This window comes from Ixodes scapularis, unplaced genomic scaffold (genome assembly GCF_016920785.2).
Source record: "Ixodes scapularis isolate PalLabHiFi unplaced genomic scaffold, ASM1692078v2 PGA_scaffold8__174_contigs__length_109621045, whole genome shotgun sequence".
NCBI classification, from domain to species: Eukaryota; Metazoa; Arthropoda; class Arachnida; order Ixodida; family Ixodidae; genus Ixodes; species Ixodes scapularis.
In genome coordinates, this window is record NW_024609883.1 from 21,232,594 (window position 1) to 21,304,682 (window position 72,089).

A 72,089-nucleotide genomic window follows, 5' to 3' on the forward strand; every position below is an offset into this window, starting at 1 on the left:
CATGAAATTTTATCCGTGTTACTCGAAGTTCTCACCGAGTCATATGAAAGAAAACCTCTCCCCCCTCCTTTTCACGCACACACAGTGTTAATCCCAAAATGTGTCGACCCGTTAAGCTCCGCAGTGTTACCTCCTACCGTCCAAAAGCCTTATTAATGTTGACTATAAAATATTAATGAAAGTCCTCGCTCGCCGTTTGCAGCGTGTGATAACGAGTGTTGTTGGACCTCATCAGACATGCGGCATACAAAGTCGGACTCTTTTGACCAGCATTCATGTTGCGCGCATTATTTTGGAGTGTTGTGATGGTGAGCTGCGCAAAGTCGCCAGGTTACAAGTTGACTTCGAAAAGGCCTTCGACCGAGCGTCTCATGACGTTTTAAGCCATATTTTGAAGCATATTGATATAGGACCTATTATTTTTGAAGGTGTGCAAATGGCATATTATAATTGTACAACGAGTCTTATTGTTAATAAGCGAGTCAGTGAACGTATTCCTGTAAAATATTTTGTTAGACAAGGCTGTCCACTCTCGCCATTACTGTTTGCATTCAATATTGAACCATACTGCTTGAGTATCATTGAGAGTGAGCATGTTCGCGGTTTTACCTTGAATGCGTGCGAGGTTCGCATTTTGGCTTGTGCGGACGACACTGCTATTTTTTGCACAGATAGCGAGAGTATTGAAAGAGCCATCGAAATCACAAAAAAAAAAAAAAAAAAAACATTTTGTTTTCGGACCGGATGTTTTGTGAACTGGTCGAAATGTTCGGGTTTTTGGCACGGCCGATGGGCATCGAGGCCAAACTTTCTCGCTTACGTTGCCTGGTCAACCCTTCCCACCCGTTATCTTGGCGTACCATTGGAATACTATCGTGACAGCGCGGGTCTGTGGAGTGAAGAGACAGATAAGCTGCGCGATAAAGCGGCCCCAAGTGCAGGCTGCCCTTTGTCTATTTTCGCGACAGCTATGGTGTGTAATTTATTTTTTGTCGCTAAGCTGAGGTATCTTCTACTGGTCTTTCATTGTTCTCGATTTCACATTCAGAAACTGCATCGTGTGTTCGCTGTATATGTGTGGGCTGAGAGCGCGTCAGCCGAATGAACTTGTTTCGGCGCGTACGACATGGTGGTCTTTCTTTATCACACCTTTTCATACGCCAAGTTGTTAACCGTTTTCTTTTCCTGCGAGATGAAGAAGATTCCTTTCTGCGTACTGTTCTTCAGGTTCAATTGTCAAAGATCTTACCCAATTTCATCGTTTCATCCAGAGACGGTGCTACGGGACCACTGAGTGCTTATTTGAAGGAAGTTGTCGGTGCATACAAGTTTTTAACCGCGCGTTTATTTTTGGAATATCTGAGTACTGTCTCTCGAAAGGGACTTACAAGAAATCTAATATAAACGTCATTTCCAACCCCTTTGTATCGAGCTATTTTCAGCGCGACTTCAGGACAGAATGTACTTCGTCGCGTTAAGAAAATGGTGGTCCCGGCACAATGAAAACCTTTTTCTTTCAATTTCACAGCGGAACACTTTCAGGTCATACATGGCTGGACGAAAAGTGCATATTTTCTCCCTGGACTGTGAACTGTATCTTGTGCAAAAGGCTCGAGTGGATAGAGCATGTGTTTTTCGACTGTTGGGACGTGTTGTTCTACTGGGATGTACTGCAGCGAACTGATAAAAAGGAACTTCCTTTAAGCGCACACGGGATACGTTTCCTGCCTGTTGCCCCAACCGACTCTGTAGTGTATGATTTACTTGTGGTTATTGGGTTACACAGTATCTGGAAGAGCCGCATGCAATGCGGCATGCTGATGTAGATGCTCGACCAGTATGTCACTATTTTACTCAGAGCATTAGTCAGATCAGAAAAGTGTATAAGATTTTAGGAGATGGGCCTGATTGGTCGTCAGTCCTAGACGGATTGGTCACTTTAAGATCATGTTATTCATCAGTGTGCGTCAGTCGTAAGTCAGCTTGACCCTTTCTACAAGTGCTTCTGAAGGTGCATTTGATGAATGAATAATGCCTGGCAATAACGAAAAAAAGTATCGTAGCGCAGTGGTAAGGCCTTTGACTTCCACGCCGTGGTCGCGGGTTCGATCCCTAGTAGGGTATTACTTTTTTTTTTTTTTCTGGAATAGTTTGTTTTGTTGAGGCACTTAGCGATATTTACATTTCTTTTTTATGGTTACACTGAAACAAAAACGATTGTTTTCGACGAAATTCGACGAAATCCGCCAGGTTGTGAACAGATTTTTGTTTTTTCGTGACACCTCTGACCCACTCCTGCGACCCGTGTGTCAGAGGAGGTTGGCGGGTGCACTGCCTCAACTCATAGTGTCCACAGAGTGCATATCCAGGTCATTTCTATTTTTGCAGACGCGTTTTTCCATGAAATATTCAAGAAACGTGACACGCAAAAAGCTATATAAAGATGTAAGAGATAACGTATTTTCTTCCCGAGGTATAGAGCGATATATTGTGAAGGCCCAGGGCAGGATGTTCTGAAAAGAGTGAAGAGGATACCAGTTAAGCCGGGGGTTAAGACTTTCTTTTTTAAACTTCACACAGGCACGTTGACAGTTAGAACATACTTAGAAGGAAAAGATATGTTTGTCCCTTGGAGAACGACCTGTTACACTAGCAAAGCCCCTGAGACAATTGAGCATGTTTTCTTCCATTGTTTTGGTGGGGGGGGGGGGGGGGGGGGGGGAAGGGGGGTCTTCTTTTGGGATGTTCTTCAAAGATCTATACGCAAAGATTTCCCTTTAGATCAGCATGGTATTCGCTTCTTGGCAATACACAATGACGAGAGGGTGCCTTTTGGTTTGATGATGCTCCTGGGCCTTCCCAGTCTATGGCGCTCCCGCACGGCGATGCTCATATTGATGCCGATGCGCGGCCTGCGAGGATATACTTTCGTCAAAGCGTTGTGGCGTACGTCGAGGGCGTTAAAACACAAGTCACCGTACCTGATTGGTTATCAAGAATTGAACCGCTAGAAGTGTTAAAAGAATTTTGATGTGTCAACGTCAGCCAATGAAGGGATGACGGCTTCATATATTTTCATTTGTATATAGCTGCCATGTACAACATGTTTGTGTAATGTAAATATGTTTGTGTCGTGTCGAAATCAGATAATAAAGAAAAAAAGTGTCGTAGCGCAGTGGTAACGCCACCAACTTCCACGTGTGGTCGCGGTTATTATTCCTTGTAGGGCATTGTTTTTTTTTTAATATTTTGTTTTCTTGAGGCATTTGGCGATATTTATATTTCTTCTTTAATGTTAACATTAAAAAAAAACAAAAAAACGAGTGTTTTCAACGAAATTATGTTGTACTGAATGGTATGGGACTCTGTTTCTGGAGGTGCATGGGGTTCAGTAGGGCTTAGGTTGCGGGCTGGTGTATGCAAAGCGTTTGTTTTCTGTCCTGGCATATTTCCCGGTATAGACCCAAGCTGTTAAACCGTTTTTTTTTTTTTTTTTTTTTTTTTTTTTGAAAATCTGGTAATTTTCCTGGTTTATGCGAACCGTTTTTCTGGTTCCAAGTTTGTTTTTTACTGTTTTTCTCTATTGTTTTTAATAAAGAAACTACAATTGCAAACATTTTTATTGCGTGCTGCACTTTTATAGAGATATTTTTATTTTCTTGTTCCTAATTTGCTTCAAATTCGTCAAAACCAGGTGCAATAAAACATTTCTGTTTTTCGCGAGTCACCTGCCTTATCGCTTTAGTTATGCGTCTTCGCCGGTATGACGAGCTAGTAAACCGCCACAGCTTTCCCGCTTAACGGTTGAGTTACCGGGTGACCGCTGTGATGACCTGGTTCACCGGCTTAGCGAACCGGGCGACCGCTTTGCTTTCCTGGAGTTCCGGTAATGCCCGGTACGACCGGAGCCACAGTCCGGTACACCAGATAGGGCCAACGCTATCAAGCTACCGGGGCTCCGGACCGAGTAAACCGGTCCTAGTGAAACAGCCCGGGCCGCCGGTATGGCTTCACCGGACCCCGGACAACGTATTCCGGTCCCGGTATAACTACTCCCGACCGCCGGTATGATGCTACCGGGCCTCCGGTCTAAATATACCGGACTAGGGAGCCTTCATGTGCGCCTTGCTTAGGGTGGTGGCATCTCGCCATTTTGTCACACACGTTTATTTTTATTTTTTGTTCAGAAGCGCGTGAAAGAGTGTGTCCCTGCACGCGCTAGTGGCGCTGACGGTACTATGGCGACATTTTGTTTTCGTCGATTTCTTTGAATTTTTCTCGTGAGCGCGTGCTGTCGGCATCTGGTACTACAAAGGGTGGCATCACCCTAAACAGAAGGACATTGAGGCACCCTATACCGGACCGGTATGGACCGGTACGGTCCGGTATAACTTCATGTGGGTTTTTTCAGTAGGGTGATACCCTTCACTCGAAGCACGCACGTGCGTCCTCCCGGTAAATGATATCAGTTATCTTTACATATATCTTTCAAGCGCAGTGAAACGGTACACTCTACTATGTGAATGGGCCTTTATCTGAAAGGCTTTGAGTTTAAAGGGTGTGCAAAAGACAAGAGGGAAGAAGATAAACGCGTGCTCATGAGGGCAAGAAACACAGACCTTGGGTTCCTTTCTCGCCGGAGAGCTGACCTTGGAAGAGTTTAATCTCAAAGGCGCAACGCACTGCGATGTGTACTCTAGCAAGGCATAAAATGAACGAGAGCTGGACACTTGAAACTCCATACGACAACAGTAAGGGGTGATTTTTAACAGGCATTTCTCTTCTGGTGTTGCGAAAGAGTTTCGATTGCTGTGCACAAGTCAAGAACCGTGAGGATTCCGCCTCCCCAAAATCCTTGCAACCGAAGCCCCAAAAAAAGAGTTGGGTTTTGTGCGCAAGATTGCAGTTTTTGCTAAGCACTATTCTCCGCAAATAAAAACCTTTCCAGCGAGCTTCTAACACTGACCGGATAGTTTCACAGTCAATTGTCTTCGAATACGTCAAAATACCTTGTTCAACCACACTTTTTATTAAATATTCATTAGGGGCTTGCAGAAACATGAAAAAGGGTCATAATTGGGTGGGCTTTGTGGCACACGTGTCTCTGTCTCTCATACTCTTTAATTAGCAGCATACAGCGTCAGAAGGGATAGAACCATGCTTGCAAAAGCACTCGCTGAACGTTATTTTTAAAATAAAGCATTGCAGTGAACCCTTTTATTTTTCCAGTTTCCTTTCCGAAACACTGACGTAAGCTCCACTAAATAACTCAGGACTCTTATGCTGTAACTGCGAAAGCTGATTTCCATCACAGCTTTCTATACTGCAGCCGGTTTCTACGAAGCAACGTTGGAAGCTCCGACTGGTGTTTATCATGACTACCAAAGACAGGAAGTGTTTTTCAGACAATGTTTTTTTTTTTTTTACCTTTCCATAAAACGATCTGAGAATTTTAAACTTTTATACAGTTTAAGTACGCAAACGGACGCCGCATCGCTTTAGCAGTCATTGAGGAAAAATATTTGGATACATTTTCTCTGGCATATACGTCGATGCCAAACCGGTGTCAATCTCTAATCCCACCTAGTGATCAGCTAAGTTGAGCCTCGTCGGAACAGGTTGCACACGCGGGACTAAGTCACAAAGTACTGCGCACTCGTCCCCCCCGCCGTCATTAGACAGACCTACTGCCTCAGATTTATTCTGCCCTCAAAATATACTTTCGATGTATCTTACTCTTCTATATTTGAAGCGGTCTGCTTTAGTAAAAAGACACTTGAGGGATTTATGTGCAGAAGAACCTGGTTCAGAACAGTGTTGGTGTTTGTTCTTGCCACTCACCCCGATCCATTCTCTCCGCAGCCTAAACACTGCCGTGGCGTCTGCGCTGTTCGGTCTCTGTAGCTTTTTGCTCTTCTGTATAACCAGTTCCTTTGCCCTTGACGCATTGTTCAGGTCTTCAAACTTAAGCTGACCGTCCACCACAAAAGTCGGTTTCTGAATCTTGAAGTCTTTCACACCGGCTACGAAGACGTCTCAGAAGGAAGTGTCCTGGAACTCGACGAAGTCAGAAGTTTTTGACAAACTTCTTGAGGGCAATAAAAAAATTGTCAAACTCTCTTTTTCCTCTTTGTACTTCCGGTGAACTTTCAGTCATACAATTTTCCGCTGAAAAGTGGTTCTTGAAAACACTGTTGTATTCTGACAAGCCCTGATAAATCAGAGGAGCAAGAGTCAACAAATCAATGAGTACTGAGTAAATCGTTGCTTCGAGAAATAAAAGATAATCTCACACACACACACACGCACACACTCACACACATACACGCACGCACGCACACACACGCGCGCGCGCGCATACACACACACAAACACACACACACGCACGCATGCGCACGCACGCGCACGCACGCGCACGCACACACACACACACTCACACACACACACACACGCAAACACACTTTACGACTCCACCCTCTGCTGTCACAAATTTACTTTTTACTACGCTCTAACACCGTTCGAAGAGATTACTGTTACTTGTTCACTGTTTTTATATGACACAAGTATTGGTTCTATGAAACCCCCGCATTGATATAATCATGTTTATCATTGGATAGATCTAAGACTAGCCAAATTGGTTATGGGACCAACTGTGTTTGGAGTGTTTTCATAACGATTCAAATGTGAATGGACTTATAATTTAAATTTTTGAAAGTTTATTTGTAAGCGCTTTTTTTTTCGAATAGATCTCGCGTTACTTCGGCATTTTGTTTGTCTGTCTTACTCCTGTCACTAATTTCTCAAACCTACGGCCCGGGTGTGCGCACTCCGGATCGAGACACCACACCAGTTTCAATGGTGCCCTGGATCCCACTGCCGCGGGGCGTTTTATTTCAACGAAAGAAAAGAAATCAAAATCCAATATGGTCCCTTAGCAGAAGATTTTTATTCACAGTCAGAGGTGATCATGAAAAATAACTTGCATTTCCTGCTACATCTATCCGCTGTAAAAATTACGAAAACACACATGCCGAAGGGTTGTCTTCGTGGTTCATAGAGAGTCACTGTTAGGGTGTCACAAAAGAAAATTTACACGGGTTTTTTTACCGCAAGAATAAACTAGGCATCGCCGAACGCTTATTCTGCGCCCAAAGGTAGCGCTAGAGGTAACAACCCGATGCCAAAGTTTCAGCCCGATCCGATAACTTAATCAAAAGTTATGTGATTTTCTGAAAATTCCAATAGGAAAATGGATCCCACTTTTGCCCGTTTTCGGTTTCTGGTGCCAGTGAGCCCCATTTGTTTGGAAACTCCGTCGGCCGCCATTTTCACATTGAAATTTTCAGAAAATCACATAACTTTTGATTAAGTTATCGGAAGGGGCTGAAACTTTGGCATCGGGTTGTGACCTCTAGCGCTACCTTTGGGCGGAGAATGAGCGTTCGGCGATGCCTAGTTTATGTTTTCGGTAAAAAAAACGTGTAAATTTTCCTTTATGACACCCTGTATTTGTCAATTAACGACACTGCTAGATAGATGCTGCAGTGCACGGAGTTCGGAGTTCAACGTCACACTTTAGTTTTGTTGTGAGCGTGAAGAATGAAAATGTCTATAGGGAAGAAGCAGGTGTCGGGTGTCTTAGTGCAGGCGTTGATCAGCCTGGTCTCCATTTCCTTAAGCATGCTTTTCCTCTCCTCCTCCGTAGCAGTGTCCTTCGTGGTGACAGATGGAAGCAGCAGGTCTACAGAGATGAGTGTCGTGTGTTTTAAAAGCATCCCTGGTTGTCACACTTCAATGTTCCATCCGACAAACTTGAGTTTACAGAACAACCAGGTAAATAATGAAGGCATGGGCATGATCGGTTCGAGAATATACCTTCAGGCTGCATTTCAGTCAGCTGCCATTTACTTTACTCATTTGATACCTACATCGCCCTGTGGGCATTACACTACGGGGGGATGATAATAATTATACAACAGCGGTTGTATAGCGGAACAAACAAGAATTAACAAATCATACAGGAGAAACATGCTAATATATACTACAATAATATGAGAACGCACTCAACAGTAAGCAGAGTCCGAACAAAGTAAACCGTCAAAACAGACTACAATAACATGCTTTAATCAGAAAAGGTTTGAACGTTAGGAAGCTCTACCAGTGAATCGGGCAGCACGCTCCAGTCATTAATTGTTTGGAGAAAAAGGAAATATCTCAGAAGGTCAGTGCGTAATATACTAGTACAGTGGTTTTCAAATGGGGGTCCGCGAAGGCATTCTAGGGGTCCGTGAAGCACTGCCTTGTCAGTCAAGCACGGCAATAAAAGTCGTATTCTTTTCAGATATAGAAGATCCATTATAAGTTTCGGGTGAGTTTTCTTGTGTCTGTCAATGATAGTAGTCTACTTCACACTAGCCCTTACTTATATTCATTTATTAAATAATTATCAAAATTAACCTATACCTTTCCATTTCCCCACCACGAATGGGGTCCCCCATCATCTCCGTCGACTCACAAAAGGTCCGCGAAACATCAGTGGTTGAGAACCATGAACTAGTATATCATTATCTTGAGAAAGCAAGGTGAGTTGTGATGGTGATAATCGAGGGCCCCACATTTCCTTGGCGGGACGCTCTCCCTTCGGTAACAGCATGGCGGTAACCGCCAGTAGTAGGGTAATCTGAAATGGCAGCAATTGGCAGTGTTGTCCACCGGTGAGTGTTATATTTTAAATAACTACTAAGAACTAGTCGCTACATATACCTACAAACGTCTACATCAATTCGAAACCAAAGGTAAAGTAGATGTTACAAAAGAGTGGTCGCTATGATAGTGCAATTATTCTAATTAGTGTTTCCTTTTTTTTTGTATTTAACGATAAAAATAAAAATTAGCACCCCAAAAGGCTTTATTGAAACAGGAAAAAAAAATGATAAATCTTGAATCAGGCCTTTCCTTGAAGAAGAAATACCCACGCTTCAAGGGAATAGATATATATATCTACGGCTTCATTTTGGGTTGCCCTGGAACAAAACCTAAACTGTCGGCGAGGCTGCCTTTTTCTACGGCATCCACACCTTTTGTCACGTTTTCTTATCATCACTGGTGTGTTTTCCGAGAAGTTAGGTCGGGTTGCATGTTTAATAGACGTCGGGGGATGTTATTCTCTCCATTATATTTTCCTCAATATATGCCCCAATAAAAGCTGTTTTTTTGTCCAGCTCCAAACATATACGCCCAGAAACCCCGAATCTGTATAAAAATTAACCACGCAAAAATATCGCCAATCTGAAAAAAATTACATCGAAAACATGTAACCCTATTTATTTGTAACACCGAACATCACTCATTGTAACTCAACCATAGTGCAGTCTTCACGCACTACTTGATTTTCTGTGAAAAGTCTGCCATTTTAAACGGCGGTTGCTATTGAAATAATAATGGTGTGATAAATATGTTCAATTTCAGATATTTAGTTAGGGGAAAAACTATTACTTACCGTACTATCCGGTGTGCTCTTTTATGTCAAAAGCGTATTTCGTTTTAACAACCAACGCTCTTGTTCAGCCCCAAAATTCGTAAACCAAATTTGAGAAGAGTTTAATGTTTTACCGTAATGTCCCAAGAGATAGCCCACCATAAAACTGAGAATAAAATGGGGGGAAGTAAGGAGTGGGTTAATTTTCGGTGTGCAATCAGGAGAAAGTTAAGAAATGCTATTTCTAGATCAAGTGTTTCTGCCAACATGTTATCGCAGCCAGGGTGACTGCACTTCCCAGTCAGCGATGTTCCCTTACCTCCCGCCATATGCAACTAGATGCATTTACTCCAAGGTCATCAGTGATCCGAGCACCACGATTACTAGGAGTGGGCTATCGTTCAGTGTTTAAAAGAAAATAGCAAATCAATCCAAAAATAGGGCTGGGGTACCTTTCGGAATGGGGCATTTCTCGGAATTTTACGTTAATTTATAGTTCATTAGAACCGTTTGTTTTTTCATGATCAGCCCATAAGCGTAATACTAAAAATATAATTAAAAAGGCCTATACGGGCTGGTTTATATAGAAAAACGCTTCGTAAAACATTCCTTGTAAAACGTCAAATAATCTATTTGAACTTCAAACCTTACGAAATATGTTTATAATAGCTTCGAACTATGGAATTCCTTTATAACGGTGTACACTTCGATAACAACCCACTCAGCACAGAAAAGAACCGCCAAACTTGGCCCGAGTGGGTCGATTCTAAGTGCCTAACTTAAGGCTAATAACGTTTCTCTTCAAAGTGTTAGTGACAAAGCACGCTTCTGTAGTTTTTCTATTACTTTTTTGTGGTTCGCCATATACTTGCCGAAGTTCCAGATATGAGCGAAAAATCCCACGTATCACTCAAACAACCAGCAGCGAAGCATACTTTTGGCACTTGCTCGGAAATTTATTCCCGAAATCGCCAGGTGGAAATCGAAGAACCGTGAAATGAAGCCTTACGCTAACACTTGTTTGGCGAATTCAGGCCAATACACCCAGCCCCTAGCCAAAGAATATCAAGTCGCTGCTTGCCGCTAGGCGTGCCACAGGCGCACAGCGGGGCCCTATCTGTATCGACCAGAACTGAGCGACGCCGCGCCGCGCGGAAGTGACGTAGGGCCGCCAGCACCGGTTGCCATGGATACTGTCCCACGCTGTCGCGCGGCGCCCGTTTTCGTCGCTCGTGTGTCCCCTGCTTTAGGCTTTCTTGCCCTTTCATGACCCTAAATGGGCAAAAAACGATATATTTGCCAAAACAAACTGCTACTTTGGAATGATTCAAGTGATACCGAATAGGAACATCTCCATCGATATCAAACACCCTTGGCTAAATCGTGGCTCAAGAGACTTCTGATGTTCTATAAGCCATGATAAATGTGTATAGAGAACCCGCTAGCCATGGCTTGAAGCCTTCCAGGTTATTATCACCTACGAAAATGATACAAGCAGAAAAACTAATATGGCTAAACGTTCAAAACATTGTGTGGAAGCTCTAACGAAAAGGTTGAGGCTCCGCGGAGGCCATTTGATTTTTGACGAAACATGCAGCGCTTCGCTTGTACATATTTTATTTGAGATGAAAATTCTTCACAATCCGTTGCTTTGAAACCCTTGTACCTTTCTGGCATGTTAAAAAAATAATATAATCTTATTAAGAAAAGAAAACAACTTGAAATTCAGGCATCTACGCTCCCTCGCGAGGTTTGCAGATATTGTTTTTATATATTACGTGTTTTTGTTTGTTCGTTTTTTTTAAATTGGTGCAATAGCTTATTTTTCTTTGCAGGTGTCCATTATGGGGATAAAAATAAAAAAAAAACTCTTTAGGAGGAGCAGGGAAGAGTTCTTTAGGTGAGAAGGTGCAAAGTCTCCCACTACTAACAGGGGTGTGGATCGACGTGTGCTTAACGCAAGTCGCAGAAAATGCACATCTTTGGTAAGAGCTCGTCGCGTATAAATTGGATGGGAGTTTAGCGGGGCAATTTTTTCCCCTAACTTTAGCGGGGAATTTTTTTCCACTGGAATTAGGGCGGAAATATTTTCCGCTAAATGTGGCGGAAAAAAACATTTGCGTTAAGTTTAGCGGGGAAATTCTTTTTTGATAGATTCAGCGGGGAAATGTTTTGCGCTAAATTTAGCGGGGAATTTGGCGTCATCGTCATTGTCATAGTCACTGATCACATCATCAGTGACGTCACCAGTGACGTCACGTGTAATGTCATCGTCATCACGTGGTTACTCTGATGGCGACGCCGTTGAAGCCGGAAACGGGCGCCGAAGAGCTGCGCTCTAAAACGTGGAAACATAAAAACACCCACGACAGGCACAACTTTGTATAATCCTGTGTGTTTTTATCGCTGTCCCTGTTTTTCCAGCTGTTAGTTCCCATCATTGTAAAACTACTTCACCCCTCACCCAAATCACAATCTTACCACTTTGCAGGTGCGTTTGTATTGTAAGACGAATAAAATAAAATAGCAAAATTAGTCGAAAACAAAAACACACGAAACCACTTGAAAATAAGTCAGATACTAAATATATCAACACACAAAAAATCATTCTTTTCTTTTTCATTCTTCTCGTTTAAGTTCCATACAGAACTGTACACACAAATTGCATGGAGTGACATTTTGACCTGACAAATTACTTTATTTTTTTACCAAATCTTACCTAGTACTCCTTGGGCGTTCTTGAAGACGCATGGAGTCGCGGGGTAAACAGTGCAACTTATGGTGTCCATTCCAGCGTCGGCGACCATTTCTTTCACAGACGTTTCCACATCCTTCAGACTCGGTTTGGGATCACGATTCCAGGATTTCGGAAAGATTTCCAAAGGATCCTGAAGGAGGATTACATTAAAGTGAATACGAGCTCTACATTTACGAATAAAACATATGTGTGCGATCCAGAACGCCAATAAATCATTTACAATAGCACCTTTTGGGGAGCGTTACTAAGAAGACACCTTTGTAATTTCGACGCAAATACATAAGAAAAACCCTCAGATTTCTGTACTCAATTTCCTTACCTCGTTGTGGTAAGAGTAATGCAAGAATATTTTTTTTTTATTTTTAGGAAAAGAGACAAAATTAACCGAGGCAGCATTTTGCAACGCATTTGGCCAAACTAAATATATGTCTAAAAGGTTCAAACGTGCAAACAAGCACTCACCCCAATGATGTCCCTCCACCGCTCCATTGATGCCATCTCTTGCCACAGGTCGTAAAAAACAAACTGAGAAACGAACAAAAAGAGGCACTCCCCGTCGTCTTTCAAAAACTTGCCCACGTTTGCGAGCGCCACCTCCTGATCCTTGATCCAGTGCAAGCAGTAGAAGCAGTAAACACGATCGAACTTGCCCTGTTTTTTCAAAAAATTTGAGATGTCCTTTGAACCTGCATCAAGGACCGCATAGCTTATATTTGGATGCGGATAATTCGCCTTGGCGTATTCAATCATGCCCGGCAATGCGTCCACAGCTACCATCTTGTGGCATGGCTTAATCCATGAAAGCAGCACGTTCCTCGTGAATTCACCCGTTCCACATCCGATGTCTAGCATTTGTTCACACTCGCTCGATGGTTTAAGAAATGTTGTCATTCTCAAAGCTTCCTTGTTCATGGTCTTACTTGTATCATTCAGATGCGCGTAACGTTCGGGGCTAAATTTGGCAGTCATGGTTTTTGTTGTAGGATTTCGGGTAAAATTAAGCGACTGGGGTGGACAGCTGGTGGTTGTGCGCCCGCCTTCGGATGACGTACAAATTGCAGAAGCACACTGACCTTTGCTTGGTAGCGTTCCACATTTATAAGATCGGGGCATTCAGAGACGCTGACGCTCCTGCGCGTTATCTCTCTTTCTTTCTCTCGCGCTCTCGCTTTTCCAAGAATGTACTGCAGAGATAAACTTGTAACGGCACTCTTCAAAGAGGCCTTGCATGGGACGTTGTCTTTGGCCCTATAGATACGCGGGACAAACATGACAGACATTGTGACATTCTACTTACGGAATCGGTTGGCAACATATGAGACTCATTAGAAATTATTCGTCATTATTTAAAAGTGAAGCCTATTAGTGATAGTTAGTATCGGCCATAAGCCTTTACCGCCAACATTGGCTGCCGGTAACCTCTTACTTTTTCGGTCTGTAGTAACCTCGTTACCTTTTCAAAGCATAACAGATAAAACACTTACGTTACTTATTTTGAGTAATGGGTAAGGAATAGTTACATTAATCGTCGCATCTTCTTCCCCAAATATAAATATATATATATATATATATATATATATATATATATATATATATAATTTGTTTTCGTATGTTACGGCGCCAGGTAAAATTATTTTTGTTTTGGCGTTTTTTTTTTTGTTTTTTTCTTGTGAGGAATCAGAAAGAAAAAAAAATATTATAGCGTGTTTATTTTAAGTGTTTGTGTATATGTATACTTATAATGTCAAAACGGCAAAGCATTTCAATTCGTTGATAAAAAGCAAAGCAAAAGTACCGTACGTTTCTTTTTTCCGTTAACGGTAAGGTAACGTTTTCCTTTGAGTGCGAAGTAAAGCATGTCGGCTACGTGTTCCTTTCATTTGCAAGTGAGGAGTAATGTATTTCGCCACTTTTTGTATTTTTCGACAAGTCTGAGTGATGACGGTTTGTTGCAGAATTTGTTTAACTATTTCCTACACAAAATTGCGTAAGAATGAAGTAATCCAGAAATAAAATGATGAAGGACGCATGTCATAGATCCTGCTCGCATTCTTTATAATAATAGCTTTATTCCCAGCAATGATTTACAGTATTGGTGGGGGCTTGGCACAAAAGCTGTTAAAACAGCTTCACCTTTCCCGAGTTCCCAGAAGTGTAACAGCAGCAAAAAACATTCACAAAAATATCATAATTATACATCAACAAGACGTTCAAAACTGAAAAGCCACAGTAGAGACAGTATTGATACAAGGAAAAATGAGCATATAAACATGACACTTGTGTGACACCTGGGGATTCCAAGCGGTTGGCCCAGGCTGCCCCTCCGACAATCATGAGTGGTCATCTTGACCACGGGCGGGTCACGCCACGTTGTTTTCGATGCGGCAAGCCAGGACACATACATCGGGACTGCAGCGAACGGCAGCGGCCACCTCAGACACTGGGGCTACGGCCGGCGGTGGTAAGAAATTTCTACTCTCCACCGGCCGCGCCGAAAACACAATCCACAAGATCGAGCGGCCTCAGCCGCCTCCGGGCCTCCCGGAGGCTCGCACAGTTTACGGAGACTGGCGCTTTTCTATTGACCCTCGGTGGCCCTCCATCACTTTTCCTTTATTGTAACAATCTCCGTTATGAGCTCCCGGCGTGTCTGATTTTGCAGGGACACCCGGGCGCCCAGCTCACACCGTTAGCGGTTTTGAGACTCCCGGCGTGCCTGCTCGTTCACCGACGACCGGGCGGCCAGCTCACAACACTTTCCGTCATGAGACTCCCGACGTACTGGCGTCCGCGTCGACACGCGGGCGCCCAGCTCACACCGTTCGCGGTCTTGAGACTCCCGGCGTGCCTGCTCTCGCATCGACAACCGGGCGGCCAGCTCATAACACTTTCACTCTTCGTTGTTAGACTCCTGGCGTGTAAGAGTTTGCACGGACACCCGGGCGCCCAGCTCACACCGTTCGCGGTCTTGAGGCTCCCGGCGTGTCTGCTCTCGCATCGACAACCGGGCGGCCAGAATGTAACAAGAAAAAGATACATCTCCGGTCAGCAAACGTGAAATTCCAGGTAGCATCGGGGTCCGTACTGCCTGCTGCCGGCGTAGTAAGGTTAAAAACATCCTTTGATGGCAGAAAACGAAGACAAAGGTTCGTATACCTTCCGGAACTTTCAATGCAAATGATTTTTGGTAGAGAATTTATTGCAGTGGAGCGGGTTTTGCTATACTTTGCCCAAGCTGGATATTGGTTGGAAGGCGAAACGAAATTAAGGTCGTTTACCAGACGGCAGTACTGTATTCGCGGCCAAGTGTGCCCCTTAAACTTTGCCGAGCAGATGTCCTTACTTCCAGACAGCGTGCTCAAAGCCGTGCAAAAGTGTTTCGGTGAGGACAACCAGAAGCAGCGCCAGCAACTGCTGGAACCCTTCTCGCCGATGTTCACGGAAAGACTTGGGAAAATCCATCTCCTACGGCACCGCATCGACACCGAGGATTCACCCCCGGGAAGGCGCAATCCGAGACCCATAACTGCTCACAAGCGCGAACTTCTTGATGCGGCGCAATCGGAAATGATCGACACAGGTGCAGTACGTCAGGCAAAAAGCCCATGGGCTTCCCCGGTGGTCCTTGCTCCAAAGAAGGACGGCACAGCAAGGCTTTGTACAGGCGCCTAAATGAAGTGTCAGTCTGAGACAGTTACCCATTTCCTCGGTAATGTATGCCCTTGAAGACGCCACTGTCTTCACAACCCTCGATTGCAGCCGCGGATTTCTTCAAATCGAAGTTCATCCGGCTGATGTAAAGAAGACCGCATTCCTTTGCCACAGGCGGTTGTTCAAATTCACTCGCCTTCCTTTGGTTTGTCCAACTTTCCCGCCAGCTTTCAACGCCTAATGGACGTTGTCCTCGGTGACCCGAAGTACGAATTTGCAATGGCGCACATGGATGACGTAGTGGTATTTCCACGAACATTCGAGGAGCATCTCGTGCACCTGCACATCATACTCGAACGAATGCGTCAGGACGGCCTTACGATTCATCCAGATAAAGTCCAGTTGGCATCGCCTGTAATCAACCTTCTCGGAATTGTAGATAACGGAACGCTGCGGTCAAATGAAGGTAAGCTCCGCGCAATAACGGAGTACCCACCCCCTTATGACGTCAAAGGCCTACAGAGATATCTCGGGATGATTGCATTTTATAAAAACTTTACTCCGCAATGCGCTGAGATAGCTAAACCTCTGAACCGATTGCTCCGCAAAAATAAAAACAAATCGAAATGGTGCTGGGGGCAAGAGCAGCAAACCGCATTCGCGTGTCTTTCCTGGGCTATGACTGAAAACGCGTGTTTAAATCTGCCCGACTTGAATCGTCCGTTCATCTTGCAGACCGTCGCAAGCGATTAAGGACTAGGAGCCGTCTTTCTGCAAGAACATGCCAGATTTCTTTGTCCCGTAGCTTTCGCCAGTCATACGTTAACCGGAGAGGAAGGAAACTACTCAACAACCGAAAAAGAGTGTCTGGCAATTATTTTTGCGCTTAAGAAGTTTAACATGTTAACTTTACGGCGCTTCGTTTAGCTTTCAAACTGACCACGTGGTTCTCTCGTGGCTCAAAGGGCTTCAAAACCCTGCAGGACGACTCGCTCGATGGGCCCTTTCGCTCCTGCGCTACAAATGCACAATCGAGTACAAGTGTGGAGTGGCTAACCACGTTGCAGATGCGTTGTCCCGTGCTCCGCTTCTAGGGCATGAAATGCAGGTGGATCCCGACTTGGTGTCACTGACTAATGTGGCGCCCATCACACCAGATTCTCGGTGGGGAACCCTGGTGAGCAGAGAGGAGCTCCGAGCGGCCCAGCAGCCCGAAGGACTTTGTCAGAAGGTGATGCACCAGCTGACAGAAGAAAACACAGCTGACGCTGGGAATCCCAGAGACTTGGACTCATACCTGCTCAGCAGCGACGGCATCCTGCAGCGATACATCCCCCAGGCGGACGATGGGTCCAGCGGCCCGCCATTCCGGACTGTAATACCACGTAAACTGCGTAAGTCATTTATAAGATATATGCATGATCCCGCATTGGCAGGTCACAGCAGTTTGAGCAAAACTTACGAAAAGTTTCCCCAAATTCCAACGTGGCCAGGTATGAGGCAGGATGTGATGAGGTACACACGTAGCTGCCCGGTTTGTCAGAAGGCGAAACCCTGAGGTAACCAACCAACAGGTTTAATGCAGCCTGTCGAAAGCAAGTACCCCTGGGAGTGTGTTGCCTGCGACGTTGTCGGTCCCTTTCCCCGTAGTCCACGCGGCAATCAGTATTTGCTAGTATGACCGACCATTTCACGAAGTGGGTCGAAATGTTTTCTTTGCGCAAGCTAGACTCTAGGAAAATCTGGGACTGCCTTCTCGAGACGTTCGTGCGCTTTGGCTTTGCCGCAACGCTTATTACAGGCAATGCTTCCTATTTTGTTAGCAAGGCTTTCGTGGATGCGTGTAAGGCGCTAGGCATACGGCACAAACGGACTTCGCCATACCATCCACAGGCGTAGATGACGGAAAGAGTGACCGTAACCTGAAGCAGATGCTTGTATCGCATAAAGAGCGACACAAAGACTGGGACGCGAAATTGGCAGAAATGGCATTCGCTATCCGCACAACAGTCAACCGATTCACGGGCTTTACTCCGGCTCAACTTAAGTTTGGGAAAGAGCTCGTGTTTCCCCTGGGAAACGGCCTCCTTTGCACAGAGCCTGCAAGCTTGCAGCGCACTACCACGCAGTTCGCAGAAGATCTCCGGAAGCGTTTCACGGAGAACCTGCGTGAAGCTCGAGAGAGCCTCGACATCTCGAGACTACAGCAGGCAAACCAGTACAACAAGGGGAGGCGAAATCTGCAGTTTAAGGTAGAAGGTCTGGTACTGGGGCGAACTCATCCGCTGAGTTATGCTGCTGGAGGCTTCACGGCCTCTTTAGCAAAGAGGTGGGATGGCCCCTACCGTGTTAGTAGGAAGCTCTCCAACCTGTCTTATGAGCTGGTGCATTGCGAATCGGGTGAAGTGTGGGGGCCTATTCATAGTCTGTAGAAGAGTAGTAAGTTGGGCGAGTTGAGTGAAAAAGAAGTTGCCTTCTTGCGATCATTTGACTGCGGATGATCTGCTTCCCCCTGGTGACGTTGTCCGCTGTAAAAAATAGTGCTTCATCTTTCTCTTCTTTGCTTAATATACTAGAGTTGTGAGTGCGCGCCTGTCTGTGTTCTGTGTTCCTTCCTCGTTTGTCCTCGTCTCTTTGTGCGCGATTTTAATCATATTCATGGTCGCCGACCTAAAAGCTGTCTATGTACCCGAGGAGGTAGATGTGTCGCAGGTTCCAGATGGCGACTATTCGGACCATCTCTCGGAAGATTCCACACCGTCTCTGCAGCGGTACAACTTGAGACGGCGGTGAAGACCACCGGGAGTAGCACGAGCTCTAAGTGCATTATGTTCATGCCCGCTTCGATGTTTTGGGAGGGGGGGGGGGGGGGGGGGAGGAGAAAGTAGTCGCGCTCCCGTATGCACAGTGGGGCAGGCATCTTTCGTGTGCGCGGCCACCTATTCCTACCGCACCAGGGCCTCATGTTTTTTTGTTTTTTTTAATTTCTAGTACCTCGTGCCAGATAGCGGCGACGCTGCTCCCATCATCAGACACCTACCCCACAGCCGCATCGGTACTGTCCGGAAGTACTGACGTCGAGCCCGTGCTCACCTTTCTGAGAAGACCCTTGCTGACCCAGAAGGAAAGCCCCCTTAAGACCGTCTAAGACGTCCTCTGTTTTCGTTTTTGGAAGGGGGGGAGATGGTGTGGGGAAACCTGGGGATTCCAAGCCGTTGGCCCTGGCTGCCCCTCCGACAATCATGAGTGGTCATCTTGACCACGAGGGGGCCAAGGGCAACTGGCCGCGCGAGCGGCGCTCCGCCGCTGATAAAAGGCCGTCGCAGCGGATGCGCGGGGGTTATTGGGATCGCGGCGCAGGCGATAGCGGTCACTAAATGTTTACGTGTTGTTGAACCGGTGTGCTGTGTCATTCCCCGAGACGGGTAGCAGCAAGGGAAATCCCACACACTCAAATTTGATCAATTTGGCTATGAATTAGTATGTTCCTTAAGTTACCTGCAGAGAATTTCAAGCTCTTTGTGTTGCGCACAAAAAAAGTTGAGAGTGGTTGGGAGCGTGAACGCCGGCCGCGGTTTGAAGACCGCAGTTAGTTCTAAAAATGGAATTTCCTGATTTCTCTTACTCTCGTTGGATACGCATATACTTTTCCTTTTAAGTCTCAGCTCACAAGATCTCGTACATTCAGTCTCATTTGAGCTTCATATTTAAGATACAGGCGATATCGATGTAAGCTAAAAAATTCACTACATCTAGCTGGCTATATAATATTTCCGTTGTAAATTCCGGTGAAACATTGCAAAAGCTTCGTAGTATCTTCATTGCATTAAAATTATAGTGTAGATTTGTATGATTGCTTGTTTTAAAATTCAGTGGCAGTAATTAAATTGTGAGTAAAATGGCGATTTATACAGCGCGTTTTTTTTCTTTTTTTTAGCTGCACCAAATTTTCAAAAAAGGGCACGTGAGATAGAGTAATTTGAGCCTTGTGGAAGTGTTAGTGGCCATGGCGGCCTGTAGAAAAAAGGGGAAATTTGGTAATTAGTTAGCTAATTAACTCAAATGTTTTAACTAACTTTTTATTTTTTCACTTGAGGGCACATAGGATTGAAGATCGAACACAGTATGGTCTAGCCGTGTCGTCAAATTTAGATGAAAAAATTCCTAGTAGGAGCTACGTGGTCGAGAAATATCACTTTGGTAAATGGCGTCCAACCGAAACTAAACAGCAAAGGCGAGCCGGCCGCGATAATGACGAATCGCATGCCCCGAAGGGCGGAGCGAAAACTTTACCGGCGCTCTTTCCTGTTTAGTTTCGGTTTCACGCCATTTACCAAACCGATATTTCTCGACCACGTAGCTCCTACTAGGAATTTTTTCATCTAAATTTGACGACACGGCTAGACCATACTGTGGTCGATCTTCAATCCTTTAAATACATTTTGTGCCCTCGAGTGAAAAATTGAAAAGTTAGGTAAAACATTTTGTTAATTAGCTAACTAATTACCTAATTTCACTTTTTTTTAGATGCCGCCGTGGCCAGTAACACTACTCCAGGGCTCAAATTACTGTTTTACGTTCCCTTTTTTTGAAAACATTGTGCAGCTAAAGAAACCACCCGGTGTATTACCAATCGTATTCTAAAAGGCAAAACATGTTTGTGACCATACGCCAGCCCAACAATGCATGGCAGTTTTGATATAACTTAATTTAAATGAGAGTCCCATGAAAGTTCTGTGAAAGAAGGCACCTAAGATTTTAAATGCCAGTACCACTTCAATTTTAGAAGAATTGAACAAAGTATCCTCTTCCATGTCATCAATTTTACCCTTTGGATGAAACAAAACAGCCTTCGTCTTATTCACATTCATTTTTAACCCATTATACCTGCTTCATGTATTTAGCTTTCCTAGCGTGAAGTTCGCGTTTTGATTACGTTTTCTGGGGCTATCTCCATTTAACAGCATGCTCGTGTGGTCTGCGTAGATAATAAATTTCGTGGAATTGCTCCTATTTACGATATTATTTATATAAAGATTAAATAAAAAAGGACCCAAAATGCTTCCATAAGGAACGCCTGATTTAATTGGCTTTACATCGGACAATTGACCAGCAATGCCGGCATACTATTGACGAAATGAAAAGTATGAATGAATAAGATGCCAAACCTTACCCAGATAGCCATTTTTGCGATTTTCCTAATTAGAAGGTTGTGATCAAGAAAATCAAAGATCCTCGCGAATTAAATGAATAAGCCAGAAATTAGTTTCTTATTTTCAAGACTTTTAAGAATGTGTTCTTTTTGAACGAGAAGAGCGAGTTCAGTAGATCGTTTCTGCGGGTACCGAACTGAGATGGGGTGATTAAGTTATGACTATCCGCAAATATTGCCATTTTAGAAGCAGAATGTTTTTTCGACCTTTATAGAAGAGTGCCGAAATTGAAATCGGTACATATTTACCAAGACCATTGTCGGGTATATATTCCAAGTGCTTTGGACCGTCCATACATTTCAACACGGAACTAAGCTTTTTCCATATAATATCGGTTCCATTTCCAGATGCTAGAAAGAAGTCACAAAAATATTTTGATCTAGGATTACGGAGTTTTTTGTTTATTTTGTTTCTATAACCTTTAGAGGCACTAAGCTTATGGTTATCTTTTGTTTTTATACTTTTTTTAATAAAGCGCGTGTTTTGTGCGTATTTCCGCTAGTAATTCTTTTTAAATCCATGGATTACATGCTTTTCTCAATAAAGTTATTGTTTTATATAGAAAACAACTTACATAGAGCTTCGGAAATATGCTCAAGACCATATTATACGCTTTTTTTGCGTCTGTCTCGAGAAGAACGTCGATCCAATCAAAATCAGATGGTTTTGGTCCAAACTCCCTAAGACTGTTCGGCGTAATATTATGATACTTTGACAACGGTGACTGTTTCGTTAGTTTTTTTAATATTTGTTTTTTATACACTAAAACGCATAAATCATGACTGATGTCAGTTATTATCACGCCGCATCTAGGTTGCCACACTTTAAAATTGGTAATAAGCAAGTCAAGTCAAGTCGATGAGTCGGCAGTGATCCTTGAAGCCGAAGAGATTACGTTCGTGCATCCGCATGCTTTAATCAACTGATTCCTCTCTCTTTCACTTGAAGATTCAAGTAGCATGTATTTATGTTGAAGTCACCTCCAAAGATTAAGCTGCATTTAATATCATTGGCACAATTGGGAAAACTCGTAATCTTTTTAAACGCAGTTATAATCAGTGAGAATTTCGCCCGAAATGGTCTCTTTAAGCAATAAAGCCAGGCCCCCTCCCCGAGCAGCAGTGCGGTTTAGGACGTAAGTATTGTAAGGCGATTGGTGTAGAATATCACTAGGCTCGGAAAGCCAAGTTTCAGATAATATAGATACATCAAAACTAAATCTTAACTGATCAAACTGCAAGTGGATTTCACCCGATGTATTTTGTGCTGATCGAAAGTTAACGTTAAAACATTTTTGAGAGAGCTGCTGTACTCGTTTCTTAACAAGGACTTTGCATTTGACGGCAGAAAATATTGGTCGTCTGCGACACAATGTTTGTTGCTAGATAATGTGCAAGAATCCTCAATCATTAAAAAAGATCACGTTTGAAGATTCTTTGGATGGATGCTTGGGCGAGTTGGATATTCATATTGTAGGAGAAGCACAAAAGTAAACTCACTCTCACTGAAAATGCACGCACACCAGAAAAACGGTCACTCACGTCGCGCTGACTTACAACTCAAATAGTATTTTGTCTTCTTTCTTTTTCTTTTATCCGTATTAAACTTGTCATGTCTCACTTCGTTCTCTTCTGTACAAACAAATAGCAATGTCTATCGTACATTAGCTTCAAGAGTCAAGATATGACTATTATTTTTCAGTAAGCGTTATGGCTGGACTACAAACACAAGTATCACTCCTTTTTATGATGCTAGCTGCCTCTATTATTTCACGTGTTAATTGGTGATGGTTCTTTCCAATTACGGTGCTATTTTTTTAAGTCCGCAGTGCACCCGCAGTCACGGCAGTGAAAGCCCAAGCCAAGCCCTGAGTTCGCTAATCGGGTGTTGTTGTTATGTTCCCTTAATCTGTTATTTATACATCTTCCAGTTTGTCCTATGTACTGTTTGCCGCATGAAAACGGAAAGGAATAAATCACTCGTTCTGAGCAAGGAATGAATGGGGTTCTATGCTTTTTAGTGCAGCCGGTATTAGTTTTTGGTATGGTGTTAACTTTTTTACATAGGCCTGACAGTTTGATGGGGGCGGAAAAGACTACATCGATATTTGCGCGATTCATCAACACCCGATTGGCAAACTCAGGACTTTTGGGCATTCACTGCCGTGACTCTGGGTGCACTGCGGACTTCAAAAATAGCACCGTTATTGGAAATAACCGTCACCAATTAACACGTGAAATAATAGAACCAGCTAACGTCGTAAAAAGGAGTGATACTTGTGTTAGTAGTCCATCCATAATGCTTACTGAAAAAGAATTGTTATATCTTGACTCTCGAAGGTAATGTGCAATAGACATGCTGTTTGTTTGTACAGAAGAGAACGAAGTGAGGCATGACAAGTTTCATACGGGTAAAAGAAAAATAAAGAAGACGAAAATACAATTTGAGTTGTAAGGTAGCGCGACGTGAGTGCCTTGTTTTTCTGGTGTGCGTGTATTTTCAGTGAGAGTGAGTTTGCTTTTGCGCTTCTCCTAGAACACGTTTGAAGAGTTAACACAAGGCGAAAAAATTACACACCAATGTTTCGACTTAATCCAAAGACTTAATTACAAGGACTGGTTTCCGTTCTTCCTGCGTACGAGGACAGTTACGTTTCTGAACCAAATATATTTCTAGTTTGTTTCTTTATCCCACTTTTTTGTTTCCCAGAGAAGCTCTCCGTCCTGTTTTGTTAGATTTTCCTGGATGTAGATATTACTTTTCGCTTTGTTCAGCAGTGCACGCTTTTCCAGTTCTTTATGTCTGGTCTGCTGGCGAACAAAGCGGACAATGATGCCTGGGTTTTATCAGGTTTAGATGCTAGCCTGTGAATATTGGCAGCCTTATTTGTTATGAACATCCGGCACTTCAAGTGTTTTTGAAACCACATTCACCTTCGCCAGCAGATCTTCGTTGGCACTCATAGGGATACTGTGAATCTCAAAATTTTGCTTTCCGTTCTTGCGTTCGAGGTCGTTTACTTCTTGCTTTAACCTTTTCATTTCAGCATCAGCGTCAGGTTTTTTTGCAAACCTTATAGTCTTTACTTTTATTTGTTTTATCTCTTTTCCTTGTTCCCCGACCTGCTTCAGTACCACGTCGCAGTTAACCGACATCGCTTGCACGGATTTCTCGGTTCCATGCACAGTTGTTTTTTGGGGGGGCCCAGTAGATTCTTTAGTTTAGCCTTGATGTATGCCAATATAGCCGCCTCGGTGGCTCCGAGGCGAGGGCGTCGGCGTACGGATCCCCATGTGGCGGGTTCGAATCCCGGCCGAGGTGCCCGCAATGTGACGGAGGCTTAATGCGGAGAAGACGCCATGTGACCGAGCTTTCGGTTGCACGTCAAAAGATCCCCAGGTGGTCCGAATTAATCCTCAGTCCTCCGCTGGGGCGTGCCAGATGCCCCTCGTTGGTTTGGCACGTAAAACCCCGAAATTCGATTTTGATTTGATGTATGCCAATATGGCGGATACACTAGGTTCCTTATCTTCTTCGGCACCTTGAGTGCCTCAAGTCACTGTTTCACACGTTTTACATGTCATGCTTTGGGCAAAGCGTTGCCCTTAGACTTATAAGTTATATCCGAAACCCCAGAGGCAACTTAGATGGCAGGAAATATCGCACTCTGTACATGTCCGTTTGGCCCCTGTCTTTGATACCTCTTCTGCATATTTGGAACTAGTATGCTCCCTGCGATAGCGAATGAAATAGTTTTGAATAAATATTTATTTATTTATTTGTGCCCTCTCGGCTAGACTCATAACAGAATGGGTGGGATTATAACCTACAAAACGTTAACGAAACTAGAATATTATTAATACCTTTAATATTATTATTATGGAAATCTTGAAACAGGTCATATTCTGGGTTTCACCTTAAGTTCATACGCAGCTGATGCTACATGCTGATGGGACCAATCAGACGACGTGAAGAGCGCACCATCATGGTGTTAGTCACGTGTTCTATCACCTTGGAACCAATCACAAACAAAAAAAACAGTGACCTCCGCTTTTGACGCTGGTTGATTGATCCCCGTAACTTGTAGCGTCGGCTGTGTCTGACTATAGTATAGACTGGATAGAAGTCTGGTTACAACAGTTTTAAAATCAGCAGGATTACGAATTGTGGGAAGGGATTTGGTAAGGGAATTACACTAATAGAAGTGTAAGGTACGAACGATTTAGAGTGTGCACTAATGTGACACTGTGGAATCCTTACTTTAGGTAGGTGGTCACTGAATGATCATGTATCATAGTTCAATTATATGTTGAGATTTCAGGATTGGGTTCTCAAATCTCAATCGTCTGAAATCTCAATTGTCACTGAGTTATGCTTACACACAACTCCCTGACGTTGTGCGGAAAATTATTTATAAAGTTTTAAATCGTAGTAAGATTTCCTACTCTATTGGCGAATTAACTATATGTGGTTGTAAGATGTCAGGTCACGCTTGGCAGAACATTTTAATGCTAACTATTCAGTGCACAGGACAATATCAATAATATCAATGACCTCTCTTTTGTAAAACATATTGATGATACGTTTTTTTTTAATCCAACCTCCGAAGGAGAGGTGCTTGACATCTTTCTAGGACTGAAAAACAGCAAAATTATGGACATTGATTAATTACAAATAAAGCCAGTTAACACTGTAATGGATATAGCTTCCCCACGCTTGGCACACATATACAACTCATCATTATCATCTGGTAAGTTTCCCGCAAACATGAAGTTGGCTAATGTTACTGTTATACATAAAGGAGGCGAGAAGCATGCTATAAATAACTATAGGCCAATATCTACGTTACCTGTCTTCTCTAAGGTACTCAAAAAGATTCTTCTACGCACCTCAATCACTTTTTTTGTAACCATTCTATATTACCAGATTATCAGTTCGGCTTTCGCAAAGGGAAATCCATGAAAGCCGCCGTGTTATTTAAAAAAAAAATATTACAAAATATAAAAAGGTTGATTATTTTAGGTGTGTCTACTGATTTCAGCAAAGCGTTTGATGTCCTCCATCACGCAGTTATACTTCTGAAACTTAGTCGATTGGCGTCCGAGGCACATCCCTTGTTTTACTTCACTCGTATCTAACAAATAGGATACAGTGTGTAGCTATTGACGGTTTTTTCTCTTTTTTCCAAGATGTTCTTTGTGGTGTTCCGCAGGGAAGCATACTTGGATCTTTTCTACCTAATGCCTTCATCAATGGCCTTGGAAACATTGATAACCAAGTGCAGTTCGGTATATGTGCGGACGATATGAGTATGTTTTTTTCTGCGGCCGATACAGATACACTGTTGTGCCAAGCAATTTCTACTCTTTTCAAATTTGCATTGCGGTCTGATACTAGCAGCCTTAAAGTAAATACAATAAAGTCTGAAGCAATTATAATCAGATATTAAATTAAGCCCATTTCGATAAACTACGCTCTCACACTAGGTACCTCATCAATTGAACTAGTCAATCAGCATAAACCTTTAGGCGTATTTTGTTCAGAGCATGACGTGGGATTGTCATGTAAATGTTTTGATAGCTGAACTCTCTCGGGTCCTAGGTATTGTTCCTCGTTGCCGCAATGTTTTACCGCTCAACATTAAGCTTAAAATATATTGTGCATTATTTCAATCTCATTTAAGTTGGTGTCACCTTGTATGGGCTACTACAAGAAAACAAACCCTAAAAGCATACTATTACTACAAAAGAAAATTATAAAAATAGTGCTGACGTTTTCTACACAGATTACACAGAACATTTATCTTTAAATATTAAGGAATTCGGTTTGAACGCATGTATAAGTATCGTTTACTTTGTTTTATTCGTTCCTCACCCATGCTACACATTGATTTTTTATTCACTGTATCTTAGCTTGCAAGGAATAGCAATCTCTAATTCCACCTAGTGACCATATAAGTTGAGCCTCGTCGTAACAGCGAGACTACGCATGTGCCATGCGTAGTCCCGCATGGCACATGCGGGACTACGGCACAAAGTACAGCGCACTCTAAATATACTTTTGCCATGTCTTACTCTTCCGAAATGGAATCGTTCTGTTTTAGTAAAAATACACTTGAACGATTCATGCACAGAAGAACCAGATTGAGAACAGTGTTGTTGCCTGTTCTTGCCGCTCACCCTGATCCATCTTGACCCCTGCCTAAACACGCCCCTGGCCTCTGCGCCGCTCGGCCGATGTAGCTTTACGCTCTCCTGTATAACCAGTTACCTTGCCCTTGACACAATGTTCATGTCTTCAAACTTAAGATGACCATCCATCACAAGAGTCGGTCACTGAATCTGATCACGAAGCCTCCAACATCAGCTACGAGCAGGTCTCAGAGGGAAGTGTCCGGGAACTCGCTGTAGTCACAAGTTTTTGACAAACTTCTAGAGAGCAGTAGCACAATTTGTCAAACTCTCGTCTTCCTCTTTGTACTTTCGGTAAACTTTCAGCCATACAATTTTCAGGTCAAAGTTATTTTTGAAAACGCTCTTAAATTATGAAGAGCTCTGACAAATTAGAGGTGCAAGCGTCAACAAATTAACGAGTATTGAGTAAGCAATAACTCTAATAAAGCCCAAAAAGGATTGCACACACACGCACTTTGCGGCTTCGTCCTCTGCTTTCACAACCTTAACTTTCACGACGCTTTGAAACCGTTTGGAGAGATTACTGTTATTTGTTCACTGTTGTTTATACAACACAAGTATAGGTTCTATGAAACCCCGCATTAATATAATCATATTCATTTGTTAATGAATTTAAATCTAGCCAAATTGGTTGGGGGACCAGATGCGTTTGCAGTGTTTTCATCAAGATTCAAATGTAAATAGACCTTAAATTTTAATTCTTGGAAGTTCATTGGTGAAACGCTTTTATTTCATATAGAACTCGCGGAACTTCGACACTTTGTCTGTCTCACTCTTGTGACTAATTTTCCAAACCTACGCCCCGGGTTTGCGCACTCCGGATCGAGACAGTTTCAAGGGTTTCCTGGATCCCACCACCGCGGGGCGTTTTATTTCAACGACAAAAAACAAAACAAATACAATGTTAGCCCCTTAGCGGAAGATTTTCATTCACAGCTAGAGGTAACCATAAAAACTAATTTTCATTTTCTGCTACATAAATGGTCTGTACAAATGACGAAAACGCTTATGCTGAAGGGTTGTCTTTGGGGTTCATGGAGAATCGGTGTATATATGTCATTTAACGACGCTGCTATACTCGGCGACAACTTTTCTTGGCAATGCAGTGGAAGGTAGAGGCCCGCGTCCCCTCTCCCATTTTGAGTGTAAGCAGGCTTTCCTCCTCCCCCATTTCCGGGGAGAGGAGGAGAGCCTGCGTACACTCAAAATGGGAGAGGGGACGCGGGCCTCTACCTTCCACTGCATTGCCAAGAAAATTTGTCGCCGAGTATAGATAGATGCTGACACACTCGGAGTTTCAACTTGAACGTCATACTTTGGATTGTTGTGAGCGTGAAGAATGACAATGTCCATAGGGAAAAAGCAGCTGTCGGGTGTCTTTGTGCAGGCGTTGATACGCCTGGTCGCCATTTCCTTACCCATGTTTTGCTTTTCCTCCGAAGAAGAAGGGTCCTTCGCGGTGACGATTGGAAGCAGCAGGTCTACACAGAAGAGTGCTGTGTGTTTTGAAAACATCCCTAGCTATCACACTTCAAAATTCGATCCCACAGACGTGAATTTACAAAACAACCATGCAAACAATGAAGGAATGAGGCATGAGCTTAGGGCTACATTTCAGTAAGCAACAAAGTTACTACTACATCACAATCTTGAAAGAGCAAGGGGAGTTGTGATGGTGATAATCCAGGGCCCCATATATCCTTTGCTGTAAGTTCCCCTTTCGGCAATACCGTGGCGGTAACCGTAAGCAGTATTAGGGTAATCTAAAATGCCAGCAATCGGCACAGTATTGGCCCCGGATGGTTACCTTATTTTAAGAATAGCTATTAAGAAGTAGTCGCTACATATATATATATACCTCCAAAAGCCTACATCAGTTAGATAACTAAGGTAAAGTAGATATTAAAAATGGATGGTCGCTATGATACTACAAGTTATTTATAAATGGGTTGAAAGTAAACATATTCGGCAAACATCTGCCTGGTTGGGTGAGAGTTTAAGTCCGAAAATGTAGCTCTAACCAATATTTGAAAGGAAACCCGACGTTTCCTTTCAAATATCGGTTGGAGCTACATTTTCGAACATTATTTTATAAGTGGCTTTCATAAGTGGCTTTCAAGTAACCACGCCAAAATATCGCCAATCTGAAAAAATGACCTCAAAACATGTAACCCTACTTATTAGTATCACTGTAGATATCAGACTGTGACTGAAACATAGCGCAGTCTTCACGCGTTACTTGCTTTTCTGTAAAAAGCCTGGCATTGTAAACGGGGTATGCCATTTAAATAATAATCGTTTGATAGACATCTTTAATTTAATATATCAAATTAGGGAAAAAAACATTTACCGTACTATGCGGTCTGGGGCGCTATGTTCGACAAATGTTTCGTTTCTCCTAAAAAGAAACAGAAGCGACGTAAGGGATGATATCGCGTCTGATTGGCTAGAGGCTCCAATGACGAAAGTTCCCTTTTTCGTCATTTGAGCCTCTAGCCAATCAGACGCGATATGGTCCCTTGCGTCACTTCCGTTTCTTTTTAGAAGAAACGAAACATTTGTCGAACATAGCCCCCCAGCTCTTTTACGTCGAAAGCGTACATTGTTTCAATAACCCACCTTTTGTTTAGCTAAAAAACTCGTAAACAAAATATGAGAACTGTTTAATGTTTTTCTGTAATATCCCCAGAGATAGCCCACCTCGACTAAGTTTCGGCGTGCAATCAGGAGAAGTTGAAGAAATACTATATCTAGATCATATGTTTCTGTCAGCATATTATCGCAGCGACGATGACTGTACTTCCCAGTCAGCGATGTTCGCTTACATCCCGGTATATCTAACTAGATGCATTTACTCTAATGTCATCATTGATCCGAACACTACGATTACTAGGAGTGGACAATCCTTCGGTGTTCAAAAGAAAATAGCATATCAATCCAAAAATAGTAGTGGGTTACCTTTCGGAATGGAGCATCCCTCTGGATTTTACGTTAATTTATAGTTTATTAGAGCCGTTGTTTTTTCCATGACCATCCCATAAGCGTAATATTAGTAATAATAATAAAAAGGTGGTTTATATGAAAAACAGTTCATAAAACATTCCTTGTAAAACGTGAAATAATCTATTTGAAATATGTTTATATTAGCCTCGAACGATGGCATTCCTTTATAACGGCGTACACCTCAATAACAACCCAGTCAGCACGTGAAAGAACCGCCAAACTTGGCCCGAGTGGGTCAATTCTAGGAGCCTAACTTGGCCTTATTAATGTTTATCTCCAAAGTGTTAGTTAGTGACAAAGTACGCTTCATTAGTTTTTCCATTGCGTTTCTCTGGTTCGCCACATACTTGCCGAAGATCCAGACGTGAGCCAAAAATGCCACGTATCAATCAAACCAACAGCAGTCAAGCATAATTCTGGCACTTGTTTGGGAATTCATTACCGAAATTTCCAGGTGAAAATCGAACAACAAGGAAGTGAAGCCTAACCCTGGCCCTTGTTTGCCAATTTAGGGCCAATATTCCTAGCCCTTAGACGAAGAATACCAAGTTCGGTTATTCTTAAGCGTGGAACACAAGAGCGGGGAAAGGGGGAGCCGCGGGGCACTCGCCGCATGCCGCCTGGCGCGCCACAGGCGCACCTCGCGGCTTTATCTGTAGAGACCAGATCCGAGCGACGCAGCGCCGCGCGGAAGTGACGTAAGGACGCCAGAAACGGTTGCTATGGATAATGGCACGCAATGCCGCGTGGCGCCCTTTTTCGGCGCTCTTGTGTTCTACTTCCGGGTCTCTTGGCCTCTCATCGCCCTAAATAGCCCAAAAAACGATATATTTGCCTAAACAAACTGCTACTTTCGAATGTTTCAACTGATACCGAATAGGAACATCTCCACCGATATTAAATACGCTTGGCTAAATCGTGGCTCCTGAGGCGTGTGATGTTCCCTAAGCCATGGTAAATATGTATAAGGGTTCCTTTTTGTTCGTTGTCACCTACGCAAATGATACAAACAGGAAAAATATTATGGAAAATGTTTCAAACTTTGCGTGGAAGCTCCAAGGAGGCCATTTGTTTTTCGCCGAAACATGCAGCGATTTGTTTGTACATATTTTATTAGAGATGAAAATTTTTTACAATCTGTCTCTTCATTGGAAGCCCTATTTTCTTCTGGCATGTTGAAAAAAAAGTAATTTTATTGCGAATAGAAAACAACGAGAAATTCTGGCATTTAAGCTCGCTCGCGAAGTTTGTAGGTATTATTTATACATTACTTTTTTTAAATAATCGGTGTAACGGCTTATGTTCCTTTGTAGGTGTACATTTTGGGGATAAAAATATAAAAAATGTGGACAGCGATAAAAACACACACGACAGGAAAAACTTTGAATTGTCGTGTGTGTTTTTATAGCTGTCCCCGTTTTTCGAGCTGTTTATCCCCATAGTGCACGACTACTACCCCTGGCCCACATCACCACCTTAGTACTTTGTAGGTGTGTGTTATATTGTAAAATAAATAAAATACAATAACAAAGTTAGTCGTAAACACTTAGTCAAAAACAGAAAAACACATAAAAACGTAAAACATTTGGGACGAAGACTAAATACATACCACAAACAAAATATTTCGTTTTTGTTTAATTGTCCTCATATAAAAAATAAACAGAACTCTATACACAGATAACCTGTAATGACATTTTCACCTGACGAACTAGTTATCCTTTACAAAATCTTACCTAGAACTCCTTTGGCGTTCATGAAAACGCATGGGGTCGCGGGGTAAACAGTGCAACTTATGGTGTCCATTCCAGCGTCTGCGACCATTTCTTTCACGGAAGATTCCACATACTTCAGACTCGGTTTTAGCTCAAGATTCCAGGATTTCGGAATGATTTCCAAAGGATGCTGAAAGAGTATTAGATCAAAGTAAATACAAGCTCTACATTTACGAAAAACATATGTATGAAATGCAGAACGCCATTGAATCATTTAATTTTACACCTTCTGGCGAGCTTTACGAAGAAGACACGTCTTTAAGTCGAACACTAATACACAAATACATAACAAAATACAGATTTCTCTACTCAACTTCGTAACCTCGGTCTGATCATAGTAATGCACTAATCTTTCATTCTTAAAAAAGAAGATAAAATTAACCAAGGCATAATATTTTATCGCATTTGGCAAAATTAAATATATGTTTAAAAGGATGAAGTGTGTAGATAAACACTCACCCCGATCACGTTCATCCAACGCTCCATTGATGCCATCTCTTGCCACAGGTCGTAAAAAACAAACTGAGAAACGAACAAAAAGAGGCACTCTCCGTCGTCTTTCAACAACTTGCCGACGTTTGCCAAAACCACCTCCTGATCCTTGATCCAGTGCAAGCAGTAGAAGAAGTAAACACGATCGAACTTGCCGTGTTTTTTCAGAAAATTTGAGATGTCTCTTGAACCTGCATCAAGGACCTCATAGCTTATATCTGGGTGCAGATGATTCGCCTTGGCGTATTCAATCATGCCTGGCAATGCGTCGACAGCTGCCATTTTTCGGCACGGCTTGCTCCATGGAAGCAGCATGTTCCTCGTGAAGCCTCCCGTCCCGCATCCGATGTCTAGCATTTGTTCGCACTCGCTCGAGGGTTTTCGAAATCTTGTCATTTTCAAAGCTTCTTTGTTCATGGACTTACTTTTATCATTCACACGCGCGTAACTTTCAGGGCTAAATTTGGCAGTCATTGTTTTTTGTAATGTTTTTTTTTTTTTTTTTTTTTTTTTTGGGGGGGGGGGGGGGTAAGATTAAGCGACTGACGTGGACTGCTAGTGGTTTTGCGCCCTCCTTCGGATGACGTATAACTTGAAGAAGCAGACTGATATCAGCTTGGTAGTTTTCCGCATTTATAAGATCTGGGCATTCAGAGGCGCTGACGCTCATGCAAATTATCTGTTATTCTTTCTCTTCTGCTCCCGCTTATTCACGAACGTAGTACTGAGATAAACTTGGAACGGCGTTCTTAATGGGGCCTTGCATGGGTCGTTGTTCTTTGGCCTTATAGATACGCGAGAAAAACATGGCAAACGTTGGGACATTCTACCTACGGAATCGATCGGCAATCTATAAGACTCAAAGATATTATTCGTCACTATTAAAAAAAAAACATTATAGTGATAGCCAGTGTTGGCCGTAACCATTCACCGCCAACACTGGCTATCACCGGTAGCCCGTTACTTTTTAGTCTGTAGTAACCTACACGTTACATTTTCAAAACATAACAGATAACGCACTTACGCTACTTATCTTGAGTAATGGGTAAGGTATAGTTGCGTTAATCGTTGCACCTTCTTTCATAAACTTTAAAGAAAAATTACAGTTCAATTGTCTTCGTATTTTATGGCGCCAGGTAAAATGGTTTTGGCGTTTTTCGTGTTTCTTCTCGTGAAGATTCAGAAAGAACCATAAATGTTATGAGGTACTTATGTTAAGTTTTTATGTGTATGCACGCATGGAATGTCACAACAGCAAACCATTTCAATTCGTTGATAAAAAGCGATGCAAAGGTACCGTGCGTTTCTTTTTTTCCTTAACTGTTAAAGGGGCACTCAAGTGGTTTTTGAGTTCGTGTTTTGATGACGACAGCTGAATTTAGACCCCCTAAGTATCCCTAAAAACCAAAAAGTATAGTCATACGGTGATTATTTCTTTAATAAAAATGTAATTGAAGGCCGCCAAACCTCGGATCCATCCGAAAACGAAACCACTCTCATTGGCCCTCGCACGTTTATCAAAAGGATCTCGGGCCAATGGCGTTGGACGACGTTCCGTTGCGCAGTGATCCCGAGGTAGCCGGCATCGGCCGAACCTCTTTGTCATTCGAGCTTCGATCAAGGGGGAGTTCTCACCGCTCAAGGACCTGACGCCGTTAGAGGTTGAAATTCTTCGGCGGACAGCCGACCTGGGGATGATTTCCTATGACGCCACTCCGACGTGTGATGTGGACGATAGCAGCGCTGCGGAGTCATGTTCGGGTTCCGAGGACGACGAAACGCAGACCTTTTCGGGCGTTCTTCAATTTGAGGTTGAGGCAAGTCGTAACCAAACCAACGTTTGACATCGCAGCGTTACCTCTGGTACGTGATGTCAAACGATGTCGCCATGTTGACTTCCACCTCGGGACGACGGGGGGAGGGCTGGTTCAGACATGTGGAACGAGCGCGTACCTACGACTGCGTCTGTTGCAACCGGAGCGACCGCTCTGCGCCGCGCGTACACACACCTGCAACCACTACAACAAGCGCAGCGGGTCGTCAGCACGGCGACCGCTTCTATACGCCGCCGTCAGCTGTTTCAGCGGCCCCTCTAAAAAGGGGACGCACTGCGTAACGGAGTATAGACAGACAGTTTTCGATAGCCTAAAGCTTTATTATTATTTTTTCTTGATAGGCTTGCAGGGTACAGTGGGTGAAAAAAAAAGAAAATAAAAAGATGCAGTCCGCCGTCTTGGACGATCACGACTCTAATACACGACATTGCAATAGTACAAATATCGCCACACGCCTTTTATACTATTATAAAAGACGATGTAATCTTAGCAGCAATGTAGCATCGTAGAAATATGATTTCGTGTTCAGATAGACATTGCGAGCGTTCAGGATTGCTAACACTAATCACTTTTGCCGGTGATGAAAACGCGTGAAAATTCGCATCCTTTATACGGTACGCGCCAGTAATACCTTGAACTTGAGCACACGCATGAAATGCGCCAAATAAGAAATCCCGGCGATGTTTGAGGACACAAATGCTTAGAAAGCACCACTGTAGTCGAAGTAAACAAACATGACGGCACGGGCGTTTCTGCTGTCTTGAGAGTGCTGCCACGACATCGCCGCACGCGTAGGTGGATGTTCCCTTCTAGTACGTGCTGGGTTATCATAGCGACACACGACGAAAATTCACAAAGATAGCGCTTTTACGCGGAACGATGAGCTTTCACCACGCATGCCGACGATCACCATCGACGCCATGTTTGCGGATAGAAGGAGCCGGCCGGCCCGCGACCGGCACGACCGGCCTGCAACGCGCCGAGATACGTGCGCTTCCACGCATCCCTGGGGAACGGGAAATTCACCCCCCGCAGAGGAAGGCAAGGAGAAAACGTAGTCCCTTGTTTGTGAAACGATAATTGCAGTATCACGTATTCTAAACTAGAGATATTTTATGTCTTGTGAAATTATCATGCACAACATATTTAAATGCATCTGAAAATTGTTTCTTCAGCGAAACTTTACAAAGACCGCCAAAATTTTCAAACATACGATAGTTTCATTGGTCCTCGCAAGTACAGAAAAGAGACCGCACGTATTTTATTCCTGCGTGATTAATAGACGGCTCTGCCTACTAAAACTGAAGATACTCATTCACTGACACTTCCTTAACGCCATCGCACCAAAAAGTAGCTTTTTTTCAAAAACCGCTTGAGTGCCGCCTTAAGTGTAATGTTTTCTATTTATTTCGAAATAAAGCAGGTCAGCTACGCCTTCCTTTCATTTGCAAGTAACAAGTTATATATTTCGTCACTTTTTTATTTCGACAACTCCGAGTGATACCAATTTCATGCAGAAGTTGTTTAACTTTTGTCTATACAAAACTGCGTAAAAATTAACTAATTCAGAAAGAAAATGATGAAGGGCGCATGTAATATATCCTGCTCGCATTAATTATAATAATAGCTTTATCTCCCACAATAGGTACAGTGTTGGTGGGGACTTGTGAAAAAAGCTGTTAAAACAGCTTCACCGGTCCTGAGCCCCTAAAAGGGTAACAGTAGCGAAAAAACTTCACAGAAAAAAATCATAATTATACATCTACAAGATGTTCAAAACAGAAAAGTCCAAGTAGCCATAGTATTGATGCAACGAAAAATGAACATATAAACATGCCACTCAAATTTGATTGGTTTGGCTATGATCTGGCAGCAGCGGCAGCGTGGTGTTTGTAACCAGCTAACATCTCCCGCACGCTACTTGCAGAATCAGTGCACTGCTACTGTCCCTGGAAACAAGGCGAGGACCTAGGCTGCATCATCATCCTGCCACGCTCCAGATTACGCCACAGCACAAGATACCATCAACGGGCAGCGCCATCACTACGGACCATCGGCTGCGCACGGGTCCCACGGAGCTACTACAAAAAGGGCAGACAAGCCGCCATAGGATCATCTGGCAGCAGCGGCAGCGTGGTGTTTGTAACCAGCTAACATCTCCCGCACGCTACTTGCAGGTTGGTTTACGGCTTTTTTACGTGCATATATTTAACCTAACCATTGTCACTGCTGCTGCTGCTGCCATTTTTGTCTTCTTTCTGTTCACAAGTACGTGCGCGGTTTCTTTTTAGCGTCTTCATAGATGGAAAATGAATGTCCTTCGTGTTCTGAGGAATTGCCTGAAACTGGAGAAGTGCTGAACTGCTCGGAGTGCGATTACTCGTTCCACCTGGGTGCATGTTCCGGGATCAGTGCCAAAGCGTTCAAAACGAAAGATGACAGTTTTAAACAAGCATGGCTATGCTCCGCATGTAAACCGCAGAAATCCCAGACGTCCAAAGGTCGAAAGCAAAAATCTGAGGTCGACATGGCGAGCCTGCTTGCGAATATGAACACGAAACTAGACTCGCTCATGACGATAAAAGAGACGGTCGATAATATCGAGAAAACTGTCAAACACCTATCAGACGACTATGATGACCTGCTCAAAAAAGTGAACCGACACGATGGTGAACTAAAAAACATTCAAAAACGTATGGAAACGATCGAAAATCAGAATCAGAAAAGCGAAATAAAACAACTGAAACGTGAAATGAACGATCTCGAATGGAGAAGCAGAAAATTAAACCTGGAACTTCACGGAATTGCCAAAAGCGAGAATGAAAACTTGCTTCAGAAAGTAAATGAAATAGCAGCAAAGTTAGAACTGGCGCCACTCGTTGAAACTGATATCACTGCAGCACACAGATTACCCGGAAAGCCAGATAAGGTGCCTGGCATTATCCTTCGTTTTACGAAGCAGAGCACACGAGATGCCTGGCTGCACGCCAAAAAGAAATTAAACAAAGATCGATCTGGCCCATTCATTCTTGAGAACTTAACAAGGCACAACAGAGCTCTGCTTCAAACCGCAAAAGATTGGCAAGTGACAAACAATATGCTTACGTCTGGCATCACAATGGAAGCATCTTGGTCCGCAAAAAAACGGGTGACAGAGCTATCGTTGTGAAGGACGAAGACGACCTACAGAGGATTGGGGTAAACTAGACCACTTGTAAAACACGGCGCTTCTTATGTTGTTATCCTAAAATGGCAGATCGCATTTTTTTTCTGCCACATGAATTATCGCGTCATATTGATGATGATCGGGATGAGTCTTTAAAATGTATTCATCTTAACGCGCAATCTGCACGAAACAAATCTTCTGACCTTGAAGTGTTTTTTAATCAGTTGAATGTTTCTTTTGACATAATAATGCTAACTGAGACGTGGTACTCTGATGAAAGTGAAGTTCTTCGGCTATCTTTATATCACACGTATTTCTTAAACCATACTGCTAAACGCGGTGGCGGCGTTGCAATCTTGGCAACCAGGGGAGCTGTCTGTGAATTGCTCAGTGACTTTTCAACCGTAACAAATGACTACGAGGTAATGTCATTGAGGGTTAACAAAAATATTGTCTCTGTTGTTTACCGCCCACCCGACGGTAATATCCTGAATTTTTTTTTAATTTCTGGAGGAACTTTTTGATTTTATAAGAACAAATAGGTATAGTATCATTTTGGGCGGAGATTTTAATATCAACATGTTAACTGAAAGTTCTTCGAAAAGACAACTGGAACTTTTAATTCAAGCAAATGGTTATTCAAATGTAATTAATACACCAACACGAATCACTGAGACGTCTGAATCCTTAATAGATCTCTTTATAACGAACTTTGATTTATCTGTCGTAAAATCTGGTGTAGTTATTTGTGACATCAGTGATCATCTTGCCACATTTATAAGCATTCGTAAAGACGTGTCAAAACAAGCACCGCAAAAGGGAGCTAGGTTTCAGCTTATAACAAGTGATCGCCTAGACAGATTTCATGCTGAGTTAAACAACACTGACTGGAGTGAAATAACCAGTGAAACCAGCCCAGAGAAAGCTTTTGATAAATTCATAGATAAATTTAGACCACTGTACGAAAAATATTTTCCTTACAAATCTATTAGAGGCCACAAAAAATCTCGAAAACCTTGGATGACCACAGAGTTGCTTGGAAAAATTAGAATAAAAAATTCCCTTTATAAAAAATTTGTAAAGACAAGAAACCCAAATAAGCTAAGGATTTTTAAATCATATAGAAACAACCTGAATAAAGAGATTAGGAATGCTAGAAAAAGCTATTACTTTAATTTATTTAATACGGGGACTAACCGTACAGATACAATGTGGAGAAAGCTTAATTCGGTACTAAATCCACAGCGTTCCACTAACGCCATTGAGAAACTGTATGTGAACGGAATGGAGTTATCTGGTCGAACTCTTGCAAATGCTTTCAACAATTTTTTTGTTAACTTAGTGGATAATCGCCACGACACCGAAATCTATAGATACATTGCAAATAAAAATGAAAACACAGTCTACCTGAATCCGGTTACTCAGGCCGAAGTAATATCCGTATTTCTTAAAGCAAACAACAGCAGCAGCTGTGATAATGAAGGAATTCAAATTAGGCCAGTCAAGCACGTTATTGAAGTAATTAGCCCTTGCCTAGTTCATATCTTTAACCTTTGTTTAGAAACTGCGATTTTCCCCCCGAGAATGCAGATTGCTAAAGTGACAGTTTTATATAAAAAAGGCAACAAAAATGAGCTCGGAAATTATAGACCGATTTTTATACTTTCAGTGTTTTCAAAGGGCCTTGAAAGCATTCTGCACGATCGTCTTGTAAACTTCTCAGAAAAATATAACATCTTAACAGCATCACAATATGGGTTCCGAAAAAATCGTTCTACGGAGTTAGCTTTACTCGACCAAAAAGAATTTATACTGGACAACTTTGAAAAGAAAAATATTGTCCTCGGTGTTTATGTTGATTTTACAAAGGCATTCGATTACCTAAACTATAAACTACTCTTTCAAAAGCTCGAGACATATGGTATCAGAGGACAGGCTTTAACATTACTAAAAAGCTACTTGTGTCACCGGAAGCAGTACGTCCATGTTAACGGTTATTCGTCAGATGTAAAGAATCTAACTTCAGGTGTGCCTCAATGACGCATCTTAGGACCGTTCTTGTTTAATATATATATCAATGATTTAGTCAATATAAACAAACAGGTAAAATTTTGTATCAACGCTGACGACACCAGTGTCTTTGTATCTGCTCGGACTGGGGATGAAATGGCTAAGATTGCGAATAACGTAATAGCAGAGCTAGAATCATGGGCAAACGCAAACTTGCTAAAAATCAACACAGCTAAGACAAAGGCTATTTGCTTTAAACCTAAAAACAAATTTGTTGAAATTCCGACCAATATCATAATGTACTCTTCACCAATTGAGGTTGATAGATCATTTAAAACACTAGGGGTGTATTTTTCCGAAAATATGTCCTGGGACGCTCACGTTGACCACATCACATCAAAACTAAGTCACGTGGTAGGTTTAATGTATCGGCATTCTTATATTCTTCCATTCAATGTTAAACTACTTCTGTACCAGTCATTATTTTGTTCCCATTTAAACTATTGTCATTTGATTTGGGGCACGACCACAGGACTGAACCTTCAAAAAATACATCTCTTGCAAAAAAAAAGCTCTAAGAATAATTTGCAATGTCGGCTATGACTTTCACACAGAATCCCTTTTTCGCAATCTAAATGTCATGAAAATCTTCACACTCTACAACTTTAAGTTATGCATGAAATATAAAATAGAATGCAGTAAAAATAGAGACTGTTTCATTTCTCTAGCGTCCCTGAAGGAAAAAAGCTCAAATTATCCAACTCGTAGTTCTGAACCTTGGTTCATTGAAAACTCCCGCTCTAACTATGGTCTTCAGAGAATCAAAATAACTCTCCCGAGGTTGCTAAATATGCTAACCCTAAAGCACATAGACATAACTACTCTTTCACCCAAAGAATTGCGGTCTTATTTTTTGTGTTGCGAGTGATATGGTTACACATGAGTTGCATTTGTATTGTACTTGCTTTGTTGCTTCTTTTTTGGCTTTAAATCCACTGTTCTCTGCATTAGCTAATATTGTATAACTTTTTATCTTTTTTTTCTTCTTTTTAATATGTGTACCCTGTGTGTGAACTCGCATTGCCGCTGCTGCTGAAACTTTTGTGGTGCTGGGAACTCGTCAAGCTGTCCATACAGCTTTTTTTCCCAGCCCCCGCCATTGTAAAAAATGGTAAATAAACATTGAATTGAATTATTATGTTCCTTAGGTGCCTGCAGACATAGTTTCAAGCTGTATGTGTTGCGCACTAAAATGGTTGAGGGTGGTTGGGAGGGTAAACGCCGCGGCTTGAAGACCGTAATTAGGTCTAAAAATGGGACTTCCCGTTTTCTGTGACTCTTGTTAAATGAACATACACTTTTCCTTTCAAGTCAGCTCAGGTCACAAAATGTCGTACATTCAGACTAATTTCAGCTTTATATTTAACACACAGGCTATATCGATGTAAGCTAAAACATTTACTACATCTACCTGGCTATATAATATTTCCGTTGTGAATTCCGGTGAAACATTGCAAAGGCTTCGTAGTGTATTTTTTTAATAAAATTATATCTACTAGATGTGTATGATTGGTTGTTCCAAAATTAAATGGTCGTAATCAATTTACGAGTAAAATGGCGAGTTATATTATAGCAACCATATTTTAAAAGGCAAAACATCTTTCTGACGATAAAATGTGTAAAATCGTTTAGATTGTCCGGCGTTCTATTCTGATACGTTGACAGCAGTGAGTTTCATTAGTTGTTTATTATTAGTTTTTTTATATATACACAAGAAAATACATAAATAATCACTGATGTCAGTTTCTATCACGCCGGATCTAGTTTGCGGCTTGTCAAAATTTGTAATAAATGAGTCAAGAAAAGTCGATGACTCGGCAGTGATCCTTGCAGCCGAAGAGATCACGTTCATGATTCCGGAAGTTTTAATTAACTGATTCATCTCTCTTTCACTTGACGATTCGAGTAACATCTTTATGTTGAAGTAACCTCTCAATATTATGTTTCATTTATTATCATTGGCAAAATCAAGAAAAGACTATAAGTTAAGAAAAATGGAATGTTTCGGCCCGGCGGGCAATAGCATAGAGCGATAAGGTTCTGACCGATCAAGAAAGAAAAGAACTCGTAATCTTCGTGAACGCAGCTATAATCAGTGAGAATTTTATCCGAAATTGTCTTTTTAAGCAACAGGGCCAGGCCTTCTCCCCTACTAGCAGTGCGTTTTAGAAAGTAAGTATTGGACGATGTCAGTTTCAGAATATCACTAAGCTCGCAAACCAAGTCTAAGATAAACTAATTGCATCAAAACTAAAGCCACACTGATCAAAAAGCAACTGGATTTCATCCGATTTATTTCGTGTTGATGAAACTTTAAAGTGAAAACATCTTAATGACCTGCTCTACTCGTTTCCTAGGAAGAAGTTTACATTTGACGGCAGAAACCATCGGTCGTCTGCTACACAATGCTTGTTGCTAGGCAATCTACAATTACTCTCAATCATTAAAAAACATGTTTCAAGAGTTAACACACAATAAAAAAATTACACCAATTTTTCGAGATCATCCAAAGACTTAATTACGCGCACTGGTTTCCGGTCCTTCTTGGGTACGAGGACGTTTCCTTTTTTGAACCTAACCTATTTGTTTTCTTTAGCCCACTCTTTTACTTCCCAAAGAAGCGCTCTCTCTCTTGCTTTGTTAGATTTCCCTTGGATGTAGATATCACGTTTCGGTTTCTTCAGCAGTGCACGTTTGTCCAGCAATTTATCTCTGGTCTGTTGGTGAACAAAGCGGACAATGATGCTTGGGGTTTTATCAGGTCTAGATGCTAGCCTATGAATGTCGGCAGCCTCCTTTGTTGTCACATTCCGCACTTAAAGTGTTTTGGCAACTTTATTCACCTATGCCAGCGGATCTTTGTTGACACTTATAGGAATACCGTGAATCACAAGATTTTTCTTTTTGCTCCTCCGTTCGAGGTCATTTACTTCTTGCTTTAGCCTTTTTATTTCAGCATCAGCGTCAGTTTTTCGCTACACCTTCTAGTCTACTTTTTATTTGTTTGATCTTATTTCGTTTTTTTTTCGACCTGCTTTAGTACCACGTCATAGTTAACCGACATCGTTTGCAGGGATTTATCAATTCTATCCACAGTTTCTTTTTGGCTCAGTAGATCCTCTAGTTTAGCCTTGATGGATGCGAATATGGCGCGTACATTAGGGTCCTTATCTTCTTTGGCACCCTGAATGCTTCGTGTCACTGTTTCACACATTTTACATTGCCATGCTTTAAGCAAAGCGTTGCCCTTTGACTTACAAGTTTCATCCGAAACCCCAGAGCAATCTAGATGGCAAGAAATATCGCACTCTGTACACGTCAGTTTGGCCCCTGTGTCTGATACCTCTTCTGCACATTTGGAACTAGTACGCTCCATATGGTAGCAAATCGAATGGTTCTGAAAAAAAAATGTTTTTATTTATTTGTGCCTTTTGGCCACCTAAAGAAGCGCGAAAAATACAAGGACGTGGAAGTAAACAGACAAGAGCGCTACTGTTTTTTTGTGTGAAAACCCATATAAAAACTCTTTTCTATTTACTTCCTCGCCCTTGTATTTTTTGCGCTTCTTTAGGTGATCATGAGCCAATTGGCCCAAATTGCTACCTTAGTGCCTTCTGGGCCCGGAGGCATAACAAAATTTAATGGGATTATAACGTGCAAAAGGTTAACACAACTAGAATAATATAATATTCTTATTATTATTATTATTATTATGGCAATCGTGAAACAAGTCATATTCTGGGTTTCACTTTAAGTTCATACGCAGCTGATAGTACAAGATCATAGGACCAATCAGGCGGCGTGAAGAGCGCACCATCATGATTTTGTCATGTGTTCTATGATCACGAAACTAATCACAAACAGAAAAGGCCCTGTGACCTTAGGTTTTGAAGCTAGTGTATTGATCCCCATAACTTGTAGCGTTGGCTGTCTGAACAAGGTATAGACTGTATAGAAATCTGGTTACAACACTTTCGAAATCAGCAGGATTGCGAATTGTGGAAAGGGATTTGGTAAAGTTATTCCATTTTAGAGAAGTATGAGGTACGAACGATTTAGAGTGTGCACTAATGTGACACTGTGGAATCCTTACTTTAGTTAGGTGACCGATGCATGATGAAATGTGGAATGGTTCAAGTACAAGCTGAGATTTCAGGATTGGGTTCTGAAAGTATATATTTTGAAACAAACGTAAACGTGAAATATTTCAGCGTAAACGGAGGTTAGGCAAAGATAAGCTAGTTTTTTCTGTATATCTGTTACACCGGATGAAGAGTTGAATTAAAAAGAACGATGGTGCGCGGGTCTATTCTGAACAGTTTCCAAAACGCCGGCAAGACCCTCTGCTAACTTGCGAACTGAAAAGAGGTTCCCAGGCAGCAGAAGCGTACTCCAATTTTTGACTGACTACTCCTTTTGAAAGAAAAAAAGTTGATTCGTTGTAGGATTCTGGAAGTGTTACGTTTTGAGTAGCCAAGTGTTTGGTTGGCATTGGAAGTGGCGTGGTGAACTTGTGAGAACCGTGTGAGTTTAGATGTTATATAAAGGCCCAGGGATTTGTAAGCGTCAATCTGATCTAATTAGAAACATGAAACCAAGTCTGCTAAAACTTCAAGAAATGAAAATGGAAAAGAGTGTTCGGGCCGTCACAAAATTGGCGCTCTCCTACACGGTCTTCGTACAAAATTAATTGGCAGGAAAGAAATAAAACCGATGGTTCGTTGAGTAATTCAGCTGAATGTCGTCTGCTTTTAGTGCGATCGGGCTGCCGCTAGAGAGCCTACACTCTAAGGAAAAGGTAGTCATATGTGACTACCTTTGGGGTAGTAAAAAGCTGGCCCATATATAACGACTCCTAGGGTAAAATTCACGATTTCACACGTGGTCAAAAAACAGGTAGTCAAATTTGACTACCCCCTAAAGCAACATAGCGGCCGGTTAGCAAGGCTCAAATTCCCCGGTAAGGCCTAGCGACCAGCACTGCTTTTCGGACGCGTGAGAAATAGAGCGCATGCGCCTATTCGACGTCTTCCAAGCGCCGTCAGACACTCTAAACATCCCTCCCCAGACACCGGCACCGTATCTAAACCCCGGAAGGACGGCAGTGTGTGTGCCGAAATCGCCGCGATTGTCCGCGACGGCATCTTGCTAGATTGACTGCATTTTGACCGCCGGCGGAGCACGCTAAAAAAAGGAGTTGTTAAGCAAAGAATGGCCATGCTGACTTTACTGAACACAACGCATGCTTGTAGTTTGCGGTGATGAATCGCTGGGCACCTTCGTCGAGCGTGGTCGACACCGACCAGAGGCGAAGCTCGCACTGACACTACCACTATGATTTTTTTTTCGATCCCCTTTTTTCTGCCTCCTTTTGCCGACGTGGTTATCCATTTGTGCGCGTATGAGCTTGCACGTCGCAGCTCTTGGACACAGAACGAGCATTTAAATGGCTGAGCAGCGGAATTACTATGATTGTTATCGAACTAATAGGTAAGAAGGCCAGCTGGCCGCAGGCCAGCCATCTGTTTGTAAACCAATAGATACATACAGCAACAATATGCTGCTTGAATCAAGCGGCAGCTTCCGCCACCCAGAAGGTGTGGTAGTAATCGCTAGATGGCGCTAAAAAGATCTTTTGTTTCGACTGCACATGACCACACAGATTACCACTTCTACACCAGCAAATACACAGTAGATCCACCAACCAACATACCGAACACTGTTACAGGTTCATACACGTTAGCAGTACAACAAGGCACCAACAACTCCAATTTAACAACACCTGCGCGACTCTACTCTAACCACCCTATCGACACGATTCGTATATATGCCCTACCATTTTCTGACAATGATTAGACAAGTGAGTGCCATTGTTTACTAGATGAATACAAAGAGTATATGTGTTATTGGTACACAAGCGCTCTGGGTATTTAGATTAGCGGGCTAGACGCTCCTCTTAATCCAGCACTTCGGAGGGCAACAGGATATGAAAGCAATCGGCTAAAGGAACACCGCACGGCATGCTCCCGATCAGTTTCGATTTCAGTTTCACGCAGTGATAAGCTTCCGTGCGTGTAATAGCAGCAGAAGTTACAAGAATCACTGCATTCCTAGTCAGTAATTGGCTAAGATTACATGATTCTTAGTTATGCGTTGTTCAGCTCGTTCTTTTTTCCCATAAATTCAGTGCTCGAGAATATGTGACTGTTAATTGTAGCGGGAAACGCTGGCGGACGCTTTTTCGTGTTGATCGAGTGACCGATGAGTCGCCCTACTCGCTCCACTTTAACAGCCGCATAATTAAATATCAGACAGTTATGAAAGGAAAATAGTGGGGTGCAATTAGATTTTAAAAAAACTAGCATAGATGAGTTTTTTTTTTTTTTATGAAGTGCATTCGGAGAACATATACACATCTATAAAATTATCTTGAATCTCAGTTTTCTGTTGTCAACAAAAGGTTGGCGCTTTCCAAGCAAGAGGACATTTCATGTAAGCAGTGTAGAAAACTCAAAACTTTAGGGCATTACAACCAAAACTATACTGTATATGTATAATGTGGCTCTAATAGAGACAAAGACTACAGATGGAAATTGTTTGTATTCTTTTATTTTCCAAATCTGATATATATAATTTTTTTTATATTTTATTTTAAAAATTAATTAAACTTCTTAAACAACCTTTTCGGTAACTTTTGAAACAATGTGGAAATGAAAAAATGAAGTATTTTTCCAGTACTACACTCTCAAACAATAATAATTATAGTAATGATACTTTTTAAAGCCAGAAACAACCTGCAGCTTTCTTATTGGCACCTTTGAATATGAAACAAAGCAATAAACTTACATGAAAGCAGAGAACATTTAACCAAAAAACAATGTTATGCATGCATTACAAACATAATACTAATAATAACACAAGGATTCCCAAGGCTACTCTCGGGTGCGCTGCAGTTTGAGGACAGATGCACCTGCTTCTTTACCGTATTGACCCCAAATATACCATTTTGACCAAATTCGGGCACCTTCGCAAACTTTCGAAACCTTACCCTCCTAGCTCAGAATGTTTAAAGCCAAGATGTTAGTGCGCTTGTTAAGCATGAAGGCATTTAACATAAGCAATGCAGAAAGCTTGGGGCACTATATAGTTGCTCCTATAATTGTATAAAGTGCGTCTAATGAAAACAGCAAACGTGGCAATTGTGTTATTTTCTTTATTTCACATGTGATTTACACATTTCTTTTTCCTTCTTGAAAAATTAAAACCGTTGAAAAAAAATCACTTCTTACAGTAAATGAAAGCAGATGAAAAACAGAAAAAAAAAGTATTTTTATAACACTGAACAATTCGATGTACTATAATTATTACAATAATTATACTTGATGTTTAAAGTCAGTAACAGCCCTGCAGCCTTCCTATTGGCACCTGTGAAGAATGTCAAACATAGCAATTAACTTACATCAAAATGAGTAGGTAAGTTAAAGGAATGCTATGCGTACATTACAAACAAAATATGGAAAGCACTTAAAGCTAGTTAATCACATCTTAGAAAATCATCTAAAAATGCATAATGTGCAAAGATGAATAATATTCAAACCAAACAAATATATATAGCGGGCATAGCCCATAAAACCAGTTTCAACAATAAAAAAGTATAATTCAGTGTGCCAAAATATAAAAAAGTTGCCCTCCGTTTAAAAAAAAAGGCACTTGGTTGGTCAGGCTTACCCCAGATAAAGCAATTTTTCGTGGAATTTTGGAGTTGCTGACAAACTATCGGTGGTTTTGACACAAATTGTAGAAGCATACTGCAATACCTGAGATTTTCTCACATCACCCTTGTAATAGCCTCTCCATGAATGTAAGCGTTTGGCGAAAAACAGATGTGTCGAGAAACTGAGGGACAGGAGGAGTCGAAAGCACGTGGGTACGCCAGAACGCCGAGCTCTGGTTCGAATGGTTAGTGGGTAGACACAAAGCTAGCTGCCTGTGTTTTCACTGCACTAGTCGAATGCGTTAGAACGCAGAACGCTAGCATCCGCCGTTTGGCTGTCGCATTCAAACGGGTTCGACGAGTACAGTGTAGACGAATGCCGCTAGCTTTAGGTCTACCCACCAATCATTTAAACTAGAGCTCGGCACGCTCTTGTCGCCTCTCTCTCCCTTTTTCAGCACATTGACCATGACAAATTTGCAGCGTTGTAGCAAAGAAAGAGGTTGTTTATCCCAGCGTGACACGAGGAATCTTTATCGACATCTTGACTTTGCGAGACAGAGGTGCATTTGGGGGTCTGACATGCCAACAAAGGGCAACTGGCGCGCTCCAACGAGGGACTTAAGATTACTTTCGACCACCTAAGGGGCTGTGTAAGACTGCGGGACGAGGCGGGACGAAGGGACCGGGACATCGCCGCCTGCTGCAATTGGTCAGGGGCGTGGCACTAACCAACCGCGATGCCTCGTTCCATTCGTCCCGCCATCTTGCATAGCCCCCCCCCCCATAAAAAAATTTGAATATGAAACCGACATCTCCAATTCATCTTGACGCCTCAACAGCTGCAATTCATGTCTCCCGTGTTGCAGCAACGAGCTACTTGTGGTTGTAATCCTGGTTAAAATTTAACTCTCACACTGTACACACACCCAATTATGCAGGAATATCATGTTCCTATGTCCTCTACTAATGCCCTTGGAACCATTAGCTCACAAAATTAGGAAAAATCTATCCCTGTGTCGGTGATCATCCTGGCCCCACAAGGGATAACGTGGAAATACTGCATTATTCATTTCTAGCTGCTGCCTCAAAAGTTTCTAAATTTAAGAAATTCAGTAGTCTGCTTTTACGCGTATCAATTCCATCAACTTGTGTCGCAGCGTCTGAAAAGTTGTCAGCAACTTTGGAACAGCAGAAAAAATTGCCTCTTCTATCTGCAGGTGTGAAGCTCGCAATGAGCTCCAGAACCGAAGTGCAACCGTGCCCATTTTTTGTGTGAGAAACACCAATGGCATGCTCCAGAATAGTGAGCATATTCTTGGCCTCCGGAGTACACTGAATGCCGAAGGCCCAGAATAGGCTCACTAGCAACGAGAAAGTCTGCTTGAGGCCTGGAACGTCAATGCTCAGTTCTTCGACTTTCACTGCGTACATGGGATAGGTCAAAACGTCCTCCCCAATGTACACAATACATGGGTTCATGTGCTGGGTGCCTGGCTCCTGTAGAAAAAAGAAAACAAATACTGGCATGTATGACACCGAGAAATTCCCTGAATCATTTTATTTATTCAGAAACAGACAGGTTAACTTCTGCACTAAATTTCTTCCACTAGGGTAACACTTGTAAAATGTTTGCAGGTTCACAAGTTGCCAGACATTTTTAAAGGGATACCGAAATGGAACAGCAAGCATATATGAAAATTACACTGCAGTATCAATTTTGAATGATTCTATATTTTTCAGTCAAGCAGTAATCAAAGTGACAGATGGGCATCTTGGGACGTTTATGATGTGAGCACCATGGCGATTGCTGGCCTGGTTGCAAGCAATGTTGATCAGTGGTGGTGGTACGGTATAGCACAGGGACAATTTTGAGTGCCTCATGGGCTAAATAATTCCTCTTCACTTTGAAATTCCCCCTCATTTGTACTCACATAAATGTCCACACTTGGGTGCTCGTGTTTGTGCTTCGGCACTGCTTTGGGTAGATAACTTACAAAATGGCATTCCGGAAATCTTCCAGAAACGTCTCTTAGACATTCTGATACACACTAAAATTTGAGATGAGGTAAATCTTAGTTCACTAAAGTTTAGTTACATATTCTGAGCATGTATTAGACGTGAGGGGTGCGTGACCTGTGTCAGTATTGTGCGCCAACTCGGCTCGGCTCGTTAATAGAATGTGTACGATCATCAACCGGAAAGGACTCCAAGCCAATCACACACTTGGTGCTCAACAAATGGTGACTGCCAATGTTGCTTAATAAGGTTTTAAAAGAAATCAAGACTGCCTACTATACTCCGTTTCACGATACCTTTGCAAATTGAGGAGGCTATGGCCCCCGCGATCCAATAAGGGCTTCGGAGCGAGGCTCGTGACACGACGTTACCAAAGCGTTTGTATCCATACCTCGGCGTTCTCACTCATGAGTGCGATCACTCACGCTCACTCACGCTCACCGTCAGATTTGAGGTGATCGTGAGTGAGGCCGCGAGTCTCGAAAAATGGTGAGTGTGAGTGTGAGTGTGATCGTGAGTTACGTGAACTCGTAAGTGCGAGTGTGAGTGTGAGTCCTGAGAACTGACGAGCGTGAGTCTGACCGTGAGTGTGATCGCGAGTTCTGGTAACTAATGAGTGTGAGTGCGAGTGTGAGCCCTGAGACCTCATGAGCGTGAGTTTGATCGTGAGTGTGATTGTGAGTTCTTAAAACTCTTGAGTGTGAGTGTGAGCTTGAGCGCTAAGTGAAGTACTCATGAGTGAGTTTTGAGGTCTCTTGAGTGTGATTGTGAGTTTCGAGGCTCATGAGTACGAGCCTGAATCAAGACGTAAGTCCTAGGGTGGATATGAGTCCGGTGATCGCATTAGTCTGCGTGATGACGTGAGCCTGAGGACCATGGCCATGATGAGTCGCGGTGAGCGCTGGTATTATCTGAGCTGGGTTGGTCACGTGAGCTCCCGAGCCGTCTTAGTGGGCGAGAAGACTCTCGCTTCGCAACTACTGCGTGGGAAGTGACAGATGGGCCAGTTGGTGCATGACTACTTTTTCACAAAATGCGCCGCAAGACAAGGACAGAGTAAGTGACACAACACGAAGCGCTACTTTCAACTGAATGTTTATTGAAAACACACTATTTATATACCCAATCGGGCTTCTCAAGTAAGAATTCAAATGCTTTGTCTGTCAGATGCACTGACGGGGCACTAATGCAGTTGTCATCCCCCTGCATTCTAATATTAAATAACTCGAAGATTTCTCTCGAGATTTTACTTCTCAGCTTTCCCAGAATTTTTGTTTTTTCTAGTACCGGTTGGTTGTTTGCGGTTTTAATGGCGCAAGAGCATCAATGGCCATACTGCGCCAAACAAGGTGAGTCAGTAAAAAAGGGTGAGTAGAATTAAACTATGGGGAGCAGAATAGTTCTAAAGTTTGTTTAAAAATCCGGTATTTTCAAGGAAATCGAAAAGACGTTTGAATAAGATTAGTGGCCGCTCACCAAGCAGCAAGGCAGGGTGGAATGGAATGTGATACTTGAAAAGATCAGGAAAAAAGAATTTATGCTGCTGCCGAAGACCAGGACAAAGAAATAAAATATGAAGAACAGTCAGAGGCTCACCGCAGCGCTCACAGGCTGGAGGTTCTTCACTAGTAAGCAGGTAGCTATGGGTGAGGTAGGTGTGGCCGATTCTCAGGCGGCATATGAGGACCTCGTGGAATCTATTTTTATTGTAAGATGTTTCCCAGGTACCAAGGTCTGGCTTGATGGTGTGAAGCTTATTGTTAACCTCTATATCCCACTCAGACTGCCACAATTGCAAGACTGCAAGTCTTATATGCAATTTTAAGTCTTGGTGGGGGATGCGGACATGTGACACGGGAAGATTTTGCGAAGAGACGGCCAGTTTATCTGCAGGCTCGTTGCCTGCAATGCCCACATGGCTAGGAATCCAGCAAAACCTAATGTCGTGACCATCCTGTAGGCCCTGCTGTACCTTAACACGCACAGTCCGGGTCAGCCGATTCTTTGTTAATAAAACAGAACATACAACCCGAACAACACTCTGAGAATCTACAAAGATGATGGCTTTCTTTATTTTGCTCTGAACTATATGGTCAAGCGCCATCATGACCCCATACAGCTCGGCAGTAAAAATACTGGCAAGAGTATTTAGACGAGCGACTTTGGAAAAACGAGAAGAGTATACAGCCGCACCAACATACATTGACGACTTTGCACCATCAGTGTAATAATGATTATAATCTTTGTATTTTTACTCCAATGCAAAGAATTCCTGTTGTAAAATTAAAGGTGAGACTCTTTGCTCCTGAATTTTGTGAAGCACCAGTCACAAAAAATGGGTTTGACATTCCATGGGGCAGTATGGTATGAACTATTCAAGAGGTTAAAATCAAGAGTCAGATTGAGGGAGGAGCGAAGACTCTCGACACGAAAGCTCGAGGGCCGCACAACAGTTGGCTTATGGTTAAAGAGGCGAGAAAACCTAGAGTTTTGAATACAACTATAAGTGGGGGAGCGGGGGTCCGACAAAATTTTGTAAACATAGTTGAGGCTAAGTAGCTGTCGCCTTTTTTCAAGTGACATTTCATGACGGTCAACATACAATTGCTAAGCACAGGGGAGGTGCGAAAAGCACCAGATGCCAAACGCAGCCCAAGGTGATGTACTGGATCGAGCATTTTTAAAGCAGACGGTCTCGCAGAGGCATAGACAATTGAGCCATAGTCAAGGCGGGATCGAATGAGCGAGGAATATAGACGAAGGAGACATTTCCTATCCGAGCCCCACAACTTGTGCGAAATAACTTTGAGTATGTTCGATGCCTGCAGAGTTTTTTGCTTGAGTTGTTTGAGGTGCGAAACAAAGGTAAGTTTACGCTCGAAAGTAACTCCTACAAACTTGTGCTCCGTTTTGACAGTAATGTTGTTTCTATTTAACAGAAGTGTAGGATCTAAACAGATGCCACGCCTTAAAGAAAAAGGAACACAAACAGTTTTATCCGGAGAGAACCTAAAACCATTCTCATCAGCCCATGTAGTCATTTTATTTATGGCCAGTTGTAGCTGCCGCTCACAGCTAGACATATTACATGACGCTACAGATATCTTAATGTCATCGACATATAGCGAGTAAGATACTGAAGGAGGAATGACCTTGCTATTAGAGTTAATTTTTATTGCAAAGAGTGTGGCACTTAGGACTCCACCCTGAGGAACACCATTCTCTTGAACAAACCAGTCTGATAAAGTTGTTCCCAACCGAACTCGAAAAGTGCGTTTACACAAAAAGCTCTTTATACACTGAATCATTCTACCGCGTATTCCGTACATAAAAAGGTCGTGCAAGATGCCATACTTCCAAGTGGTGTCATAGGCCTTGTCTAAATCAAAGAAAACAGATACACAATGCTGCCTGTTGACAAATGCCTCGCGCACAAAGGTCTCCAGCCGCACCAAGTGGTCTGTTGTAGAGCGCTCAGGACGAGAGACACACTGATTAATATCCAAGATTTTATGTTGCTCAAGAAAATAAATAAGACGTCTGTTAATTAATCTTTCAAAGGTTTTCCCCAGACAACTTGACAATGCTATTGGTCTGTAACTTGCAGGAAGGGAGGGTTCCTTGCCAGGTTTCAACAGCGGTATGACTTCAGCCCGCTTCCATTCAACAGGGAAGTAGGCATCACACCACAGGCCATTGAAGTATGTGAGAAGGGCACTAAGTGACTCTCTAGATAAGTGCCGGATCATGTCGTAGTGAATTCTATCGGGGCCGGGGGCAGAATTCTTGCGGGAGTTGAGAGCCACTTCGAGCTCAACCATTGTAAATCGCTGATTGTAAGGTGCAGACGCTCCCCCTGTGAAGCAGAGCCTCGTCTTTTCCATGTTTGCCTTACGCTTCAGGAATGCTGGAGAGTAATGTGCGGAGCTTGAAACAGCAGCGAAGTGAGTGCCCAACACGTTAGCCTGGTCTAGCAATGAGGCTCCAGAAGACGGAAAAAGGGGGATTGTAAAACAGCGGTATTTTCCCTCGACCTTGTGAAGTCGGTCCCACACTTCCTTTGCTGGAACATAGCTGCTGATGGAGGACAAGTAACCTCGCCAAGATTTTCCTTTAGCCTGCTTCCGAGTCCAGCGAGTACAAGCTCTGCGTCTCTTGAATTCCATTAAGTTCACAGATGTCGGGTATCTACGAAAGACACCCCAAGCCTTATCTTGGTTATTCTTTGTGGTGGAACATTCCTCATTCCACCATGGCTTACATTTCTTGGGGATGTTCGAAGAAGTTTGAGGGATGGAGCAAAGAGAAGCACCAATTATATGCTTTGTGATGAAGGCTGTGGCATCGTCATGAGTTAATGAAGAGAACATTGAGGGAACAAGCTTGGATTTTTGGCTAAAAAGAGCCCAGTCTGCTTTTTCTAGCTTCCAACGTGGAGTCCGTTTCATAAGACTGGGAATCGATTTCACGCTCTCCAGAGCAACCGGAAAGTGGTCGCTTCCAAAAGGATTATTTAAAACGCTCCATGTGAAACAAGACACCAAGGATGGAGATGAAATGGAAAGATCAATGGATGTAAATGAGTTGTGAGCTGCGCTAAGAAAGGTAGGCTCTTTGCTGTTCAAAAGACAGACTAGACAGTAAAAACCGTTCAATGACCCCACCACGCGAGTCCTGGCGTGTGCCACCCCACAAGGGATGGTGGGCATTAAAATCTCCTAAAAGTAAAAAGGGGTGAGGGAGCTGAGTAATTAAATCATGAAGATCATGAATATGCAGTGGAACATTTGGTGGAATATAGATGGAAACAATGGTGATGAAGCGGTCCAAGAGGAGACGCACAGCTACAGCCTCTAAAGGTGTAGAAAGAGGAATCTGAGAATAAGCAACTCCACTTTGGACGATTACTGCTACTCCACCAGATCAGTTTGATGTGGAACGATCTTTTCTAAAAACTTGGTGACGACGTAAAATAGACACATGATGATCATTAAGGTGCGTCTCTTGTAAAGAGAGAGCTATAGGACGGAGGTTGTCCATAAAAAAGTTAACATCGTCAATATTCCTTAAAAGGCCGCGGCAATTCCACTGCATAAAAGTAAATTTAGCCATTATTCTAAAACTATGTTAAAAATTAGTAAATCAGTAAAAGTAGTAAGGTACAAGTAAAAGTAAAAATGTCAACTCTGCCGCGCAGGGCAATAAAGAATGTACAACATCACGTTGGTGGGATCACCGGTTTTTTGCTCTTGTGCTTACTCTTAGTAGTCTGCCACTCCATGTCGTCTTGGTCAGACGCAGGAGTGGACACTTCACACTCATCCATGGCCTCAGTTTCCTGAGGCAAGGCTTTTTCTGCAGGTTTCTTCGGGTTCGGGGAACGGGGCTTCATGCGCCGCCCGCGACCAGACCCAGCCAAAGGGGCAGAGGAGGTGCTGGGCGAAGCGTCGCCCAAGTCCACCCGTTCCTGTCCCTTAGGCGCTGTAGGTGCGGCACGAGAGCCATGCCGCTCCCTCGATGACGCTCTCTCCAGGGAGTGTGGGCGAGAGTGTCGACCCTTCTCCCTGGAAGGAGACCGCAGAGGAGGGACGGTTGCGGCAGCCACCGACCCATCCTGGGTTGGGGAAACAGCCCGAGAAGATACAGGCTGTTGCCCTGTTGGAGTGCGAGGGTTCGCACTCTGGCTGGGAGGGTCCGTAGACCGTCCAGCCGAGATTGCATGCCCCGGAAGCTGAATCTTCAGCTGGGGCGTGGGGGACTGCCGTGGCTTCCCATAGTCCAGAAAGGACGTCTGGGTTGCCACTGCAACCTTCAGTTGTGCAGGTCCCCGCTGCACCACCTGCGCATAGCCACCTTTGCGCAAGAACGCAAAGCGACGGCGCGCTTCCGGGTAAGAGAGGTTTTCTTTGACCTTGAAGTTAAGCACTTCTTTCTCTTGTTTCCATGTCTTGCATGAGCGAGAATACGCTGGGTGTGGATCACTACAGTTGACACAATGGGCTTCGTTGGAGCAGGAGTCAGCAGAATGGTCATTTTTCCCACACTTGGCACAAGTGGCCTTACCACGGCAGCTCTGAGAGCCGTGGCCAAACCTCTGGCATTTAAAACATCTTCGAGGATTAGGCACATAGGGCCTAACCCTGCAGTGGAGGTAGCCAGCCCTAACAGCCTCGGGAAGTGTGGTAGATTCAAAGGTTAACACTATGTGTTTAGTTTTTCGCTCTTGACCGTCCCGACGCATGGAGATGCGCCTCGCAGTTACAACTCCTTGTTCAGAGAGCCCTTCAAGTATCTCAGTGTCAGAGGCCTCAATCAGGTCATCTTCGGAGATAACGCCCTGAATAGTATTAAGTGTACGATGGGGTGAAACAGTCACTTTATGATCAGACACAGAATCCAAAGCAAGGAGTGCTGTACTCTGCTGTCTGGATTCAATTTCTACGAGAAGGTCACCTGAGGGCATCTTTATGGCTTTGAAGTTCTTTCCGACCACACTTTCTAGCACTTTCGCAACAAGAAAGGGGGACATCTTGGAGAGTGGTGTATCGTCTTCAGAGTGAATAACCAAAAATTTGGGGAATATAGGGGGAGATGAGGTCGTGTTTTTCAGAGGGACTTCGGTGCGGACCCTTTTCAGGGCCCGATCAGAGGGAGGTTTTGCTTTGGAACCCATGAGAGATGGGAGGAGATTCAGTGCCCGGGTGCACCGCCCACCACGGAGCCCAACAAGGGGGTAGGTAATGTGCCATAGCAAGAAAGGCTTGGCTGATACAATTACTCTACCAGTGCTGCCCGGGCACTATAACCGAGTGTGGATGCAGGGACAGGACCTGTTTCCACTCAAGGTTAGCCCTTGCCGCCTAAGAAGGTGAAAAAGGAAGGAAGAGAGTGTAGAAGAAAAGAGAAAGAAGTGGAAGGAAAAGTGAAAGACGGAAGAAGAGGGTAGAAGAGGCGACTGACTGAATCATCCTGGTCGGGCCAAGCCAGGACACCCGTCTACGAGAAGCTGGGGTCGAAGCGGTGTATTGCCTTGCCCGGGGGGCCCCGAAGGGTCCAAACATACCCCGGGCTCAGCTCAACCACCAGGGTCCCCTTTTCCCCGGACACGGGTACGCCACGCACAGCCAGACGTGGGTGGGCGAACCCACATGGCTCGGGGTTCGTAGTGACGCCACTCACCAAGCACCTACCAAAGTAGGTGCCCCCTGCGTGCGGGTATGGTGGCCCACGTAGCTGGGGTCCGTGGTGACGCAACTCACCAAGCACCTAAGGTGCAGGCGCCCCCTGCGGGGCTCGGGGTCTGTGGAGACGCCACTCTCCAAACACCTGCTTTCACAGGTGCCCCCTGCGGGGTTCTAGTACCGGGGCGCAAGGGCATCTGTCCCAATGAATTGCTAAGTTGCCCGAGGAGAATTATTTACTGATAGCGCGTGCTCTCTTGCCTTTTCATTAACGCATCTGCCCGTTTGGCCCACGTACCCTTTTCCGCATGTCATTGGAATTTCGTATAAGACCGAAGATCCGCATTCCAAGAAATTTCTATGGTGCTTCTTTCTGCAAACGTCACCTCCTTCTTGTTTATTGTTAATTCTTTGGCACAGGCTGGACAACTTTTCCGGGGCTGAAAACACAATCGGCAAATCAAAGTGTGCCGCCACATTTTTTAGGTTGTGCGAGACCTTGTGTATATACGGTATAACAGCGGGTCTCAGTCTCCTCCTGGGCTCCTGTGCTTCCTCTTCTTTCTTTTTCATCTTGGAAACAAGTGTTTCAGCCACCTCTTGAAGAAGCGATCAGGGTATCCCGACGATTTTAGGCTTTCCACCTGGTTGCAAAAACTACTATTCACGGCGTGCTGACACGGCTTGGCCAACGATGCATTCAAAAGGGAGGAAGCGATCCCTTTGTCCCAAGGCCACGATCGGGTTGCCGGCGCGCCGGCTGGACGCGACTCCGAGGCGCCAATAGTCCGGGCTTCTCGGGCTTCGTGCATGACGCTCCGCTACCCTTGGCCGTTGTTTACTCATGTTTCTTTTTTACGTTATAGGCAGCCGGCAATGCCCAGGCGGCGCCACAAGCGGAGGCGTCTCTATTAATGGGGCGGCCAGTTTGCCCGTCGGGCCGTTGCGAGCGGCGGCGACTTCGATTTCAGCAGTCCCCGTGTGCACCTGCGTTGCGTGCCATTTTCCTGGTTCTTTCATGCGGTTTTTTAAGACCATCGGGAGCATTGATAGGTCCAAGTGTTGAGAAAATATTCGAGAGTCATCATTTGGACACCAGTTTGAGTTGTCTTCAATACTTGTGGCCGCCCGATCGGTCTCTTCGCTCGTCTCTCAGGAAGTGACACAACACAACGAGAAGGCAGCGAATGGGTTTATTGTACATCCCGGTTGCCCGGCTTCGAGAGCCGACAGTCGGAACCCGCCGACCCTAGTTGTCGCCCGTTGTTCAGAGCTCACAGTCGGAGCTGTTCCGGTCTATCACAGCCAGAGTCTCGCTGCGGAACCACTCCGGGATCGTCACGGACTAGGCCAGTATGGTCAGGGTTCGCCGCTTCCGCCGGTCCTGATCCGAACTTCGCTGGTGGAATGCTCCCGGGAATCGCCATGGGCCAGACCAGCCAGAACGGCTCTATCGTTCCAGCCCGGCCCCGGCCTCGTGCAGCACGCTCTTCCTCCTTCCTCGCCGGATGGCCCCCGCTCGCGCCTCGCTCGGCCGTCCTCTCCTCCCGACGCCCACACATACTAGAATAAAATGTGGGTAATTAGGACCAAACTCTGCATGCTACAGAACCGTACGCACATTGCAAAGCCTGGTGTAAAATGGCGACAGGCAGCAAAGTGTACGTGTAAGAAGGATATTTACGCTCCGCACGAGATTTTTCTAAAGAAAAACTTTCGCATTCTGCTTTCTCCACGCCGTCACTTTCGTTACCAGACTCAGCAATAAATTTGGTTGCTGACACGAACAAAACTTTGTACTACGAAATTCCACTTTTTGAAAACTCGCAGGTTTGGAAGGTTTTGGTTGCGACCACGCGTGCCGAACGGCATTAGGAGTGCCGGAACGGGCCGACGGGCCTTTCGCTTGAAGACCTGATAGCCCGATTCTCGACGTCACAGCGAAGCAACAATCGGCCCGATTGTTCCTATCGTATTTCCTTAATGTCAAAGCGACTCGTAATACAACTTGTATAAATATGTTATTTTGCCGAGTAGTCTGCAAAATGAGTTCGTCCGACAACTCCAAGCCTGCACATAAATTTTCGTTCACTTCCCCCCCCCCCCCCCCCCCCCCCACAGTTTCTGTAAAATTCACTTACTTGTTGCGTCGCACTGCAGTAATCTACTTCTGTCGCCGTGTCGCTTCCCAAGATCTCGAAGGGAAGCTTTGGAAGCGGTGAAGTTCGACGCTTGAGTCACCTTCGCGACTGTGGCCGTCTTTCATGTATACAGTAGCAACGTTTATTTTTGGCGAAAACTCTAGCAGTAGGCGAGATGTCACAGGAACCCGGTGAGCTTATAGAGACGCGAAGTTGGGACTTACTTTTACGAAAAACGGTTGCAAAAAGCTTACGCCGATCCGAAATGCAACGGCCTCACGCGGTTTCTGAATGCGCCTGCCCGCAGCCCCGCGACCCGCATAGTCCTGGCCTACCCAGTTTCATTTATTTGAAGCCGCTAGATGGCGCAACGTGTAGCGCCAAACTGCATTGCAGGTTGCCTATTATGGTCGAATGCATAGGTACTCAGAGTGAGGCAAGAATTTCTTGTAAAACAAAAATAATATATTTGAGATTCAACTTTGTACAATTGAATTCTGAAACACTTCTTATCGTTGTAAGGCATATGACACATATCGCGATGATTTAAGCCCGTAATGAATTTTTACAATGGTGTAGCAATGGGCAAGAGTGATCAGCGGGTCGTTGAAGTGCGCTACTGCGTTGAATGAACACTTGTTACCCGAGCGACTTGAATCTGTCTCGAACCGATGGTTACAGAAAGGCCGCGGGTTTGATAATTATGCAACATAAATTATAATATCTCTTGTGAATGTGCAACTAAATGACTAGAGAAACCGTTTGTCATCATTTCCGCGAGTTACGAAAAAAAAAATACCAGTCAACTTAAACTTCCCGAATGTGCTGCTAATTTCCGGGAACTAAATGCGCGAATGCTAAATATTGTATTTAAAAACACCGCCAAGTTCGACTTCGATAGGGGCGGACATTGTGCCTGGGAAGACACCTTCTATATCTTATTTTAAAATTGGAATAGCATTCAGGCAATGTTGACAAAGTCGTAACCTGTACTGACGCTTGTGTGCCGAACAAATCACTTAATACCCCGCTAGTATTCCTACCCATGGCGACACCTCGAAAAGGCGGGAAGATCGATTTTCCTTGACGTTCAAGCGTAACATCAAAGTAGGCTCGTAAAGGCCGGTTCACACATCTGCGTTCCGAGCTACAGGAACGACAGAAACGACACGAACGACATGACACCGGGACAACCGTGACACATGATTGCTTGACAAAGCTGCTCATTGCATTATCTGTCACGCTCTGTAATAAGAACATAATCGTCCCGGTGTCATGTCGTTCGTGTTGTTTTTGTCGTTTCTGTCGCTCGAAACGCAGATGTGTGAACCGGGCTTGGGATAATAGACCGACCTCACCGCCAGTTTCGCAACGCCTCCTCTGTCGCAATGCATTGCGGGAACTGTGGTCTTTCCGCACGAGGGTAAACGCCACTTTGCGCGTGTCGATCACGAGCAGTCTCGTGCACTACCGCTGCCTCCTGTGAAGTACTACTGCGTCACGCACGCTCTAGGCGGTTGGTGAGATCGGTCTATTGGTCAAAGCGAACGGCGACCTCTCGTTTTCTTTCTTTGTCGGGGGGTGTCTACAGATATTGCGTTTTCCTGGTTGATAACAATAAACTATTGATATGTTGGGCCTGAAATATTCACTACAATACACACGGATGAGCACTACCCTATTGAAAATTCTAATTTGTATGAGAAATTTCTGTGTCCAATAAACACATATGAATCATACAAGCTATATAAGAACATATAAGAACCGTGTGAGAACCATATAAGAACTATATAAGATATATGCGAACATACAGGCACCATATAAGAAACTAGTGGGAAGTTTCTTATAAGTTTCTTATGGGGTTCTTATATATCTTATATAATTCTTATATAGTTCTCATACAATTCTTCTATGGTTCTTATATGTTCTTATATGTTCTTTTATATCTTGTATGATTCATATGTGTTTATTGGACACAAGAAATTTCTCATACAAATGATTTTTTTTACTAGGGTAAATAAATAGGATTACGCTTCCAGCGAGAGCTCGTGCACGTAGAATCGGTCAGCTGCCCTATGGCAAAGAAGACGACGTAGACGATTAAGGAGTTTCAGCGATGGTGTCATCGCCCTGGCGGCCGGCGCCGAAAGAGAAAGAGGGGGATAGGTTCGCTGGGCTTTGGCTTTGTGTCAATGCGCTGGCCGCGAACGTAGGCTTATAAACTTCGGCGGCAAGAATATTACGCGGCCCTAGTGTTCCGGTACGAGCAACAGTGCTGACACGATCTGCTACGACTAGCTACGACCACCCGCCGCAGCGATGCAGACGTCGAAGGAGCGCAACCTGTGTACTACGCAGTCAGTCGCCGTCGCCCGACGCAGATCGTTTGGCATTCAGGGCTTTCCGCCCCGGATTCTTCGTTTGTACTTGGAACCGAGTATTATTTCCTGTGCTTGTGTATGTGCTCAGTGGTTGGATATGGACCTCATAGAGCAGTTCTGCAGACTCAACAGCGACTCAAAGTTGTCAACAGCGACTCAAAGTTGACGGCGGAGGGGCTTGCAGCAACGCTTTCGGTTGGTGCACGGGTGTGACGACTACACGGGTAAATTTTAAGATTTCTGCTAGCATGGTGGACCATAGTCGCTTTTGTGTTGAGACGATTTTAAGTTTAAGTACTACTGGGAAAGGAGAATCTATCGCGTTTCTAATCCACCTTTGTTTTTGTTGTTTTTATCACCCACGACCGACTACTAAGCAAATGCTTCTTTACCGATCACGGAGTGAATGTCTTCGGCCTTACATTGCGGAACGCCCAATAAGAAGTAATGTTCGTTCGGTGAGAAAACTTCCCTTTCGAGTGACCTTCTTTGATTGATTGATAATTTCTCCCGTATCTAGGTGTTTTTATCAGCACGACCGATTAGGTTTGCTTCCCTAGTTAGGACATTTTGCTGCCACACGTGGCACTAATGCTTGGCACAATGTATGCCACTGGTGGTATTGTGAACTGGTTTACTATCCAAAGCTATAAGTGTAATAGGTGGGACCATTCAGTTTGCTAAAAATGTGATGATATGGGAATTCCGTTGCATAACTAGCGTTTTACGTTTAAGATTGATAAAAAAAAACATGCTCATGTGATGATGCATGTCTACAGCATAAGCTTTGCAGATCCAGAATGGGTGTGCTGGGGACTACAGCGATTACACGGCGATAAATATTGCGGTGGAAAACTGCCCAATGACTCGGTGAGTTTTGATTGTGACCATTGGTGTGCTGTTGGCTAATTAGGTAATGGCACACCTTTTCCCTGACCATCTGACTTCATGGAACATCGCGTCTAGATGCGCTTAAATATGTTTATTTCAAGGTTCACAGTTGACCCCTCTGCATCATTACAGGAAGGCAGTCTCAAGCCGCAACAAACAGTAGGGAATATACAATGCATAATAACAGGCAGTGTCCAGGCGTATAGTCCGCAGAAGCCAATTTGAGCCGAAAAATGTTTTTTTTTTTTTTTAGATAGTTTGCATTTGGTGTATAGTCCGTAGGGCCTGGTTTCCGCTCCCAGTGCATAGTCCGCCAAGCTGGTGCGTTGTGTCTTCGTGCTTTTATTCCTGTGTGGCATTTTCTTCACAACTTCTTTGGCGAATGCTATTGAGCTTGAAGAACTGCTCTTGAGGCCCATATTCAGTCACTGAGCACAGACACAAGCATAGAAAATAACACTTGGTGCCAAGTACAAACGAAGCACCTGGGTGGAAAGCCGTGAATGTCAAACGAGCAGCGTCGGGTGACGGCGACTGACTGCGTTGCACCCCGCCTGCATCGCTGCGGTGGGTGGTCGTAGCTAGTCGTAGCGAGATGATCTTCACTTCAAGCAAGAAATCTTGCCATACCGTAGTCATGATATGTGTGCAAGTGTTCGGCGACGTGGGCTCTCTCACGTTGGTGCAGTTGTCATCAAGAAAAGTACATATCAATAATGTTTGGCGTTTGAGGCTGAAGCTATGACGGATACTTTATCTAAACCTAAATGTATCGGTCTGCGGCTACAAACATTTTCGTTGACGTTGCTTAGATGATGTAGCTATTCAGGCCTCGCATTAAATGGTGTTGCGAACTCTTCGGTTGTGTATGAAAACCTATTTTTGCCCTAATAAAATACATTTTCAAAAGGGCACGTGCCTTCTGCTGGTACATATCTTCCAATTAACAATGCAGAGGCAAAAAGAAAATCAACTGCGTAGATCTACCACTTAGCATAAGCACCTTTTGCCATTCATTCTTGAGCACACTCAAATATCAGCTTAGGTTGCTCTTGTTTTAGAAACTTTGCCCTGTTTTGTAAAAAGAAAAAAAAAGTTAAAAAAAAGCTTTACCTTTGTTCTCCTTCTGGCATTTAATACAGACTTGTTTATTTTGCAGATCACACACAGCAGATATCACCGTGGTACATACAACTCGAACGGCCGATGAGACTATAGCTATTACAATAAAGCTTTCCACAAAAGCCAAAAGGAGGCTTGTAGGGGTGCACAAGCACATCGAAATGAGATTGGCGCTTCCGGGGCTTGTTTACATTATGCATAAAAACAGGACGATCGGCGACCAGCTGATCGCAATATAACACCCAAGATACCCATGTTTCCATACATAGAACGCAGGATAAAGACCTCAATCGTCCCTTGTATGCTGTAGCTGTCATACTTTCCATCCAGCCGCTTTTTAGCACAATTAACTAGAACAACCGAAGAGTTCGCAACACCGTTTAATGCGAGGCCTGAATGGTTACTTCATCTAAGCAACCTCAACAAAAATGTTTGTAGCCTCAGACCGATAAGTTTAGTTTTAGATAAAGTACGCGTCATAGTTTCAACACGCCAACATTGTTGATCTGCACCTTTCTTTGGACCCGCGTGCATTCGGTTCAACTTGACGACAGCTGCACCAGCGTGAGAGCTCACGTCGAGCACTTGCACACGTATCTTGACTATGGCAAGATTTCTTGCCTTCGACTGGCTTGAACACTTCATTTGTAGCATCACGGTACGTCTTGGTTGAAACGATGATCGTCTCGCACACGTAAGCAGAGAACGACACGCTTTGTTTAATCTATACGCTACCGGCCTACAGGCGTCGCAAATCTATCTCCCTCTTTTCCGCCATGTTGGATCGATTGGAGCGCCCCCTATATTCGCTGAAACTCTTCATGCCCCGACTCTACAACAATGCAAATACCTCGCTCATTGGACTTCTAAAGACTAGAGCACTATATAGCTCCTTCGGAGCAGAGTAGCATTGAGAAACCCTAGAGTAGCGCAATCTAGAAGGCCATCTCTCGGCGACTAACGGCAAACGCCCGGGGGCTCCAACTCCGGTCAGAAATGCACGGGGAACGTGAAAAAATCATTGTTTTTTCAATTATGTGGAGATGTGCGGAACGGGTCAATAGTTGTTGACATAATAAAAGAACATTTTAGAATAATTTGCGCTAAGTTGCGTGCCATGTAAGAACATAATTGAAAATAAAAAAAATTGCCTGAGCGGCATCATGCAGCAGACGACGCGGTGACGTCGCACCGTCCACGTGACCCGCTACAGCCAACCCAGAAAGTCCATCTCCGCTGCGTACAAAAATCGTCTGCTTCAAACACCATTGCCTTGGAAATTGCCTTCTCAAAATTTTCACACGTATCCGATATTATGAAAACTTTGATAAAATGTTTAGTGCTTTACCAACTTCACGACAGACTAGTTTCGAAAAGTGTGAACTTGGCGTTTATTTTTTAATCTGCCGTGTTGCGTCGATCTCCATGTATTCTCCCATAGGGCGGGCTGCCTCCTAAAACCCCGAGTACCACGTGACTCGTGCCGCGCTGCTCCGGGGGCCATGTTGTCGGCGAAACACGCGGATCAAAGGATTGCGTTACTCTGCTCCGGAGGAGCTATATAGTGCTCTATTAAAGACTACCGAAACCGACAGAATAACGTCTACGTCACTACCTGTTTCGGAACACTTGCAAGACAAGAATGCAAAACGTCAGTTTTGGTATTTCGCGTGCATTACTGGGCACAAAATAAGCCTCGTATGATTCTACAAAAAATGAGCGGTATACTAAGCCACCACTGCGTCGAGAAACACTCCTTTTAGAAAAAGTTTGGAATGATTCAGCATCTCGCGAGCTTCGAGTGTGCACGCGGCCAAAAGCACGACAGAAAGCAACAATTACGTCCGGCCGTCTGGCTGCCGAGCGCCGAGCATCAGCTTCCATATAGGGCACGCTCCTTACGTAAAGAAATATCCGCTAGACGGGCCGAGCACGCGCCCAAACGGCCATACGTGTGCAAAAGGCCGCCGCGCCGCACGCACCACTCCAGCAACCTACACTCTAAAAAAAAGGGTGTAGTGGGTACACCCACAGGGGGTGTACGTGCTGCCACATATACTATCCCATAAAGGTGTACAAGTACACTTCAAAACGAGGTGCATATATACACCCTCTTTAGGGGTGCATATGTGCACTTTTTTATACACCTTCAGCATTCGGGTCTGCACAGATAACCTCATACTGGGGTGTGTCATTACTCCTTTCTTACACCCTCGCTGTCGTTTCGGTGTGCAGGTACACCCCAATTTAAAGTGTACAAGTATTCCCTTCTCTACACCCACCAACAGGGTTTGCTATTACACCGTTGTTTACACCCACCCCGCTCATAGGGAACAGAGTTTCCCCCGCCAACAGGGTTTACTATTACACCGTTTTTACACCCACCCCGCTCATATGGAACATATATACACATGATTCAATGATGTACCATTACACCTCTTTGTGCACCCACCTCAAGGAAACCTGTAAAAAATGTCCGCGCCCAGGTGGTTGCAAAAAGGCAGGTAAACAGACACAACGGATTGTTTTCGAATCTCCTATAAGTTTATTAGACAGCCTATTCCGTAAACAAGTACAAACGTGCAAGCAATCTGTGATATGTGAAGATGTACAACACAGCTGTTACACAACTGAGGAGATTACTGAGCGAACAAGAACCGGGGTGATTCTTAGGTAGTGTCTATTCTCTCAGCAGCCGGCAGAATTGTTTACCCGAAATCGTGCCGGCAATTGCCACTCAGCGGCGATATAATCACTTCATCGAACGACGTTTCATCGACAGCTCAGGTTAGGTCCTCTATAAGCATCTCAGATCCTCTATAAACATATCTTCTCTCTTTTCTTTTTTTTTTTTTGTGATGAGTTACCCCAGACTATATGCGCGAGGTGATATATACGGGTATCACAGGTAGGGTGAACATTTTTTTAATGAGCCGCCGCATACTGCCGCCACGAAGCGACGTGAACGGGTGGGCTGGGTTTGTGAGCACGCGCCTCAGAGACGCACGCACGACGAAATGTCCCTACAGCGTGTATTTCGCGTAACGAGTGATGGTGAAACGCTAGTGCCGACGAAACGTGTCTAAAAAAACGTGTATCACCGAAAACGTGTCCATGAAACGCGTGTTCACAGAACGCCGGGGAATAAGAAAGTCACCTGCAGTTACCACATGATTCTAGACCGCTAATGGCAAGCGACTGCCGATAGAATTTCGGGGAAATTATTCTCCCGGCCACTAGGAAATAGACACTGCCTAATTTTAGACGTAATCCGGAACGGAACGGTCAATTGCTGCAAAGGAGTAGGTTGCAGCGCACTTACGATGAAAATACCGGACTTGAAATATGTAATCCGAGATAGATGTTGACACGGGCACTGCAGAACCACACAAACACAAACACAAACACGGGAAGTAAGGGGCCTGTGAAGATTCAACACGATGTGCAAGAAGAAGTAATTTGCCAAACCGAACACTAAACGCATCACATGAATTCCTTGGGCTTTTTGAAGAAATCGCTTGTTGCCGATGTACGTTGGACTTTTCAAACACTGGAAGCCTTGGTACACTCGAATACGTTGTCACGAACGAAATCTCTGGCAGCCCCGTTGGTCGCAGCACAGCACACAAGAAACTAGGCCGAGAATCAGACATTCCCGGATCGGAAAGAGCTACTACGTCACCGTGAAACCTTTGCCACATGATCACGCTCCTGCCATTACCCGCGCCCAGACAGCGGACTCAAGGATCAGAAAAGCCTCCTGGGGACCTATGTTGGACTTTCGAGAAACTAGAAACAGAAGTGACGTACCGGCAGGAGGAGCGTAACCAAGCAACGGCGCGCACCGCGAAACCGCCTTCTTTGACGCCGTGACGACACTGCAAGATTGGCGTCTGTCACTCACTTGAGAGGCGTCAAGAGCCAACCCCCGCAGAGCGGAAGTAGCTACGCTGTCCCCCTGCCGTACCTACGCTTTCTCGGCGGTACCTATCTGGAACCTAGTCCCTACGCAAGCGTCCGTTTCTCTGGCAACCGGAGGAGCATTTTCTGCTTTTAGTCAAGTGATAGCAGCCAATCCCTTGCGGCGGCGACCTTCACATCGGCTCTATTTGAAAGAAACTTGTCAAACTAAAAAAATACACGTGTTCTATTGAAATAAACAACTGATTTTGTAGCGGTTCCAGAAAATATTAGATAGAGTAAACTCGCATAAAAGGCTAGAACAACATGCGGGACGCGGATGAGCGCCTAGTTCAAATTACTGGCGCTAATGACTGCTCAAGAAACAGGAGGATGTGGCCTCTCTGGTACGCGGCGCAACTAAGCTGAGCCCGGCGCTGTCCAGAGTCGACAAAGTTCGTCTCTGGAACGAGCTAACCTCCCGGCTCAACTTCCTCGGGCCTCCAAGGAAGCCTCCAAGGAAGGAGCCGGAAGGTTGGAAACGCTACTGGGCCATGCGGGTGTCGAAGGAGCGGGCGCGGGTTACGGAGCTGGCGAAACAGGCGAGGTAATTTGCTTAGTTTACCAAGCTATTGAATTACTTCCTCTACCCGCAGGCAAACGGGAGGCGGAGGCGCCCGGGTGCGCTCGCTGGCGTCATCATACTCACGTATTTTGGCGCTGGTGGGCGAGGACTCGGCCCTGGGCGCTCCCGGGTTTTCTTTATTTGAAACCAAGAGGTCTGCACTCTAGCCACAACTTGCCACCCGCCTGAAACTGGCCTCCCGGTTTGCCATTTTTCTTTTATCGAAATAAAGTGGAGATTTGGGCCAGTTCGTTCATTGCAAACAGAAAAAGTGCCGAAAAAAACAGGGACGCAGCCGAAGGGAAACAGGACAAGGTGCACTCTCAACTGAAGTTAAATTTTCAATAAACTTCAGTTAAGAGTGCATTTTGTCCTGTTTCCTTCGTCTGTGTCCCTGTGTTTTTCGTTTGTTTTTCTTATATCATTGTTGATCTCAACATTCCTCTACTATGGAATCTCTCATGCTTCCATTTGTGACAAAAGACACACGAAATGGCAGTGTGCTGAATTAAGTGAAGTGTAGTGTGAAATAATGTCTGTGAGATATCCTGGATAATGACAAAAAATTTATACGGTGTTTAATAGTCCATGCTCAATTTTAAAGAAAGTATTGCAACCTGTGCTTTGAAACATGTTTATTTTTCATGTTACGGCATTGTTGTAAAAAAAAGAAAGCACTTTCAAAGACACTGTTTGTTGTCTTCTTTATACATTCAAACTGACACAAATCCAATATGCGATTATCGAGTAATACGCCTGGTCCTGTGGTAACCATAATAGATTGTAAAATGGAACGGGGCAATGGAAGTGTAGAGAAAATGAATCGATGTCCAAACCCGATACGAACAATATATTGCAGTAAAAGAAGCAAAACGGGTCTCACCAGTAGCCTCATTGAGTTATACGTTTCCTGCAAGGGCGAGCCAGATGCCCTGTTGGCTAGCTACATAACCCACAAAACATTCTGTTATTGTTCCAGGCATTTTATGCACCCTGCTTGCAAATTAAAAAAAGCTCTATCAACATCACCGTGATGCATCAAATAGCATTTCGGAGGCGGTACTACATGTCCATAAAGGTAACACGGTGGTTGTGCGACGAACTGTGCAAGGCATTGGAGTTGACACTGTGGAGCTTATGGACGGCCTTGACTGTGGAGCAACACGTGAGGCACATACTGCCACGGAGAGCTTCTCTGGTGGCGAGGGCGTCAGTCGAGGTGAGGACGACGAGGGGTGTGCAGTCGCCGGTGGCGTCCCTGGTTTGCAGGAGTGCCACCGTGGCGAGGACGATGAGGGGCTCCCTGTCGCCGATGGTGTCCGTGATAGGCGGGACCTCCATTGTGGCGACGGACTCCTTGGCAATGGTGGTGTCCCTGGTGGGCGCGACTGCCATCATGGCTTGCGTGAGGGTCGGAGGAGGCACGGCTGTGGCGGGTTCGGAACTGGGCAACAAGGCGCTGCCTCAGAGCCCTCCCCCTGTCCGAGAGGCTGACCCGAGGGTGGGCAGGAGCTAGCCTCTCGTCATGCGCCACTGACCCCTCCGAGCTCGGCCCAGATTCCAACCCTGGCTCGTGAGTTTCCGGTTCTGCCTCCCTCGATGAAAGTCACATATTGTGGAGCACTGCCCAAGACGATATAATGACGGTGGCTGTTGTTGGATGCTAATACAGAGTCCGGTGTCTTTGCAGACACTTGAATCTGCTTTTCAACAGCCCAATGCAGCGCTCCACAATGAACCTTATCGAAGAATGTGCCTTATTAAACCGGCCGCAAGCGGTGGAGGTCGCGTGGAATCCAGGGACAGGGGTGATGAGCCAAGGTTCCAAGGCATAGCCGCTGTCACCTGCAGAGTCGGAGAAGAAAATGTATGATATTAATGCTGTTTTTTTTTTTTTAAGAATACTTCAAGGACAGTTGAAATATACCCGTCGTGTTCAGACATAGGCTGAATATGACCCACAATACCCGTAAATGACAATTTCACATTTGTATTTTGAGCACCTGGCAGTTCCCTCGAGCGAGAAATACACGTTTTGCAGCCGTTGCTCGTTGGTCCAGCCATTGTGGCGGGCGACGCGTTCGAATTGGTCGATCCAATCTTCGACGTCTTCGTGGAGTTCGCCGTGGAACGGAGCAGCCGTCCGTGGTGCGACGGGCAAGTAGATGACAGCAGAAGCGGCCTGCGTCTGCGACTGGTTGGCCATCGTCGGCTGCCTGGTCCTAGGTGGTAGAAGTCCGTATTCCGGGTGTAGCCCTTGGGTGCGGCGACTTGATCGAGTCTCGATCTGGTCTTCGTTGGGTCCTCGGAAGCTTGGGTCCGGACTTGTACTGCGGGAAGTCGGAGGGCTGCGCTGCACGGACATGCGGTACCCCGCACCTCCACCAGAATGTCACGGATGACAAGTGACGAGGCGGCAAATGACCGAGTAAACTGAACGTTTAATAGGGCGAACTTGTGCCCGAAAATAAAGTAAATAGAAAGATAACAATAGAGCGTCGCGGGCGTCGAAGGCGGCGAAGCGGCAAGATCGAACGCTGATGCGAAACAGACTCGACAAGGTTGCGGGTGGCCTCTTATCTAGAGTGAATCACTATCTCGAAGATTCGGCGGAGAAGGTTCGAGCGTAGCGCGCTCGGGGCGAGAATGAACGCGCACTTTCTAGAACAACAGAAAACGATAGAAGGTATGTCCGCAGCAAGAATAAACAAGAATCTTCTACAAGTTCGTGACTCTGCGCGCGGCATTATCCCCCCCTTTAAAAGCGCATCGTCCCGATGCAGCACAAAACGGAAAACAAAAAACAAAAGGACAGCAGAATTGCTAGTCAGAATTCACAGTCCACAGTTCACTCGTCGACGAGAGTGGAGAGTCCTATCGTTCGTAATACGGCTTGAGGCGCACGACGTGGACTACTTCAGGTCGCGGTTGACGTCGTCTTGATGGTGGAGTTCCGTCGGGAAGCACCTCGTAGTTTAAGTCCCCGAGACGGCGAAGCACCTTGTAGGGTCCAAAGTAGCGCTTGAGAAGCTTCTCGCTGAGACCGCGGCGCCGTATTGGTGTCCACACCCATACCCGGTCTCCGGGTTGATAGTGGGCGTCACGCCGGCGAAGATTGTATCGACCGGCGTCGACATGTTGCTGGTCTTGAATTCGTAGTCTTGCTAGCTGGCGGACCTCTTCTGCCCGTTGAGCAACCACCTGGGCGTCATCGCTTCCGTCGTCGACTGGATCGTGCGGCAACATAGAGTCTAGCATAGTCGTCACCTTCCGGCCATACACCAGCTGGAAGGGCGTCATTCTTGTGGTCTCTTGTACGGCCGTATTGTAGGCAAATGTGACGTACGGCAAAACCTCGTCCCATGTCTTGTGCTCCACATCGACGTACATGGAGATCATGTCGGCGATGGTCTTGTTGAGCCGTTCCGTCAACCCGTTTGTCAGCGGATGGTATGCAGTTGTCCGACGGTGGTCCGTCTGGCTTAGACGAAGGATCTCCTGGGTCAACTGCGCCATGAACGATGACCCTCGGTCTGTGATCAGGACTTCGGGGGCGCCATGCCGGAGGACGATGGACTCGATGAAGAACTTCGCGACTTCGACAGCAGTCCCCGACGGAAGGGCCTTCGTCTCGGCGTAACGCGTAAGATAATCTGTGGCGACGATTATCCAGCGGTTTCCCAGGGTCGACGGTGGAAAAGGGCCCAGCAAATCCATTCCAATTTGCTGGAACGGTTTGGTTGGAGGGGGAATCGGCTGAAGGCGACCTGCTGGCTTTGACGGCGGTTTTTTGCGTCGCTGGCACTCATGGCACGAACGCGTGTAGAGATGGACGGTCTTCGGCAGCTTGGGCCAGTAGTATTTTTCACGTATTCGGGCTAGTGTTCGGCTGTAACCGAGGTGTCCTGAAGTTGGGTCGTCGTGGCAGGCTTGGGAAATCTCTTCTCGAAGGCTGGTGGGGACTACCAGGAGCCACGGCGAATTATTGGTTCCAAAATTTTTCTTATAAAGTACACCTCTTCGAATAGCGAAGGTCGGCAGGACTCGTGAAAAGATACGAGGAACGGTACTTCCTCGTCCTTCTAGATGCTCAATCAGGGCGCGGAGCTCCGGATCGTTTCGTTGAAGTCCTGCCATGTCGTTGGTGTCCACGGCACCTAGGAAACACTCGTCGTCATCCACGTCGGTACAGTCTGACGTTTCGACGGGGGCTCTGGACAAGCAGTCGGCGTCGCTATGTTTCCGTCCTGACTTGTAGACTACGGTCATGTCAAATTCTTGCAGTCGAAGACTCCATCGAGCCAGGCGTCCTGAAGGGTCTTTGAGGTTTGCAAGCCAACAGAGCGAGTGTTGGTCTGTGACCACCCGGAACGGGTTCCCGTATATGTAGGGACGAAACTTTGTGATCGCCCATACAACCGCGAGACATTCTTTTTCCGTCGTGGAGTAATTTTTCTCCGCCTTTGACAGTGTCCGACTTGCG

The 72,089-nt window shown here is 44.3% G+C and overlaps 2 protein-coding genes and 1 pseudogene across 2 annotated transcripts; all 3 read right to left on the reverse strand.

Annotated features, from left to right (window-relative positions):
• Positions 1 to 7,568: 7,568 nt before the first annotated feature.
• LOC115314280 (juvenile hormone acid O-methyltransferase-like) lies at positions 7,569 to 13,205 on the reverse strand. Its single transcript, XM_040215330.1, has 3 exons — positions 12,699 to 13,205; positions 12,198 to 12,366; positions 7,569 to 7,741 (listed from the first exon to the last, which is right to left on the reverse strand). Exons 1-3 carry the CDS (start codon positions 13,203 to 13,205, stop codon positions 7,569 to 7,571), a joined length of 849 nt encoding a protein of 282 aa, XP_040071264.1.
• Positions 13,206 to 27,531: 14,326 nt separating this feature from the next.
• On the reverse strand, positions 27,532 to 33,035 carry LOC120843958. Its single transcript, XM_040215480.1, has 4 exons — positions 32,529 to 33,035; positions 32,031 to 32,199; positions 28,597 to 28,775; positions 27,532 to 27,636 (listed from the first exon to the last, which is right to left on the reverse strand). The coding sequence occupies exons 1-4, from the start codon at positions 33,033 to 33,035 to the stop codon at positions 27,532 to 27,534; spliced, it is 960 nt and encodes a 319-aa protein (XP_040071414.1).
• A 35,781-nt stretch (positions 33,036 to 68,816) lies between these two features.
• On the reverse strand, positions 68,817 to 69,335 carry LOC121833508 (annotated as a pseudogene).
• Positions 69,336 to 72,089: the final 2,754 nt, after the last annotated feature.

What these genes read in the sequence shown, in the direction of transcription:
- LOC115314280 (XM_040215330.1), bottom strand. Translation starts at nt 13,205, where the DNA reads ATGACTGCCAAATTTAGCCCCGAACGTTACGCGCATCTGAATGATACA. An exon ending in GGTGGAGGGACATCATTGGG is followed by an intron (nt 12,367 to 12,698) that starts GTGAGTGCTTGT and finishes ATCCTCCTTCAG; the next exon opens with GATCCTTTGGAAATCTTTCC. An exon ending in GAACGCCCAAGGAGTACTAG is followed by an intron (nt 7,742 to 12,197) that starts GTAAGATTTGGT and finishes TCATCTCTGTAG; the next exon opens with ACCTGCTGCTTCCATCTGTC.
- LOC120843958 (XM_040215480.1), bottom strand. Translation starts at nt 33,035, where the DNA reads ATGACTGCCAAATTTAGCCCTGAAAGTTACGCGCGTGTGAATGATAAA. An exon ending in GAACGCCAAAGGAGTTCTAG is followed by an intron (nt 28,776 to 32,030) that starts GTAAGATTTTGT and finishes TCTTCTGTGTAG; the next exon opens with ACCTGCTGCTTCCAATCGTC. An exon ending in ATCCAAAGTATGACGTTCAA is followed by an intron (nt 27,637 to 28,596) that starts GTTGAAACTCCG and finishes TCATAATTTAAG; the next exon opens with AGCGTTTTCAAAAATAACTT.